The sequence below is a fragment of the Morus notabilis genome, unplaced genomic scaffold (assembly GCF_000414095.1).
Source record: "Morus notabilis unplaced genomic scaffold, ASM41409v2 Scaffold106, whole genome shotgun sequence".
Lineage (NCBI taxonomy): Eukaryota > Viridiplantae > Streptophyta > Magnoliopsida > Rosales > Moraceae > Morus > Morus notabilis.
In genome coordinates, this window is record NW_010358650.1 from 1 (window position 1) to 72,089 (window position 72,089).

General features: G+C 34.8%; 4 protein-coding genes across 5 annotated transcripts; 3 read left to right on the forward strand and 1 right to left on the reverse strand.

Annotated features, from left to right (window-relative positions):
• Window positions 1-595: 595 nt before the first annotated feature.
• Window positions 596-10,258, reverse strand: LOC21388122 (serine carboxypeptidase-like 45). The gene is made up of 10 exons (XM_024162240.1): window positions 9,933-10,258; window positions 9,732-9,833; window positions 8,967-9,062; window positions 8,680-8,772; window positions 8,529-8,599; window positions 7,252-7,536; window positions 7,018-7,142; window positions 1,386-1,478; window positions 1,147-1,264; window positions 596-898 (listed from the first exon to the last, which is right to left on the reverse strand). Exons 1-10 carry the CDS (start codon window positions 10,174-10,176, stop codon window positions 749-751), a joined length of 1,377 nt encoding a protein of 458 aa, XP_024018008.1. The 5' UTR covers window positions 10,177-10,258; the 3' UTR covers window positions 596-748.
• A 15,413-nt stretch (window positions 10,259-25,671) lies between these two features.
• Window positions 25,672-27,618, forward strand: LOC21388124 (inositol polyphosphate multikinase beta). 2 transcript variants are annotated; one of them, XM_010092920.2, is made up of 2 exons: window positions 25,672-25,689; window positions 26,303-27,618. In XM_010092920.2, exon 2 carries the CDS (start codon window positions 26,384-26,386, stop codon window positions 27,290-27,292), a length of 909 nt encoding a protein of 302 aa, XP_010091222.1. In that variant the 5' UTR covers window positions 25,672-25,689; window positions 26,303-26,383; the 3' UTR covers window positions 27,293-27,618. The 2 variants fall into 2 exon arrangements, with proteins under 2 accessions (XP_010091222.1, XP_024018007.1); XM_024162239.1 differs by lacking the exon at window positions 25,672-25,689 and adding an exon at window positions 25,865-25,920.
• A 2,592-nt stretch (window positions 27,619-30,210) lies between these two features.
• LOC21388125 (germin-like protein subfamily 3 member 4) lies at window positions 30,211-31,050 on the forward strand. Its single transcript, XM_010092921.2, has one exon. It carries the CDS (start codon window positions 30,247-30,249, stop codon window positions 30,946-30,948), a length of 702 nt encoding a protein of 233 aa, XP_010091223.1. The 5' UTR covers window positions 30,211-30,246; the 3' UTR covers window positions 30,949-31,050.
• A 12,426-nt stretch (window positions 31,051-43,476) lies between these two features.
• On the forward strand, window positions 43,477-57,351 carry LOC21388126 (putative SWI/SNF-related matrix-associated actin-dependent regulator of chromatin subfamily A member 3-like 1). Its single transcript, XM_010092922.2, has 3 exons — window positions 43,477-45,052; window positions 45,760-46,051; window positions 56,306-57,351. Exons 1-3 carry the CDS (start codon window positions 43,538-43,540, stop codon window positions 57,109-57,111), a joined length of 2,613 nt encoding a protein of 870 aa, XP_010091224.1. The 5' UTR covers window positions 43,477-43,537; the 3' UTR covers window positions 57,112-57,351.
• Window positions 57,352-72,089: the final 14,738 nt, after the last annotated feature.

Here is a 72,089-nt window from a genome sequence, read left to right on the forward strand (position 1 = left end):
CAACGAGTCTTGCTCGGTGGCCCGTTTCCGCTTGGAAAAGTGCACGTTTCCGCTTGGAAATATAAAATAAAAAAGAAAGAAAATAGTGAAAAAATATAAAGTTCTGGGGAAAAAAATTAAGTGAAAAATAAAAGATAGAAAGAAAGGAAAATAAAACCACCAAAAAGTCAAAAAAAATCAAAATCAAAAGAAAAAGTTTAGTATAATATCTGAAAAAAAAATAAAGTTAAGAAAAAAAATAAAAAAGAAAGAGAAGAATGAAAAATATAAAATTCTGGGGGAAAAAATAAAATGAAAAAGAAAAGATGAAAAGAAAATAAAAAACCAGTAAAGAGTCAAAAAAATATCAAAATCAAAAGCAAAGAAACAAAAATAAATAAATAAATAAACCAAAACGAGTGTTTTGGTTGAAAGGACTGTTCATTGGACAGTGCTTTTGGAAATTTATAATATAGTTAGATATAGATAGACTAGACACACGAGAGAAAAAGGGATGCGAGGATATAAAATTCGGAGAGGTGCCTAATGAAATAGCAGAAACTAGTAAATAGCGTACAATTACTCATCTTCAACTATGATAAGAAAGTGATACAACTGATGTGCACAAGTTTTGATGATTTCAATGACAAGCTGGCGAAGAATTTGAAATGTGAAATGTGAAAGGTTATAATGGGATTCCACACTTCAAGCTGCTCTAAATTTTCTCTTTTGTTTGTTAAAGTTCACGGAAGAAGTGTTTCTGAAATTTTTAGAAAGCTTCCGGCAGAGGTTTTCCTGCTAAAAACGCATTGAATAGAACAAGAGATCTCTCTGGCTGTGAAAAGGGAGCTTCATGAGATGCTCCCCTAATAGTTGCATAAGACAAAATATCACCGTACACTTGTGTCCAACCAGCAACCTATATGAAGAAGTTTGGAAAGGAGACAAGTCATATAATAAAACTAGAGCTATTAGAGTATTTGACACATTTACCCTTAAAAGTTTTACTGAATTGGCATGTTATAAATTTTTAAGTTTGGTTAATTAGCCCTGAATTTAAAAAGTATTTCAGAGGGCTTCCTCTAAGTTTGTTTGATATGGATCTTTCTACCTAAGAGTGATTTTCTCTTTTGAGCTTTTTGAAAAAATTTAAAAATCATCGCTAACCTGTTTTCCTTCAAACCAGGCTCTGTAAGGCACAGTAGTGTTTAGTGCCAAGTCCTTTGCCAATCCATTTACCAGAGTTCTTGACCCAGTTAGTGGGAGAACTGAGTCTTGGTCTCCACTGTAATTTGACAATAGCAGAAATTTACTATTATTAAAACAAGATTACTTTGCATTTCAAACATCATGAATATTATAAAATTTAAATACAATTGGGTGAATTTTATGGCTTCCCTAATTACCTGTAAACTAAAACCCTGATTCCAGACTTGACAAGGGAACCAAGGACGTGAATTGTTGGTATTTCAAGGTTTTGCATATCATACCTGACGACACTGAAGTAAGAAGCATAAAAAATACACCCACAGTCAGAACAATGTGAAAAACACATATTGATTAAAGAACGAAAAAGAGAACTTTCTTGTTTGCTTCATTACATGATTTAGTTTTGATATGATGGGAATGCTATGCTTGTGTTGTTAATTCACTAAAATTCTCCTAAAGTCTTAAGCTAGTTATTACGGGAAGAATAACAGAATGGAAAAATGAATCTTTCATTCATTCAGAAAATAATGTTACAAAACCTCAGTTTTATATACAAACTAATTAACAAGCTTGCTGAGTAAGTTTAACAAACTAACAACTTGCTGAGTAAGTTGTACAAACTAACAAGTCTAACTAACTGACTCTAAAACTCCTCCTCAAGATGGACTGTGAATGTTTTTAACAGCCATCTTGGACAACAAAGGAAACAATAACGTTGAAGGCAAAGCTTTGGTGAACATATCTGCCAATTGATGCTTGGAGCTGATCGGCATGAGTTTAAGAAAACCAGCAGAAACTTTATCACGGACAAAGTGACAGTCAATTTCAATGTGCTTTGTACGTTCATGGAAGATCGGATTAGAAGCTATATGCAAAGCAGCCTAATTATCATAAAAAAGAAGAACATGACCATCAAGAGTCACAAAAAAATCTTTCAACAATTGTTGAATCCAAACAAGTTCACTGGTGGTGACAGCCAAGGCCCTGTATTCGGCCTCAGCAGAAGAACGAGATATGGTGGACTGCTTCTTTGCTTTCCATGAAACCAGTGAATCACCAAGGAACACACAGAAACTAGAAACATATTTCCTGGTTTCAGCACAAGAAGCCCAATCAGCATCGGAGAAAGCACGGAGCTGCAAAGAAGAAGTGGAAGAAAAGAATAAACCCTGACCAAGGGTTGTCTTGAGATAATGAAGAAGTTTATGTGCAGCTTGTAAATGAGGGACCCGAGGCTGCGACAAAAACTGACTCAACTTGTGCACTGCAAAAGTGATGTCAGGACGAGAGAGTGTGAGATAAAGAAGACGACCAATGAGACGTCTATATTGGGAAGTATCTTGGAGAAGCTCTCCAGCGGTAGCAGTGAGTGAAAATTTAGGATCCATAGGCAGGGAGGCAGGTTTAGACGCCAAAAAACCAGTGTCCTCCAGAAGCTGTAAAGTATACTGCCGCTGTGAGAGGACTATCCCACATGAGGAACGGGCAATTTCAAGGCCAAGGAAGTACTTCAATGGTCATAAATCCTTCAACTTAAAAGAACCGTGTAAGAAGGCCTTGATAGAATTAATTGTATCCAGAGAAGACCCGGTGAGAACAATGTCATCCACATATACCAACAAAGCAACAAAGGAAGACCCGGTACCTTTAGTGAACAATGAATAATCAAACTTGGATTGCTGAAAACCAAACTGAATTAAAGAGTGCGAAAACTCGGAGTACCATTGACGAGAAGCTTGTTTCAGGCCATAGATTGACTTGTGCAACTTGCAAACCCATTTGCCAAGAGAAGCAGAAAACTCCCCCTGACGTTTGTACCCAAGTAGCAAATCCATGTACACTCCCTCAAATAGGTCACCATTAAGGAAGGCATTATTAACATCTAGTTGAGCCAAATGCCAATTGTTAATGGATGCCAAGGCTAGTAATACCTTCACAGTAACTAACTTAGCCACTGGTGAGAAAGTATCAATGTAGTCAACACCCTCTTGTTGAGTGTAACCTTTAGCCACCAAACGGGCTTTGTAACGCTCAATGGAACCATCGAATTTGTGCTTGATCTTATACACCCATTTGCAACCAATAGAGTGTTTGCCGGGAGGTAACAAAACAACAGACCAAGTGTGATTAGACTCCATAGCATCAAGTTCGGACTTCATATCATCACGCCAATGTTGAAAAGGAACTACTTGATGATAAAACTGGGGCTCAAAATGTGAAGAGACAGCCATAGCAAAGGCTTTATGTGAAGAGGAAAGAGAGTTATATGATAAGTAATTAGACAGGGGATATAAAGTGTTGGAAGGGGAAGGATGGGAAAAGTTGCAATGAAAATCCTTGAGATAAGATGGGGTTTTGGTAGGGCGAGAGGAACGCCTAAGAGAAACTGGATGAGAATTCTGAGGTGAAGAGGGCAGTGAAACACCAGATTGGGCAGGAGAAGAAACTGGGTTAGTTGAAGTGGGAGATGGGAAATGATCAGAGGCCAGGGATGGAAGAACTATATCAGGGAAAGGGTCAACAGGATGTTCATGAACAGGAAGAAAGGAAAAAGGAAAAACATGTTCATGAAACACAACATCTCTGGATATAAAGAAACTTTTACTGTTGAGGTCAAAAAGCCTATACCCTTTCACACCATTAGGATAACCAAGAAAGACACACAATCTAGCACGTGGATCAAACTTCGTACGATGAGAGGATAATGTGGAGGCAAAAGCAAGACATCCAAAGACTCGCAATGAATAGTAGTTGACTGGCCTTTTAAACAGGAGCTCATATGGTGACTTGTCACTAAGTAGGGGAGATAGTGTCCTGTTTATAAGAAAGGTTGTAGTCATGACACACTCAGTCCAAAAAGTAATTGGAACTCTGGATTGAAAAAATAAGGCCCGAGCCACATTGAGTAAATGTTGATGTTTGCGTTCAACAACCGAATTTTGTTGTGGAGTTTCTACACAAGAAAATTAGTGCAAAACTCCCTTATCATGAAAAAGTTCTGTGAAAGCCAATTCCTTAGCATTATCTGACCGAAAGTTTTTGATCTTCACATGGAACTGAGTCTCAACAAAATTAAAAAATCTGGGTATAGCTGTAATCACGCCAGACTTGTGTTTCAGCAGAAAAATCCAAGTAAACCTAGTGCAGTCATCATCAATTGTCAAAAAATATTAATATCCAAGTGCACTAATATGATAGGGACCCCATATATCACAATGGACCAAGTCAAAAGGTAACTGAGACATGTTATTATGAGAAACAAAAGACAAACGCCTTTGTTTTGCTAGAGGACAAATATAACATGGTTCATCATTATTACACCTGAAATTATCACACTGTAATTGAGGAGCTAAAGTACTCAACCGTTTGAAAGACAAATGGCCAAGTTTACTATGCCAAACGTGAGCTGACACCTTATTAACGTGAACTAAGGAATTAGAAACTGAAAAATTCTTATGACTCAAAGATTCAGAAAGAAATTCTCGAGTTGAAGATTCTGTATTCAACACATATAGTTCTTTAACTTTATCACCCTTGCCAATCATCTTTTGATTGTTGGAGTCTTGAATGATAAAGTGGTCAGGAAAGAAGCTTACTACAAGCTGGGAATCAATCATAAGTGCACTGACAGAGAGTAAGTTGAAATAAAACTGAGAAACAAACAGGACATTCCTGAGAATCAAGTGAGAATTAATCTGTACATCTCCGGACAAACTGACTGCAATTCAAGTATTATTAGGCAGGGTCACAGTAAAATCCTTTAGAGGCCTCACGAATAGAAATAAGTTGGCATTTGAACAAATATGCTTAGACGCACCTGAATCAACTATCCAATGATCTAAAAAAGGATAGTTAATTCTCTTTGAAACACAAGAACAAATACCTGTCAAGATTGAAGAAGAAGAAGCATTTGTTGGAGTAACATCCTTCACAGAAGTGGCCAGATGACAAGATAACACTGTCATCAACTGCTGGTATTGATTATTGCTCAAAGTTTTGAGAAAGCCTCCTATAGCTCCATCTTCGGGATTCAAACTGGTTTGAGAATCAGGCTGACCAGATGCTTGGTTGGCAACAACATTTTGAAACTTCGGCCTAGGCTTATAACCTGGTGGATACCCATGAATTTTGTAACATTTCTCAATGGTGTGTCCATGAAAATTACAATGAGTGCAGAAAGGCCTCTCTTTCCTCTGTCCCTTATTACTTCCAGAATTCTGAAAGACAGAACTAGTAGGATTAGCCCGTTTAGAACTATCATGATTGGCTGCAAAAGCCAAGCTGGAAGCATAATCCACTCCTGAACTATTGTGAGAAACAACACTGCGTTGACGTTCTTCTTGAGAAAGAAGAGCAAAAACTTTGTTGATAGGAGGCAACAGATCAAGAAGAATAAGTTGTCCCCTAATTTGAGCAAAGTTGTCGTTTAATCCCATAAGGAAGGACATAACGTACTCTGCTTGATAGAACTGATTCAATTCCTTGACCCCTCCACAAGAACATTTTCCTCAGGAACAAGAAGGTTTGAAATTGCTCAGTTCTTCCCACAGCGCCTTCAACTTCGTGAAATATACACCAATAGATTGCTAATTCTGAACATGATTCACTAATTCTCGGCGCAATTGAAAAATTCTAGGGCCATTACTTTGTTGAAAACGATCTCGAAGATCAATCCAGATCTCAAAGGCAGAATCGGAAAACAACACACTAGCAGAAATTTCTTTGGAAACAGAATTAAGAATCCAAGAAATAACTATGTTATTATTCCGAATCCAAGAATTTAGAAGATTTGCATCCGTACCGTCTGGGCGCATAATGGAACCATCGATGAATCTGAGTTTGTTCTTCACAGATAAAGCAATCATCATCGCCCGACTCCAAGATGTATAGTTGTCACCAGTAAGCTGGTGCAAAACAAGTACAAGCTCTAGGCTATTAGAATGATGAAGGAAGAGAGGATTCATCGGATCTTCAATGGCAGATCTGCCATGTTGCGAATTGGAGGAACCGAAAGAAGGAAATGCTGAAGACTCCATGAATGCGCTTGTATGAACAAGGAATCAAAGGAAAAATCAAGAAAGGAACAAAGATCTCTGGTACGAACAAGGAATCAGAAGGAAAATCAAGAATGAAACAAGGAAAAATCAAGAGGATTTGGGTTGCGGAAAAATACGCTCTGATACCATATTACGGGAAGAATAATAGAATGGAAAAATGAATCTTTCATTCATTCAGAAAATAATGTTACACAACCTCAGTTTTATATACAAACTAATTAACAAGCTTGCTGAGTAAGTTTAACAAACTAATAACTTGCTGAGTAAGTTTAACAAACTAATAAGTCTAACTAACTGACTCTAAAACTAGTCCCAGGTGAATGAAAATTTTTATTTATGGAAGGCAGTAAATCTCTCTCTCTCTTCATGGAATAAAAATAAATGACAGAATTTTTTTAAATAAGTTAGTAAATAGAAGTAAATTCTCTATTTTCTAGATTTACCACATGACAAAATTTAGTAAATCTAGGAATTACTCCTTAACAAAATAATTCGGGATTTACCTGATTAGTCAGGACTAATTAATCCCCTTCGGATGTGGTCATGACAATATGAAGTACAAAATGGGAGAATATATTAAAACAAATTCCCACACATATGTGACTTGATAACAAACTAGGGACCACGTGCTTTTACACTATTTAGTTTACCAATATGAAGGGATTTGTGAAGCTTTATGGAATCCAATTCATTTTCATGATTATGATTAGGAAGACAAGTTTGTTTAGTTGGTTTCAAACTGTTAGTACTTAGAAAAAGTTTAGACAGTTACTTGCTGCAAACTGTCCATTCAGTTACTCCATGAAGCTCAGCATGAAAAGCCTTCTGCACATCTTTTCTGTTTAAGTATTTGGTCGTTTGATCTTCCACACACACATCAATCTTTGCTGTTTCTTGCTGAAAATGAGATGAAATCCGAATTAGTTACAAGTCTATAGACTTCTCAATGCTTCAAAGCACTATAATGAAAATTTTGTATACATATGAAGGTGAACAAAAGCCTCACCAGATGATTAAGCATCAGAGATTGAGTGGAAACTGAGGATAAACAGACATCGAGAGTAACATCGTACAAATCGACGAATTTACTCACTTCCTTAAAGGCTTGTCTCCAAACTCCATAGCAAGCAGGGCTGACACTGCCAATGATCTGAATTTGTCTTCTGTACGTGGAATAATTACACACTAATGTGGCACTTTCATAACTTGAATCTGATATCAATCCGTGAGACCAAAAGAACTCCGCGCGCGAATTGAAATCAGTGTTGAATTCCAGAAGAGGATTACCTATCTGAAGCATAAATAATCTCACTTTATAATCCCACTAACATGAAAGGAAAAGGAGATTGGGATTTGGCACCTTTGTCACTTACGTTAGAAATCAATAATTTGATGAAAACTATCACCCAAAAGTCAAAAACATTCATGTCAGATCATCAAGAACTAATAAATCTGTAAGTGAAAGCGTATTTGAATTCATATTGACTAATTTCTCTCTAGAGTCGTGCAGTTTGTCTTCCAGATCAACACGTTTTCTTAGAGAACCCTTTAACTTTCTCTGTACTCTCTCTGATGATGGTTGTCAAAAGGAATGAAATGTTACGTGTGATCTGGAGACCATAACTGTCATTTATTGATAACTTTCATGTTATCTTTTAGTATTTCTATTTTAGTCCATCATAAAAATAGAAATTACCCTTAAGTCTCTACACATTAAAGGCTCACACCCTATTAGATATATTAAAATCCAAAATATCAAAACCTTAGTAGATCACTTTTAATTGGGTTTAACCTTATATGATAGCCCGCAACAGATAATTATTCACATATAAACCCAACGTTAGATTAAGGATCCAACAACTTAAACATTCCACGCTTTGGCAGTGTGTCCATTGGACTTTTATTTATTGCAATTAATCCCTCCAACTTGTTAAATTGTTGTAATGCGACTCATTTTACAAATTTTATTCTGAATTCTAATTGGATCTTGAGGTATTGAGAATTGGAGAAGCGAATCTTGTATTAGGATTTGAATTAAGATTATGGAATTTTTAGTCCGACATATGCTTTCTCATCGCCAATTTAATTCACCATCAGCAAAATGTGCCACATTGCAAACGTTTAGTAAGTTCTTGGTATAAATTTTTCTAGTTAAAAAAATCTCATCGCCAATTTAATTCAGCATAAAAGTTTAGGGAAATGTTGTCAAAATCTTAAAAATTCAGGGAGAAAATGTGCAAAAAAACCTAAAGAAGATCATAAGAAAAAGTTCATATCACTCACTGCTATTCCTTTCAGACTAAAGTTTACTTTTGATTCGACAATAAGTTGTGCAAGCTGTGGAACATAATGCCCTGTTAACAAACACAATTGTTTTATTAATTCAGACAGTTTTCCAATTACATAGATTCTTTTGATAGGGTCAGAAAACTACCTGCATAGCTCTCTCCTGTGATGAAAAAATCCCTGCTTTTGTACTCCGGGAATTCGAGGAACCAGCGCCGAAGGAACTCAAGATTATCATGTGCTGAAAGGAACAGTCCAAGAACAGAGTATACAAAAGAAAAATGTCAAATAATGGGCACACACATCTGCATATTTATACAACTCATTGAAACATTTATTTAAGGCTTTAGACAGTCAATGTCTAAGAAGAAATTTGTATATTGAATACACAAAGTTCTATTAATGACTCAGAAGTTTAATGTAGAATGTAGATACCAGTCTTCCCATCATTCACTTCTGTGTAGAATGATTGATTAGCCGAGTAGGAAAAACCAACTCCTGCAGGGGATTCCAAGTACAGCATATTTGCCCCTGTAGGAAGAATACTCAAAAAAAAAAAAAAAAAAAAAAAAAAAAAAAAAAAAAAAAATTTTTTTTAAAAAAAAAAATGGTAAAAAAAAAAAAAAAAAAAAAAAACACACAAGTAAATTATTTTTCATAAAAACAATGGTTTAGAATTAACCATAACACCGAGCAACACCAATCAGACATTGAAACCACTGTTAAGTAATTAGCATAAACAAAATTTAATTTCCGCAACTTGAATCTGCAGCTATGGGAAAGAGAAAAACTGTAGTAGAGAATCTTTAACCCCCTTTGGTTAGTTAGTTTGAATTAAAGTTGATTTGGACATTTTTATTTGAATAGAAAAATTTAAACTGTATAGTTTAAATTGTTGTTTGAATTGGTATTTGGATGTATAGTTAAAATTTTAATCTGAATAAGAAATAAAATTTAAATTTTTGTTTAGTATGTGTAAAAAGCAGAGGGAATGAGCACATTTTTACTATTTAGAAATTTGAATGGTTGAATTTAAGGGAAAAACTAAATTTTAAGTTGGACAGTTCAATTTGATCTAAGCGGGAAATATAATTCGGTCTGCGTACTTGTCAAACACGAATTCAAACTGTGCTAACTGTTGAAACTGAATTAAACTGAACTAAACCGGTAAAACAAACATGAGCTTAATTAATTTGTTACCTTTATTCCAGCTATAATCATTCTTAAGAAGAATATTTCCACTTGGTTTAAAGGGTCCATGTTCACAAAAAGCCCCAGCTCCAACGGAAGAACAACCAGGCCCTTCATAAACCAAAAACCAATATTATTGTCACAAGAATCCAACAGAAAACTAGTACTTACAACAATAGAAAAATACAAAAATGAGTACAAATTACTCACCTCCATTTAGCCAGAGAACAAGAGGCTTTGAAGCAGGATCAGTTTCAGCTTCAACAAAGTAGTAAAAGAGTGATCTTTTTGTGCTTTCATCCACAGTTATATAGCCTGAATACTGTTGGAAACTGACTTGAGGCTGTCCTGGTAAACTGATGATTTTAGCAGCTTCCGAAATGGAGTTCCAAGTTATCAATATTTCGATAAGAGTTCTTGCAAATATAGTCCATGGCTGAGATCTCATATTCATAATGCGTGATAAGAAGAAGAAGAAGTAGAAAGCATGAATAGCCAGAGTGTAGAATATTTTATGATTTTTTTTTAACTCTCAGACGAATACATCATGGTTAAATATCTCTTTTTATTCTGGATTCCAGCCTTTTCTTTTGTACTGATTCTGGTATGTCAATTATTTGATTATTTTAGTAGTGACATGTGATTGTGGTCACTTGTTGGTGAGTTTTATTGGACTAATTCATCATTAAAGGGAAGACAAATATTTAAGAAGAAACCACTTTGATGCTTTACAGATATATTACTAATTTTTATGTTTCTGAATTTGACTTTTAAGATTCTAGTTTATTTCCTTTGTTTCAAGACCTAGTGATGTGATTTGAACCAACAAAGATCAACGGATCTTTCAAATTTTTCTTGGTAGTTGCTCTATAAGATGGAAAACCCTACACAAATCACGTGGAAAATTTTGTATTAATTGAATAATGCTTGTATTCCACAATGTGAATAAGTTGCTTTTGTTTCCAAGCCTAGCGAAGTATTCTCTTTCTTCTAATTGGTTGAACAAATTTATTGACATGATAAATAATATATATTTGGATTTTCTTTCGAAAGTTATAAAAGTTTCAGGCAATTCATTTCTTTTAGATTTTTAACATTTTTGCCTTTTAACTTTTAGAGCTCGACAACATATCCTCTAAATTTTTAATTTTTACATTGTTTCCCCTCAATTGCTAAATATTTTCACTGTGCATCAATTTTATCTTTCTTATATTCGGGTGTTGATTTAAAACTTTGAGTGATTTGTGTTACTTTAAGACTTCGAAAGATTTGTCTCCTTTTTTTTTTCTCGTCTACTGGCCCTTAGAATGGAGTATATTGCAACAATATTCTTCCAAGTTGTGGGACTAAAATATTAAAATTAAAAATTAGGGGGTAAGTTATAAAAAATCAAAACAATTCAAATGATAAAAGTGATAAAGTTTTTTTGAATATCAGGAAAATGATTAATGGAAGTAGATAGTTGGATCTCTGGTACTTTTTGGATCACGGTATAATATACCGATTGACTAAAGCTGAAATAAAAAGGAAAAATCACTTGGGATAAGATATGGTTTTCCAGCTATTGACAAAACTTCACCGCAAGTGGGGCACTATATGGTATTGGAAAATCGTTATATTGCCCCAACATTAGATTCTGTTCACATGCATTACTTCAACTCTAGGTTAGAATAAAAACAAAAGTAGTGACGCAAAATATCAACCATTGTGTTGTATATACAACTATATATATATATATATATATAAATTGTCTCTAATTCAGTACCGGATTAGAACGACACGTGTTTATTTTTATTAAAAATATGTATATTTTCTTTTAAAAATATGTATATTTTTTCTTCCTATAATTTATTTAAACACCTATATACATATTTTAAGATGAAATATATATATATTTAAATAAAATATACATGTGTCATACATTTGTGCTAATTTATTTGACGGGCTTTTTACACTCATTCCCCTTGTATTCTCTGAAAACAACAGAGATATCCTCTTGATGAAAAATTGTCACCCCTATACGCTTAATTCTGTTAAGTTTATATTATATAAAATGACCAAAACACCTCAGTTAATATTAGTCAATAATTCAGAACACCAAATCCCAACCTTTGAATTTTAGTTCTATACAAAAAAAACAAAAAAACAAAAAACCAAAAAACCAAAAAAAACAAAAACAAAAACAACGAAAAATAAAACAAACCCCCAACCTAACTAGGGGTGTCAATTCGTGTCACGTGTCGTGTTCTTATCATTTTTTAATTGTTTATTTCTAAATTTGTAGTCAATCTGAACACGATCCGTGACACGAAATTTTATAAAAAAGCGCAACACGAACACGACATGGTCACTTTACGGGTTGACACGATACGACATGAAAATGACTCGTGACACGAAATTGACCCGTGAACTCAAAATTGACACGAAAATTGTATTTTTTTTATTTTTAGTTTTTACATATTATAAATAACTTAAAATTCATAACACACTAAAATACAATAACATCCATTAAAATTAAGCAAATAATAGTATAAGATTTTGAGTATAACTATCATGATATCGCAAGTTCATAATAAAATCAAAAATATGTAATGAAAAATATATGTATTTTTTAGTTTTTTATGGGTTTCGTATCGTGTTCGGGTTAGGTGGGTCAAATCCGAAATTAACCCGTGTTTTTCGTGTCAATTTCAGGTCGACCCAATTTTGACCTAAAATTCGTGTTCTTTTCGCGTCATGTTGTGACCCATATTGCCGACCCTACACCCAACCCAACCCAAACTATTGCTCATGCTCCCATGCCCTGTTGCCCCCAACCTGCGTCCTCGTCAGCCTCTCCTCTCCCAACCCTCACCCCTATAGGCCCCTAAAATCCATCACACCCCCCACCTATGTTAGCCCTACATAGAATCCGTGACCCACCATGATCCATGAAGATCTACAACCATAACATTCGAGCGTGTCAAGTCAGTGTCAACCCGTCCCCAGTTTTGGCATGACCAGTCCACGCCCACCCCAGGAGATTTGCAAGTTCACCCTGCGAGCAAGGCCTCTATCAAGCCCATCTATTTGCCGGTAAGGTCGCATCGTGAAGTTGTCCCAGATAATTAGTGTAATTCCTAAGAAATTCATAAGTATAAATCGTGAAATTAATCAAGATTTATACAATGAATTTCTTAGTATACTTCAGTTTGACCTCAATGTAGTTCGTGATTACGGTTTTGAATTAAATAAATTGTTAATACTTTTGTTGAATTTTGATTTTTATAAAAATATAAATCTTGCAAACTCATCAAATTTTAGATGAAAAATTCTTTAATACGTTGTCGAATTATATCAACGTTATTTTATGATGGGAATTAAAGAAATTTAATTTGTTATAGTTATCAAAATTTCATTTGTGAAAAGTTCATCACATACAAAATTAAGAGTGAACGTAACGAGATTTCTGACGATAGAGATTCCAGTAAAATTTAAAAATAAACGCTGATTGAAATCACAAATTTCTATATAAATAATGAATTATTCTAGAGATCAGAGTAATTAATCTATGAATCAAGATTAATTACAGAAGGACTTAGAATTATCGATAATAGATATTTCCCTCTAACTATGAAGTTACGATAATAATAAATTTATCAAGCCAAGTTAATAATGCAATACAGTTAATAGGAGTTCATGGGTACTATCACTACGCAGAGTATACTGAAATAAATACTAACAGATAAATTACTGATGATTTGATTTTTAGAAGTCTACGTAGACATAGGTGTCCCTGATCCCACGGTCTAGATTTAGTTAGATTTAAAGTCAATGGCTAAGATTCAAGTTGGTAAAAAAAAAAAAGGAAAAGAGAGAGAGAGAGAGAGAGAGAGAGAGAGAGAGATTATGAATTGTCCGGATTACCTATGGGTAGTCAGGAAGATTATCAAATTTTACATGTGATAAGTGATAAGATAGAAATTAAACTCAAAATGGCATAGAGAGCCCTTAAATAAGAGCTTAAAAAGGTGAATGAGTGAAGTGGCCAGTGGTTAATAGAGTGTAAACCTTCTCTATCATCATTAGCTTCATTAACTAGTGGTTAATAAAGTGCAAAGCTACTCCATCATCATTAGCTTCATTAACTAGAGCTAGTGGTAAAACAATGCAAAATAGATTTTCAAAATTTTCCGCTCTCCCCTCGCATTGTGGCCGAATTTTTGGAGCAAAAGTAAGAAGTAAAACTTTGCAAATCAGCCCCCTCCTAAGCTTTTCTATAAATACGTGAGGATTGAATAAATTTTTTTTTACCATTCTCTTACCTTCTCTCTCTATTTTGGAAGAAAGAAAAACTCTCTTTTCTCCTCTCCTAGCCGCCCCTCTCTCCTCACTTCACTCTCAAAAATCTTCCTTCATCAATCTCAAGACACATTCACCTATTAGCACAAAATTTTGAAGAGCAAGTTTAAGTGTTATGGGTACGATTTGTGTTGATTCTCCTAATTCCTTCAAAGTTGTCACTTTTTCAAACTAGAGTCTAAAGTCTCGTTCATTTCGCGGATTCGAATTTTCAATTCGAGTTGAGATGTGACATTTTCTGATAGCTTTTTATTATAGCAGAAAAAGTTAAATGTGACATTTTCTGAGAGTTTTTTACTGTAGAAATGTAAAACTGAAAACTCGAATCGGTGAAATAAACGAAACCTAAATGTTAGTTTTTCTTCTCTTGGAGAATAGATCAACCTAGAGGAAGGAGTAGGATCTCAAGAAAGGGGTTTTTCAAGCAAGGTAGAGGATCAAAACCCTTCTAGTATAAAAAGCTCAAATACTTGGTGATGTGAAGAGATTTGGTGTTTTTGACTAAGTTGTTGCCTCAAGAGTTGCGATTTCGTTTGGATATTAAAAGAATATGATGAGGGTTGAGAATCTAATTGTTTTATGATGTGTTCAAGGACTTGAAACGTGGAAAATGCAAAAAGATAAGGTTTTATTGGCAGACTAGAAATAGTCTTTGTGAAAATGTGACTTGTTCACTAGTTTTGACATGAGAATAAGACTTGGCATGAGAAAATGTTATTTTACTTATATGTGATAATCAAAGGTCTAGGACGTTTGGTACAAAAATGAAAACATGACAAAACCGAGACTTGAGCAAAAACGGTACCTTCTAAAAAACGTGGCTCCTTGAAGTTGACATAGTTAGAGGCCTAATTAGTTTTAGGTTCATGGAATAAAAGTTGGAAATCTCAATAAATGGAACAAGTTTTATGAAGAAACCTTTGTCCAATTCGGATTAAAAAGTATAAGAAATGATAGTTACAATTTAAGTACCTTTAAGAGGATCAAATCAAGTTTAGCGTAATAGCAAAACAACTTACATGAAGAAAGTTTTTACATATTCTATTTAGGTTAAGAGTTATAGAGTGTACAAAGATTATTGGCCAAACTTTGATCGAGGTGAAATTACCAATATGGTGAGATTCTGCAAAAGGTCTTGTATAGTATTTTATTCCCTTAGGAAAATGAGCTTATTGGTGAGAAAAAGTCTAGTTTGGCCATAGAGCCAAAAACGTTAAATAATTCCCGCTAACTAGTTGAAGTTGTAAATTTAGGAAAGTTGATGGTCAATTTGTAAAAGAGAGTCTAAAACCTATTTTATGCAGTAAGAAACCTCGAAAGTCATAATTAGAACCCATTGGTTACCTAGGAAGCCATTAGTGTCATTTTAACCACAAGGGTAAAATGGTCAATAGACATTAAGTTTCGAGTTTTAGCTTACGGCGCCTTAAGGGCTAAATATTTGTGATAGAAAATACTTAGAATTGTCATAAACCAGTTAGAGGTAAAATGATAATTTTCTCCGATGATAGAATCATCAACCGAGACTAAAGACTCTAATCTAACCCAAATTACTTAGAAGACCAAAAGTAACTTTAGTTTGACCTAATCATGGCAAAGAGGCTAAAATGGACCCAAGTGCCGAGGAAAAGAGACTCTACGTGACGAGGTTACAGTCTGAAACTTAGGTAATCTAACATGATCTCTAGAGAAATTAAGAATTAAGCTTAAGTATAAGAAAGCTTAGAGCCCAACAGAGTTACGAAATCTAGGGATGAACTGCTTATGAGAATTAATTAAATTAATTTTAGGACTCGTAAGTTAGCTAATAAAGTGAATTTAGTTATGTTAATAACCAATTAATTAATTAGTATAATTACTTGACTAATTTGTCTTATAAAATGAATTATTTAAGTAACGGGAATACTTAATCTGACTGGTTAATAAAGTTTTAGGATGAATTAACTAGTTAATTAGTGAAATTAATTAGTTAATTTACTTGGAGAAATGTGGCTAAATTTAGAAGGAGGATAATTGATTACGTTAATTAATCCTAGAATTTTCTATAAGACTTAAGTCATAAAACTTAAGTAAATTAGAAACTTGAAAATAAACTGACAATCATTGTCGATGTCATTTGAGCACAAAACCTACGACGTTGAAAGAGTGGTTTGCTGTGAAATACGTTAAGTGCAACCATCCAGATGAGTACAAACCTCACATACAGTATGAATGTATTTAAAAATAAGCATGAGATATTGTTTGCTTTGTTATGCACAAATTCTCTGTGAATGCTAAGTATGACGATGAGGTATGTTATGTATGATGATGTTTCCCTCTGAAGTTTAAATTTGCATTTATTATGCTCATGTGACATGAGCACAATTACATGTTGACCTTAATAAAGGGTTAAGGTAATGAAGATAAGTGTCGTGTCACCTTCCGATCTTGGGAGATGGGAGGTTAAAATTCCTCCAACCCTTGGTGACGTGGAGGTTAACTAAATAAATTAATTATGACCTTCGGTGTAGTCAGACTAAAATGTTTGGGTAGCTTTCCCAGCACCCTATTAGTCACGCGCAAGCGGTACGAGTACATGGCCCTGATGATAAAATACTATTTTATAATCAAACGTAAAGTGTCATGCATGTCTCTATGATATTATGCACATAAATATTTTGTCAGAATATTTGTACTTATTGAGATTTAAATCACTAAGTTGTTAATGTTGTAGTTAAATTGGGCGAAATCCTAGACCTCATATGTTTTTTATGGATTGACTCGAGGGCACGGAAAGATGGGGACGCGGGTGTTGGATACTTCTATGTAATAAAACTCTGCACTAAGATAATAAGTGTCGTGCCACCTTCTGATTTTGGGAGATGGGAGGTTAAAATTCCTTCAACACTTGGTGACGTGGAGGTTAACTAAATAAATTAATTATGATCTTGGGTGTAGTCAGACTAAAATATATGGGTAGCTTTTCCGGCACCCTATTAGTCACACACAAGCGGTATGAGTACATGCCCCGATGATAAAATACTTTTCTGTAATCAAACGTAAAGTGTCATGCATCTCTTTATGATATTATGTGCGCAACTTTTTTGTCAGAATATTTGTACTTTGTTAATGTTGTAGTTAAATGGGGTGAAATCCTATACCTCATATGTTTTTGATGGACTGACTAGAGGGTACATAAAGATGGGGACGCAGGTGTTGGATACGTCTATATAATCAAACTCCGCACTAAGATAATAACGTTTGGTTGGAGAATTCAAACCATGATTTGAATCTTAGTTCATGGTTTGTTACAGTATTTTCTCTCACAAAAAATACACATAAATCGAAAATGATTCTAATCACATGATTTTAATCCATGAACCAAATGTCTCATTAAGTTTATTTTTGAAAGTTTAGGTTCAGTTATTATTTGAGGTGGTGATGACGTGTATTACAATCATACATGTCTTAGAAATTAACACTTAGGTTAAAAATATATATATGTCTTGATTATATATATGCATGATTTTTGTCTTGAAAAATTCTTTCAGATTTTATTTGAATATACAAAAATATATTATATTCTATTTATTTTAGTCTTGACGTTTTGTTAAAAAAGTGTGAGAGGAATGAAATTCAAGCAATATGAAAAAACATCAAAACTCCAAAATAAAGCTTTTTTTAAGTGCTCTGCTGTGCATAATATTTTTGAAGACAACACAAAATTGTCTTTTGTTGCATTAATTTACAAGTGCACAAAATCAAAAAAGTAATATAATAATGAGTAAAAATATCATCCCACAGATATAACAAATTTACTAAGTACTAAAATAAGGTAATTTTTACTTTATTTGAGGAAATGAAAGATGGATTTTTCTAATTGATTTTGATTAAAATGATAAAATTTAAAATATTGAAGTAATAAAACGAATACTAAGCTATGCAAAAATAACATAGTTTATATTTAAAGGATTAAACGATAATAATGGAAATGTTAAGAATCATGATTTCACCAATATTAATTGGATTTAATTTATTTAAATGTTACTATGATTTTGAGATCATATTAAATTGATGGTCGAATCCTCTCTTGTTTCATGTATTCTTTCTCAAGTTATACACAAAATATACATTTTCATAAAAATCCACTATATCTCTGTGTAAATTAAATTATAAAAATATTTATTAAGTTAAATGGATTAAAAAATGACCATAAAAACATATAGTTATATCTCTATGTTATCTCAAATGTTACAGTATTTATTTTAAAGCTATGTCACAAAAATCTCCTCTCGGTTTCATTTTGACCCTCATTTCATTTAAAAAGTTGATCAGAAATTTTAAAAGCATTACGTCTAAAAATAAATACATCAACTTAATATGACAATGATTATAACATTTCTAATAAATTAAATCCTCATAATATGACTACATCATTATCCCGACAAAATTAAACTTGGAACATAATTATAATTGAAGTAACATAACAAAATAATTCAAACAACATTTTCATAATTAAAAAACACTAAAAAAATAAAAGCCGAGTTTAAGTACAAATACTAGTAGCGGATACAATCTTTGGACCTATTTAGTTTGCTGATTCGAGTTTTTAATTCGAGCTGGGATGTGACATTATATGAGAATTTTTTACTGTAGTAAAAAAGTTAGATCTGATTGTTTATAATAGTTTTTTACTGTAACAAAACTTAAATTCTAAATCAAATCGATGAAATGAACGGGGGCTTAGATCTCCTTCGAAAATCTCCTAACAAGATCTGAAACTTCTCCTCCACAAACTAAACTAAAAACTTAAAAACTAGAAATTAAAAACTGAAACAAAATATATTTTTTTTAGAGCTTCTCAGCTCAAAATTGGATGCCCCATCCCTTCAGTCCAGAATTCTATTTATCGGCATGGGCTTTAAGACGGGAGAAATAGTAGAAAATAGGCCAATATGAAAACCTTAAGAAAGTATATAGGCCAATTTTTAGTTATAGAAATTAATATGCCATAACTTGTCAAGTTATGGTTCATAACTAGATAAGTTATGGATAAACTTGTCAAGTTATGGTTCATAGCCAGACAAGTTATGGACAATTATGGATAATAACTTATCAAGTTATAGTTCATAACCAGACAAATTATAAATAAAAACAATAATTTAACCTATTTATTAACTTATATAAACTATTAATTTATTAATTTTAATTTATCTCAAATCTTAACATATTTCTCTCTTTCTCTCTTAAGACTGTGCCATGGAGAACTTCTGAGGTCTTTATACACAGGCCCATGCTCTTGAGAGAATTATTCACCTAATCTGTAAAGCCGCATTTCAAATTACTCTACCTCGGAATAAGTTGAACGCAAGGCTGGAATGCACTTCAGACGACACGTGGCGTTTTTGGATTGGCTAGTGCATGTGATGCGTGGGACCAGCTGCTAGTGTCGCGACGGGAGTGCTTGAAGGGCTGGCGCGCGGGACCCAGGCGCTGACGCCAGGACAGGCTGAAGGGAAGTGCGCTCCACGTGGCGATTGCCGGTTGGGCAGAACAAGTGTGCACTGACGCGGTGGGGGACAGCTGGGACACGTGGTATGCGCGGAGCGAAGGGAGAGCTGCGCAGCTGACTCGGTGGGACCTGCGCCCTGACGCCACTCACTTCCTGTAGGGGTTGTGTAGCACGCGTCGTATTTGGACCATCCAAGCTGTAGATCCAACGGCCTGATTCAATTCCCAAGTTAATAAAAAATAAAATTATAATTATTTATATTAGTATATATATTAATAGTATTTAAAATACAAAATGTGGTCTAAATTTACCAATTTTTATACCGTTTGGCATGACTCTAAATTTTAAATACTATTAAGATAAAAATAAAAAATTAAGTGTGTTTGGAAAGAAAATTCGTAATTAATTCGAATCATGATGTATTGTTATAGTATTTTCTCTCATAAAAAATATACGTAAATTAAAAATAATTTTAATCTCATGATTCTAATTCATGAACTAAACGTCTCTTAAAAGATTCAGAAGTATGTATTCAGAATGAATCATTTTTATTTTACGTGAAAAAAATACTGTAGAAAATTATAAATCATAAACGAATATAAAAAATAAACGTCCCTTAAATAAATTAAAACTAATAAAAAATGTATAGAAATAAATTAAGATCTCAAAAATTAAGCTGATTTTCGCATAAAATTAACGGTAAAATAACTCTTTTTTACAGAGTGATTATCTTTAAAAAATCTTTCAGATTTTATTTGAGTATATATATATATATTTGTCTTGATTTGTCGTTCAAAAAGTATGGGAGATTCAAACTAATCTTTCAAATTTAAAAAATCCTTTGTAGTTTATAAAAATTAGATTTGTAGTTAATGACTTGTGCTTATATTATCTAATTGTGAGTCAAATTTTCACGTTTGACTTTAATTTTATTTAAATTTCTTTAATTGATGTAACGCTTGGCAAAAGTAACGCTTTAAATGGACTTTTCCTTGATTACGTATCCCTTTTTGCTTTTCTTTATCTTTTATCATTTATTTATTTATTTATTGGTGATAACATTGAGTGGCATCATTTTTGTTCAATTTTATAGTTGTGTCTAATTTTTATTTTGTTGACAAAAGGAAATGATATTATCTTATGCATATAAAGGGTTATTTAATAGTTTTGTTGATTACATTGTTTGATTGTTGTTTGGATTTAAGTTATAAGATGTGGTTTCTATATGCGCATCCTTACTGCTGAAATTTTAAAAAAATTTATGTCTTTATTGTTGATATTTTGCTGAGCATTTGCTATTTTAACCCTCATTCTTTTTACTGTTGCTCATTTTCTTTTAACTCTTTACATTGCTCTATTTATTTTCTTATTGTAGCCAGAGCTGGCTCAAGGTCAGTTGGGGCCTTAAGCAAACATTTTAAAGGAGGCATTTTTTTTTTTATTTGCGACAATTGTTTAATGTTTTACGATCATTCTTTTTTACAACAATATTTTTTTTCTAAAGAAGAATTTTATTATTTTGGTCATTATATTATGTATTTTTTTACATGTTTAGTTAACTTGAAATCCTATAAATTTTGAATCTAAATTTAGTTTTGGTTGAATAGAGATGATTACTGGTCTTTCTCAGCTCAAAATTAAAAGGTTAGTTTCTTATTCTTCTAATAGTTTTTAACCAATTATATTTTTTATACAACTATTATAATTTATATGTTAGAAATGGTTAAGTTTTAGCCCAAAAAGACTACCATATGCTCAACTAATATAAAGAATGATAGTTTTGCATCATTTAGCCCCTTGTTTGGTTTATATTTTTTATTATATTTTATTTTTTCTCTTTTATTTTAACGTTTAGTTTTTTGTTTATATTAGATATTATTCTTGAAAGAAGAGGGAAGACACAAACCACTACTTTAAAAAAAAATTTGAAAGCAATTAGTGGCGCTCTAGAAAAACCTACATTTAAACCATGTTTATGAGGTTGTCCATTTCGTGTTTCCTCTTTTATTTTGTCTTTTTTTGTTTGCTTGATTTGTGATGCTTATTATTTCTTATTATTCATTTATTAAAAGTATATAAAAGATGAATATAGAATCCAAAAAAGAACAAAAATAGAAAAAAAAAAATTAGGGTAAGAAGTGATAAAAATAGGGGTAAAAAGGATTAAATTCAAAATAAATAAGTTGTAGGAAAAAGGGACCAAATGCAAAAGTTGAAGTTTCAGGGAAAATTTTTTTTTAAAAAAAAGTATAAAAATCAAGCAAAATGAGAAAATGAATAAATTTTAGGGCAAAAAGAACTAAATGAAAAAAAATCAAGACAAAAATAAAACAAAGGTCAGACAAGGTAAACTAAACAAATAAAACAGTTTTAGAGCAAAAACAAAAACCCAAACGAAGATAAAATAAAATAAAATTACATAACATAAATAGAAAATGGTAAAAAAAGGAATAAAATAAATAAATAAATAAATTTTAAGGCAAAAGGAACCAAAACGGGAAAAAAATAAATTTTTAAGGAAAAATGTATAAAAATAGTGAAAAAGGACTAAAATGGATAAACAAATAAGTTTAAGGAAAAAGGAACCAAAATGAAAAAAAAATTCCAAGACAAAGAATTAAAAAAAAACCAAAATATATAAATAATTAAGTTTTAGAGTAAAAGGAACCAAAACAAAATAATAATAATAATAATAATAATAATAATAATAATAATAATAAAATCTCAGGGTAAAAAAAGATAAAAATAAAGAAATAAATAACTTTTAGGATAAAAAGCTAAAATGAAAAGTAAAATAAAATTCCAGGACAAAAATTTTAAAAAATAGGTAAAAAATAAAAAGGCTAAAATGAAGGAATAAAAATGTTTTTGGGGAAGGTAAAATGAAATCAAAATGAAGAAATAATGTTTCAGGGCAAAAGTTAAAAAAAAAAAGGTGAAAAAAATAAACTAAAGAAATAAATAAGTTTTTTTTTTTTTAAAAAAAGAAGAAAGAAATAGAATTTGCGGACGAAAATAAAGAAAATGGTCAAAGAAAAAAAACAAAAATAAAAAATAAAAAAAATTTAAAATAAAAGAAACCAAAAAAAAAAAAAAGTCTTATGATACCAAAAGAAAGTTCTTGATAGAGCCTCAATGGAAAGAAAGGGTGGGGAAATAGCTCCTTTCCTTCTGATTGTGGAAGTGCAAAGAGCAAAGCTTAGAGGATTTCCTTTACAATTTTGTGAGTGAGAAAGTGATAAATGTAATATTTAAAGTCTCGTTCAATTTATTGATTTAAGTTTTTAATTCGAATTGAGATGTGATTTTATGTTAGAATGAAAAAATAAATAAGTTTTATGGTAAATACTAAACGAAAAGTAATATAAAATTATATGATAAAAACTTAAAAAAATTGGTAAAAAAAAGTAGCTTAAAAAATAAAAAAATAAAAGCATTGACTTGACATGAAAAAAGGAGGTGCATTTCTATCAAAACGGCGAAATGTGCCCAACATTAAACCACTTTCGACGGTCGAATCAAGTTTATCAACGGACTTAATGCACAAATCAGTTCAAAATAAATAAATGAATATAATAAATAATATTATAAATGATTATGGTCGTCGGATCAAACTTATCAATGGTCTTGATGCATGCGTGAACAGTACACATAGACCAAGGAGAATGGAGCAACAGGTATGCACCAGGTGGATCCCGCCATGATTAGCCAATTAAAATGCAAAATGTAGCGCTCTTGCCAGCCACTTTCCATCAGCTTTTGATTTCATGCATCGTGATCCACGTTAGCTCGTGTTTTCCATAAATAATATTCTGACACGTGATAAACTAAAAGAATTAACCATTAACGCAATGACACGTGTATTCTACTGAAGAAAACACCCAATTAAAGCTTGACACATGACATCCAAAAGAAGATAAAGGGGTTGTACTTTTGCATTTTTGAGTTAGGGTGACTTGAGTGATAATCTTGAGTTGAGTTTGAGTTATAACTTGAGTTGAAGTTGTAGCTTGAGTTTGTATTTAGATGTGCACATTTGAGTTATGATTTGAATTGAGAATCTTTTTGAGTTTGTGTTTGGGTCGGCCAAAACTTAAATTTGTATTTAGATAATATTTTAATAAAAACTCAATGGTGATGAAAAATTTTAATATAGTATATGGGTAGAGTTTTATTTGTCTTTCCGCTGTGAATACATAGAAAAAAAAATCATCTCAATCAGAATTGAAACGAAAAAGTTATGACATTTTTAAGAAAAGAAAAAATATTATTTATTAACTTGAATTCAAGTTTATGAACTCGAGTTAAAGGGGAAACTTGAACTCGAGTTTAACCTCAAACTTGAGTTCAAACTCAAAATTTACAAAAAACCATGAACTTAAATAAAGTTGTAACTCAAGTTCAAACTTTTTCTGAGATTTCATTGCAAAAGAACAACCCCAAAATAACTTTACAAGTTATAGTTCAATAGTATTATGTGTCTTGATAAATAGTAAGTGCATTCACATTTAATATATAATTATAGATATAGATATTATATGTATATATATAGCATTGTGCATTGAAATGAAATTTTAAAAAAAATAAATATCCTACTATACCATTCAAAACTAACAAAATAACACACTACATCAAATGAAAAAAAACAAATAACAATAAAAATAAAAAGGCAACAAAGTTAAAGTAATGATACTAAACCTTCTCCACCAAAAAGAAGTATACTTCTCCACTTCAATAATTTTCAAAAGTTTTTTTTTTTTTTTTTTTTTTTTTTTTGAGATTGAATCAAACTTTCTATTTCTTTTTTGTCTTTTGTCTATGCAAATTTTCTAGTGAACATATTTATTCTTAAAACTTAATTTGGATATGCATGAAAACCATCAACACAACAATAACAAAAAATAAAATGGCTAATTTAAAACTCAAAAAATAATAATCAACAAGTTAATAAAAAAATGAATAAGAAAGGTATAAGTTAGAAACTTGTAAAATTTAAAAGTAAAATAAGATGATAGAGAGAATATATTGTTGTTGTGAAAAATGGAGAATTATTAATGCAAATATAAGAAAAGGAAAAAGAAATATAATTTCCTAAATAAAAAAGAAAGAGGGCAAAAAGATTGACATTAGTTTTTATTTTTTATTTTTATTTTTTATTTTTTTACACAAAAGAAAGGTTTACAGTTTAATTGAGTTCTTTCCTGTATCAAGATACTTGTTAAAGGTAAATCATCTTCTTCTTTTTTCTTTTTTCTTTTTTTTTTTTAAGTTGCCGTTCAAGATTTCTAATTTTGAAAATCTCAATCCTTATTAATTATCCTATATATAAGGATACCACTTATATGTGGTTAGTTCTAATATATACTATATATATAATCGTTGACTTTTGAGAGAAAATTAAATAAAAAAATCCAAATAGTATATCAAAAATATGGACAATTTTATGGTAGCGGCGCTTTTTCCCCACCCGGTATGTTGAAATAATAAAGGCCGTTTTGATTAAACGTCTATGGTCCAAAATACTTTGTTCTATAGAAACAAATATAAAGACTACCACACCAAACAAATCTTTATTCACACCACTTCAAAAAAAAAAAAAAAAAATCTTCCTTCCCCAACGTAAATTTTGCAGATCCAAACCCTAATTTGCAAACCCATCTTTGATACCCCAACTTAATTTGCAGACCCACCAGCCACCACCTCCCGGCGTGGCAAGCCAGTTTCACCCCACGGCATCCTGCACCCCGCACACCCAACTTTTCCCCTCTCTCCGATAGAAGCCCTCTCTTCCAACGGCGCCTGCAAGACGGCGTCATCTCGCCTATCCTCCGACTGCAGTCCTCCCCCACGACAGCGCCGGCATAATGGATTCCGTCACGGACTTCGTCAAGAGACCCACTGATTAATGGGAGGAAGAGCATGTGATTTATGTCGGTTGGTTTGATTTTCCGTTGATTGTGGCTCCGGGTTTCCACTTCTTCATCATCTTGTTGCTCGTTCATCAAAGAGACTAAATTCGCTGAAGATCTCGGATCACATGCGTTTATGAATACTCAGACTTCTTCATAAACAGGCTTCTCTCTAGTCTTTCGTCTATGGTTATTATTAATATGATTAAGACTTCTTCAAAAACAGGTTTCTCTCTAGTCTTTGGGTTTTTCTTTTTTCTTTTTTATTTTGAAAAGGGAAATCTAGTTTATACTTTATGGTTATTACTAATATGATTAGTATTATCGTTATCGTTATCGTTAATATTACCATAATCTCATTCACTTTTTTCTCTCTTGATTCCAAAATCACCCAGTATAGGGACTTGGATTTGCTTGTTTCGAAATCAACCAGTTTAGGAATTTTGATAATTTGAAGGTTGGTTTCTGGATTGTCTAAATTCTTTGGAATTGTTGATTGCAAGGAAAATTTGATAATTTGAAGATTTCTGAGTTGTCATAAAATTTGATAATTTGATAATTGTTGCGTGAATTGTTGGTTTTTGGGTTGTTGAGATTATGAGGAGTTTTGGATTGCGAGGAATTGTTGATTTTAAGGTTGGTTTTTACTTTCTGGGCGTACTAATGTTCTTCATTCTCAAAAAAAAAAAAAAGCACCATTTTTCTTCAGCTTTTTTTGCAGCGCAACTTTAGTAATATATGGTTTTTCCAGGACATAGTACTTTTTCTGCATTGCTCAATGCTGTTTCCTTACGTTTACAACTAAAAGAATTTTTCCTTTTTTTTTTTGGTTTTTGCAGGAAGAACGTGAAATTTTCAAATTGGTTATATTGAAGAACATATAAGTTGACTTTGTTGTGATAGTCCTTGTTCTCTAGACCATGTTCAAGGTTCCTGATCATCAGGTTGCTGGCCACCGAGCCTCTCAAGGAGTGCTTGGTCCTCTCATAGACGATTCAGGGCGCTTCTATAAGCCTCTTCAAAGTGATGAACGGGGGTCAAACGAGGTGGTATTCTATACTCAGTTCTCTTCCAATAAAGAAATTCCAAATCACATACGTAAATTTTTTTCAGTCTATTATGACACTCAACTTATAGAGGCATCAGATGGATCGGGTCTCCTCCCCCATCTTGTGTTGGAAGATATCACATCAACTCGTACCAATCCGTCTATAATGGACGTTAAAATTGGTTCTAGAACATGGTACCCCCAAGCTTCTGAAGATTATATCACGAAGTGTCTTATGAAAGACAGACAAACAACAAGCTTGCCATTGGGGTTTAGAATATCTGGACTCCAGATTTATGGGAGTGAACAATCCGGGTATTGGAAGCCTGACAAGAAGCGTGTTCTGGGGTTTACTGCAGAGGATGTTAGGGTAGTTCTCAGGAAGTTTGTTTCTTCTAATTCATCCGATGATTTTGGTACGGAACCAGATTGTGCTTTTGCAGCTGCCGTTTATGGTGGTTCTACTGGGATCTTGGCACAATTGTTGAAGCTTAAAGCGTGGTTTGAAGATCAAACCATATACCATTTCTATTCTTGTTCGGTCTTAATGGTATATGAAAAGGAGCCAATTCTAAATGGGAAAAGTCCATCTGCTGCAGTTAAATTGGTTGACTTTGCGCATGTTTTGGATGGCCAAGGTGTTATTGATCATAACTTCTTGGGTGGGCTCTGCTCTTTGATAAAGTTTATTTCCGAGATTTTGAAGGATCAACCTCATGATTTAACCAAGGACAATTCTGGGTCAGAGATTGCTTGTGCAAATGACTGCAACAAAATATAACCACTTGAGTGTTCGGATCTAACCACTCGAGTATTCTGGTATCTAACTTCTGTTTAGAGTTGAAACTTCACGAGGTTAATTCTCAGAATTTGAGAGGCTGCTTTAAGGCATTTCATTTTCATACTAGGCGAATTGGTGACCACCTGTTGGCATAAATGATATAATTCTTACATTGTTTCTCAATTGTTAAGATCTAAAAATTGATGTTATTGCAAGAATAATGATGCATTTAGAACGTGTTGTCAGGCCCGTAAACTGTTCATCTTTTGTTAAGAAAAGATGCAAAGAAGTTGAGCCATTTCCGATATCGGCCGATTTTTGCTTTACATTGTATGTTGAAGATTTATGTTTGCATCTGTCGTGCTCTTTTTAAGCTCAGTGGTCTGTTATGATGTTGGCTTAGTCATTGTTTTGTTCGCTCCTGGTGTTGTTTCATAGGCCTCGGTGGCTCTCGTTTATTTTTGTTTGCTTGCTTATAAAGAGAAAACAAAGAAGCTGCTACTGAAAACTTCTCATTTCTGGATAAATGGAAGGAGATACATATGCGTACGTGCGTATGCACATATATGGACGCACGCTTTTTTCTTTTGCTGGCTGAATGAATCCTGTGATATGCTGCCGGACCTTTCGAATGAGTAAGGAAAAGCTGTAGGTTCCTTTGGATAAAGGTTATACCTTGGTTCTGTTCATTTTACTGATTCGAGTTTTATTACAGTAAAATGTTTTCAGAAACAGTCACATTTAATTTTTTTGTTACAGTAAAAAGCTTTCATATAACGTCACATCTCAACTTGAATTAAAAACTCGAATCAGCAAACTAAACGGGCTATAAATAATTAGGTGATTTGATAGAAAGTGGATAACATGCTCGATATGACATGAGTTTTAGTATAATAAGCAAAGCACCTCATGAGTACGTCATAATAGATTTGAACACTTGTCTCGGATCGACTTTCAGATCATAATTGTTCTAGTGAATAACTAAAAAATATAGTTAGATGTTAGATAGAAGTAGAAAATAAAAAAATTCACCGGTTTAGGTACATGATACTATCATTACCTCCTGGACAATTGTAAGAGCGGAGTTCTATTAACTTGAGCTATATAGCCCCGAGCCAAGTAGAGGATGCATGAAGGCCCTTCCACCCAGAACCGTCGGATGACTAAGGCGACTTTCCTCCTTGCTCGACGGGTGGGTCTTACAGTCAAGCTCCCTTCAATCTTTACACTTGAGGGTCAATTTCCGTCTCGCCTGAGGAACCTTTTGCAATACCATTTATGCGGTACTACTATTCAATTATATCGGTTTTGTAAGAAAGTTTGGAACATACTATTTTTAAAGAATAAAAAGACGACGTTGATCCCAAACTAGATATAATTAATCACTGATAAACTGGAGTTAGTATAAACTCAAGTTAATCACTAATAAATTCATATTTATCATATACAAACTACTACACCATACTTGGAAAAAAAAAATCCCTCTCTCCAACTGTTCTCTCACAACAGCATCATAACTCCAATGCCAGCCCGCCCTAAAACCATCAAGACTGTCAAGCCACCGTTGAATCTCCAAAGGTCAATACAGACACTGGCGGAGATTAACAACCCTTTTCTCTCTCTACTCGACGCACAAAGAAGTCATTCCTTTGATGAATTGGGCCGGAGAGAGACCTGTAAAAAAAAAAAAAAAAAAAAAATATATATATATATATATATATATATAAGCGGCAAGGGCCGGATGAAAGGTTGCTTCTTTTTTTATTTAAAAAAATTATTAGGTTGCTCCTTCCTTTTTTTTTTTTTTTTTCTTGTTTTGCCCCTTAACCCGTTTTAAATTTTTAATTCCAAATTTCGTGCATAATCATTAAAAATTTCATCTACATTATTAATTTTGGGACATGTTTACGGTAGGGGGCGTTTTTTCTCCCTACCAATAGGGTGACATCGGATGGTTTTTTATGGTTGGATTTAGAGTGGATCCAATTGTTTTAAGAAGTGACGGTGGACTTCCGCACACATGATAAAATGGCTTTGCACTTAGTATAATGACGCTGTTTGGATTAATTTGTTGAAAAAAATATGAATAAATTCATCAAAGGTCCTTCAATTCTTTTCTCTTTCTAAAATTAGTCTCTGTAGTTGAATTTATCTCATAAACAATCCCTCAACTGAAAAAGTGTCTTATAAATAATTCCTTGTTAAAATTTTTGATGAAATCCGTTAAATTGTATGGTAATTATGATTTTTAAGTTATTTTATTTTGCACTTTTGTCTTATTTGAGATCTCTAAATAAAAGCAATTTATGTTTTAATAGAAACCTAGCCGTTAAATATGTACTTTTTAAAAGCAATTTATTTTTTTTGTTTTTTTATTTTTTATTTTTGTTCCACATATGGCCCCATGGAATGGAAACCTAGCCCCTAATAATTGACATCACATCTTATTACTTAGTGCTAGTTATCATTGTATGGATGAAATGTCCCATAAGCATTTAATCTCTCTCACTTTGCTTCTCAAGGTTATTATACACAAGCCTAAGATAAATGAGAAAAGCCAGGGTGTTTTGCTTTCCCGTAATGGCAAGGGAAGTTTCTGCTGTGTGGTCCATATTATAATGGATTTTAATGTATTTATTTTTATTTAATCATAAACTAGAGACAGGCCAAAAGAAAAAAAAAAAGAAAAAAAAAAGAAGATGAGAGCTGTCAGTCATGGTCTTCAAACCATTGGGCCAAATTGTTTAGATGATCTTTCTTTAAAGCAATGCACTTCTTACAATGAAATCCAATTCAAATCCAGCAGTGAACTCCAAGCCTTAGAAATTACTTCAGTTTCTTGCAACCTCAAAAATAGTACACTAATAGTTTCACCTATATATCACATACACATAATATATCCACAGGAAAAACACATCCATAAGACTAAAAACACTAACAAAGACCAAGCCAAAATGTATTCATCAATTGTCTTCCTCATTTTCTTCACCATAGGCACATTTATGATCAACATCTGCTTGGCAGATTGTGATAATCTGCAGGACACTTGCCCTGCAGCCCCACCAGAAAAGCAAACTATTTTCATCAATGGCCTTCCTTGTAAGAATCCATCAACCATTAGTTCTCCTGATTTTAAAACCACAAAACTGACCAAGCCAGGGGACACTAAAAACTATATGCGCTCGTCGACGAAAATAGTCACTGCTTCGGATTTTGCAGGCCTTAATACTTTAGGCCTTTCCATTGCCAGAACAGACTTGGAAGTAGATGGCTTGGTAATGCCTCATTTCCACCCGAGAGCCTCTGAGACGTTCTTTGTTGAGAAAGGAACTATTTTAGCTGGTTTTATTGACACAAAAAGCAATGTTTTTCAAGATGTTCTCAATGAAGGAGATGTTATTGTGTTCCCTAAAGGGCTGCTTCACTTTTGTTTCAACTTTGGTTTTGACGTTGCTACCGCTTTCTCTGTGCTCAATTGCCAGAATCCCGGGGTGGTGAGCATCAGCGGCGCTATGATTGAGCCCGATCGTGATGTGGACACATTAGGAAGGTTAGTGAAAAGCCTAATTTCGCTCTCGAAACATAACATGCTGGAGAGACACAGCAACTATCAAAATGTGACTCTCCCCAAGTTCCCTGGTCTTTTGGATGGCTAACAATTTGGTTGCGAAATTTATGTCACTGTTTACACGGAGATTAAAGTCTTCAATTGTGTTAGTAGAGGTATGAAAATTTGTGGTACTATATTTCTTAAATAGTTGCAGCAATTTGTCCTATATATGTTTGATTGATGTGTTTAAAAAAGCAAATAAGCTTTTGTAGCCACTTATGTGGCTTAATTTATGATGCATATTATTTTATTTTCTGCATACAACTTAGTACGTGAGCATTGAAATATGTCTTTTGCTACTACCATTTTGAGATTTTCCTATATCATCAATTTAATAATAACGATGGGTGTGGATTTTTTATATTATTATTAGTATTTTCTTAGCAAAAGCTGATTACAACTAGTATGCAAGGGCAAATTTAGCATATGATCCCAGTAATGTTGGCACCGACTAAAAATCTTGAAAAGCTCTTCAATCTTCCCCTTGATATTAAATTTAATATTAATTTATGTAAACTTTCTGCATTCTAAAACTACAACTGAAGTTATATATATATTCGTTGTATTGGACCATATATAATTAGTTTAGGTTTTGTCATTTCTAACAGTGCTATGTAACATCCCTATGGAACTCAAAATTTGGTAGAACTAGTTAAATATCTGCAAACCACTGTCTAAGAAAGTTCTTGCTCTCTAATGCTCAACTACATGAAATTCCTTCGGACATATTGGATACAACGTACCAACTACGCGAAATAAGGTCGTTAATTTGACTTCGCATTTTGCTATTTGTTAGAAGTTTTCGATGATTAACGTGGATATAATTTGTTGATCAGAGCTAGCTTGTTCTTTGCCGGCAATGGGGTTCATGATATTGCAAACTTTGTCTAAGAGAACGTCTTAATTAGCACATCAACATTTTACGTACGTGCAGCTAGCTTTCATGATTTAAGTGTCAAAAAAAAAAAGTTATTTGACATTCTATAATTCGATCAGCTCATATATATATATATATATATAACGAGGAATTAGTAGTTGCATTAAAAACAAAAGTCCTTGGCATGATAAAATACAAACTTGCCGATTTTGTATCTAGGAACATACTAAAGCAAGTTTAGGTTGATGCCATAGAAATTCTGCTTTCTATTCCAAGTAGTACTCTTGTGATCATGCAGCTTCCGTTTAGTTCATGGATTAAAACCATAAGATTAGAATTATTTTCGATTTGCGTGTATTTTTTATGAGAGAAAATACTATAGCGAACCATGAACCATAATTCAAATCAGAGAAAGAATTCTCCAACCAAACGGATTTTAATTTTTTGTGGTCACAACTTGGAATTTTACAATTGAAAACAGTTGGCATTAAATGCATAGTACTGATTTGGGGATTTAGTCCGGTGGTAGAATGCTGACTTAGGGAGCGAAAGGTCCGGAGTTTAATTCTTGGAATCCTCATTGTTACATTTTTGCTTATGATACAAAAGCACGGGAAAAAAAAAGGTAAAACGACGAATACAAGAAAAGGAACAAAGAAATTTCTGGTGCGCAGTAAAAGGATGAGAGGACATATAAGAGCCAGCAAGTTAATACATAAATTTGACTTTTAACAATTAATATTTTAGTCATAGAGAGTCCAAATTTAGTCGCCATAAAATATTTCGTAACTAAAAAAATGTAGTCGCTATTTGATTGTTAAAAGTTAGTCGTAGAAAGTTTTTTGTGACTAAAATATTGTAGTCACTAAATATTCATACATTCAACAACTATAAGTTTAGTTGCAAAAGTTTTTTGGTTGGTCGCAGGAAAATTTAACGGGCACTAAAAATTTGTGTTGTAAAGAGACCAAATTATTTTTTGTGACTATGTGAAAGCTAATTGGTAACTAATTATTAGTTATTGTTAAATTAATTATTAGACATATAATGACTATCCTTTTAGTCACTAAATCTTGGTGCATTGTCACCATAAAGATGAAGCTCTCCCTTGTTATAAGTGACATCCAACTTGTTCTCACTAAAGCTAATAATAACAGTAATAATAATAATAATAATAATAATAATAATAATAATAATAATAATAATAATAATAATAATAATAATAATAATAATAATAATAATAATAATAATAATAATAATAATAATAATAATGATAATAATAATGATAATAATAATAATAGTAGTAGTAGTAGTAGTAATAATAGTAATAGTAATAGTAATAATAATAGTAATAGTAATAAGAATAATAATAACAATAATAATAATAGTAGTAGTAGTAGTAATAATAGTAGTAGTAATAATAGTAATAGTAATAGTAATAATAATAGTAATAGTAATAAGAATAATAATAACAATAATAATAGTAATAACAAGAGTAATAATAATAACAGTAATAATAACAATAATAATAACAGTAATAATAACAGTAATCATAATAATAATAAGAATACTAATAATAACAGTAATGATAACAATCATATTACTGATAATAATAACAACAATAACAGTAATGTCATAATAATAATAACAGTAATAATAATAATAATAACAATAACAGTAATCATAATAACAATAACAGTAGTAATAATAATAATAATAATAATAATAGTACTAATAATAATAACAGTAGTAATAATAATAATAATAACAGTAACAGTAATAATAATAATAATAATAATAATAATAATAATAATAATAAACAAAGCGTCATACTAAATAATAGACAAAAATTAAAAATGAATAATAAAAAGTATATGGATAATTGCCGGTAGATGTTGAACCTTGTAGGTCATTTAGAGGGGATGAATCTGCAAGAGGAGTGATAGTGGTTGATTGAACGGTGGAAGGGGCTGTCTTCAATATAGATGAAGGAATATGGGTGGATGTCTCTGATGCTCCACCCCCTGTTGCTGGTGTAGAAACGGTAGGATTGATAGGAGACTTTGAAGACATGCCGGAGGACGTAGGGGTGGGTGCAAGATTCCTCTTTTTTGGTGGCATAGTTGAAAAGGAAAATGACTAAAGTGAATTCTGATTGAAATCATAAATGCATTCAATTATAAGTGAAACAACATTGTTAGCATATTTCAAGTTGAGGCAAAACGAAGGCCATTTATAGTTTAGATCAACATTACATACTAGATTGTAGACATAATATATAGAGATATACTAATTCTAAGGTGTCGGACTTGAGTGTAATTTTTGAATTGAATTTGAGTTATAACTTGAGTTGAAGTTGTAACTTGAATAAAGTTGAGTGAAGTTCAATAAAGTTGAAACTTAAAAGAATGTGAATTTAAATAAAATTAAAACTTGAGTTGTCTTTTTTTGAGTTTTTTGTATAAAAGAACATGCCCAGTTTCCATAAGAGGAAACATAGCGGTACTTAGCAGTAAGTACCAACACTATAAAAGTGAAAACAAATTTCCTATTGATACAAGAAAGATAATACGTAGAAATATAATTTATTATAATTAGTGCAGAAATGACTAACCTGAAATGCTGATGTTCCTTCTTGTTTTGATCTTCGTTTCACTCCTGTGTTTTAGAGTTTCCTGGAGTATTCAGTTTTCTTTCAATGAATACGTTTATATTATCAAGAGTTGAGAGCATACATAAAATCATATAGGGCACTAACTCAAACATGAACGTGAATTGTGAAAACTGTGCGGGTTCTTTATTTTTCTTTTTAAACTATATTTCATTTTATGGCACCAATTTCCTTTTCATTTTTCATTTTTTCTTTTAAACTTAACTTTCATTTTTAATAAGTTTAAATCATTTTTTTTATTTTTTTATGCTATTTATTTTTCCTCTAACAATAGAGAAAAAAAATATTAGATTCTAATTTAAAAGAATTCACAAGAACACCAAAACTCCAAATTCAATCAGAAAAAAGAAAAAAATGGGAAAAAGCAACTAAATTGAACCTGGTGAGCATCCTGAGAGGGAATAATATAGGCATCGATTTCGATTCTAGGCCTTGAGATGAGCTTACGTAGGGCACAGAGCTTCTCATCAGGGTCCGAGACGGCGTGATTCTTTTGGAACTTTGACGGCATCTTGGTGGAGACCAAAGAGCAGTTTCGAACGAGATCGTACACCGTCTTCTTTCCATGTTTCAACCGGATTGAACATGTCTCTGTTATGCAAATGGGACAACCTATGGAACTCTTAACTGAGTACCCATATAGGTTTTCATATGCAGGGAAGTCGTTAATGGTCCACATCAACATTGCTCGGAGTACGAAGGAATCATCACGGAAACGATCGTTAACTTCGATCCCACTTTCCCACAATCTCCTCAACTCGTCAATCAACAGTGCCAAGTAGACATCAATGTTATTTCCCGGTTGATTAGGTCCAGAAATCAACAAGATCAACATTAGAAACTGATGCTTCATACTTAAGTCTGGCAAAAGATTGTAGTTTACAAGGATGATGGGCCAAGTACTGTGTTTGCTGCTAAAATTACTATGCGGATTCATCCCATCAGCCGACAACGCAAGGCAGACATTCCTAGGTTCTGTACTAAATTCAGGATTCTCTACATCAAATGTCTTCCACTGTGGAGAATCAATGAGGTGTTGTAGCATGCCATCATTGACCCTCTTATCATGATGCCAAGTTAAACTTTTAACATATTCCGGATTTCAATAAAATCGCTTTAATCTTAGTTTGATCAGAATATACCATTACACCTTCATCGGCACACCTTTTCTCCCATTGGACGGTTTCTTTCCTTTCTTCCACCTAGACTTGTGGCACACTAGACACTCGTCCAACTCTTCACATTATTTTCGATATAGCACAAAATCATTTGAACACGCATGTATTCTCTCATATTCCATCCCCATAGAGCTCAACGTTTTCTTAGCCTCGTACATAAACCCGACACTTGATTATTATCCGAAGTGTATCTTTTAGAAATTCTAAGAGTCTTGTGAAACTTGCAATTGACCACCCACCCGCCGCCTTCAAGTTCCACAATCTATTAATCCAGACAATTTGATATACTCTTACATCCACTATACAATGGAGTCTCCCCATCGTCCATCATTTACTCAAATAACTTCGGTCAGTGTACAAATTCTTCCTCCATATCATTAATCATATCAAACATGTTACTTCCATCATCCTCATGATCAATATCAACGTCATTCCTCTCAATTCCCCTAACAGCTAAAGATGAACTTGGAACCTCTTCACCGTGCCATATCCATGTTTGATAAGTCCGATCAATGTCATATCGGAACAAATGAATCTAAGATCTTTCATCGATTGTCTTCTCATATTGCCACATTGCACACACGGACAACGAATCATATTCCCTTTCATTGTATTCTTTGCAAAGGAAATTAATTCTTCAACCCCTTTCTCATATTCATTACTCATTCTATTTGCAAACATCCATTTCTATCCATTGCTATAAAACAAAACCAAACAATAAATATCTCACTTACCTAAACACATAAATTATAGTCCATTTCTAACAAATCAAGATAAAAAATAAACACCCATCATCTATAATACTCCATATCTCAAAACCTAAACTAATTTCATCATCAACATCAACAAATTTTATCAAACAACAAACACCCATCATCTATAATATTCAAAACTAGCTCATCTCCTACATGAAGACATTGGAACAAAATTAAGCATATATTCCGTTATCTTCAAGGAACATTTGACTTGGGATTATTTTATCCTAAAGGATAAAAAAGGGATGATTAGTTTTACAGATGCAGAATATTTGTCAGATCCACATAAAGTCAGGTCTCAAACTGGATACGTGTTCACATGTGGAGGTATTGCTGTTTCATGGCGTTCACAAAAGCAAACACTTGTTGCCACTTCTTCAAATAATACCGAAGTTATTGCACTCTATGAAACAAGTCAAGAATGTGTATGGTTGAGGTATATGACTAAACATATCCAAGAAACTTGCGGACTATCTATCAGTAAAGATCCAATAGTATTATTTGAAGACAATGCATCATGTGTCACTCAAATAAAGGAATGTTACTTCAAAAGTGACTGAATGAAATACATACCACCGAAGTTCTTATCATACTCCTAAGAGCTTGAAAAGAATAAGGATATTGATATTCAATACATTAGATCAAGTGACAATGCAGCATATGTTTTCACAAAGACACTTCCCACTACAACATTCAGAAAGCATATCCACAATATCAGGAAGCGTCATCTGTAAGACTTATGAGGAAGGCATATTCATGTCAACTTGATGGGGAGTTTATGAGGCTATAATCTTTTTCCCTTATTATGGTTTTATCCCACTGGATTTTCCTGATAAGGTTTTTAACGGGTATCATAAACATGAATAGATAAATGATTTACTATTTTTTCCTTTGCTATGATTTTTATCCTACTGTGGTTTTCCCAGCAAGGTTTTTAATGAGGTATCATGAATTATGGACATTTAAGAGGGAGTGTTATGAATAGTAAGTTACTATGTAAATCAGTCAAAGTTACTATGTAAGTCAGTCAAAGTTAATGTTCATGTCAGAATTTTATTGTGCAAATAGGAACCGTAAATAGTAAGTACTGTGTAAATAGTAACCGTGAATAGTCCTGAAAAGTTTCTTCTAAATAGAGCTCTAAGGCTCTTCATTTTATATACCTTCACAAGATTAATGAAACTCTCTCTAGTTTCTCTCTCTAAAATTTTTCTTTTTAGTTTTGCATTTTGTTAGTTTTTATAACAAAAAAAACATAAATGAAGGACAAGAACGTAAATAAAAAAATAATTGAGGACCAAAGTAAGAAAAGCAAAAAAAAAAAAAAAAGGAAAAAAAGAGAGAACAAAACGGCATACACGTGATTAGAGATGCATTTTACTTCACGGATTTTATATTGTTAAGATTAAGATAAGATGTATTATATATCATCAGATTATCATCAGATTAAGATAGAGTTGTCTAAAACGTGCATCGTTGATTTTTTTTAATTGTTGCAAATATATATCATCAGATTATACGCAAGTAAATGTATATTTTTCCTTAATGAACATTCTATTTTAACTATGAAAGTGTCCTAAAAAGTCCTCGAGATGAGAAAATAGATTAACAAATAAATAAATCTAAAACCTTATAAACAGAAGTGCATCGCATATGTTTTATTTTCCATGCATGTTATTGTTTTTTCTTTTCTTTGAATTTTGTATTTTTTTAATTTATTATCATTCGTTATTTCCATGGGGATTTTGATCATTTTTTAAGTAAAAATAACATGTTGAACAAAGAAAAGCTATGCAATTGCCTATCAAATAAAATCTGGTGATAAATATTTGCAAGGATAGAAAACTAATGATATACTTTGAGATAATCCAAGGTACAAAATAAAATTACAAATAGAACCATCTATAAATTACTACATGTATTTTCAAATCAAAAATCGAGAAAACAAATAGGAGATTTGGGCGAGTAAAATAACCTTTTTGGATAAGTAGTACATAATTAAATTTTAAATATTGAATTTACGGATTTACCCCTGATCAAAACCGGATGAAGAATTTGTCTAATCTAGAGATGACAACGTCTTGAGCAGTCGCCTAGACAACCCATGATAAGAGAAATAGTTGGGTAATGAAGGCAATACTCTCCAAAGCACTTTTAAAAGACAAGTATTATAGTCCTCATAGTTCATACTCTTACGAAGTCGAGGATTTTGCTCCGAGTCGGAAGTTTTTGGAATGGGACGAATTTGCCCTTCTGGTACATGAGGAGGAACATGATTGACATTTTTTTTTTTACTATTAATTTTTGTCTTAGAATAACAAAGGCCCCGTTCTTCTCGCTAATTCGAGTTTTGTTACAGTAAAAAACTTTCAGAAACAGTCACATCTAACTTTTTTGTTACAGTAAAAAGCTCTCACACAACATCACATCTCAACTCGAATTAGCGAATCGAACAGACTCAAAGACCACATCTTTGAGATTCATAATCAGTCAATGAAGCTATAGGGACGTTAATTCCTTGCACCACAACAGGTAAAACCAATAGTGCTATGGATCCCATGGTTAAAACTAAAGTTATTATTTCTACACCACTCTTTCTCATAGCTTTACTTCTTTCTTGAATTTCTTTTTCTTTTTTTTTTTTTGGTAGGGTTTTCTTGATTTTCATAATCTTAAGCAAAAAGAGAAACATAAGTACTAGATATACAAGAAACTTGAATACTGTTGTGGTTTATATTATGTATGTTTAGTAGTGGCTGGAAGATCAATTAAAATATAGTTAGCGACACTATGTTCATGTAGAGGGACTTTTGTGCCTCCTTAATCCGTGCAATGGTCATTGGCTTACATTATAGAGTGTCCTAAATAAAGTATATCTTCATGTTACAATTTGTTATCCGAAATAAGGCCAAATTTAGTGGGGGCAACTATTCTTTTATTATATTAAGTTATATTATATGATGTGTGTATATATATATATATAGTTATATTATATTATGTGTGTGTATATATATATCTTGTATGCTCTACAGATTTAAGGGGTTACTATTACTAATTACTTTAGTATTCCAGCATTTTCCCTCATTAATTTTTATCTCTTTTCATTCTCGATTCCTTCTCATCATACAACATCTTTTGTTTATTTTTATTTTTATTTTTTTAGATCTCTTTAGACTGCTATTGAACCATTTTTTTAATTCAGTTTTGTTTTATCGCTTTCAGTGTCACATTGAAATAAATTTCTAATATAAAAAGATAACTTCAGAGCGCAAAAAAAAAATAAAAATACAGAGACTAGCGGATTGAAAACAATTTAGAAACTAAACCAACATCTTTTTGATATTTTTATTTTATCATATAAGTTGCATAGATTATTTTCAACAAACGCCATAATAACACATTCTAATTAACTTGCCACACACATCTAGTTAACTTATCCAATGTCCCTTCCCAATATTTTTTTAAGGAAAAAACGAACACAAATTTCAAGGACATAATCACAACTATATTTTGGTAGAAAAGGGAGCCAAGCTGTGAAGAATATTTGTAAGAGAAAATCAAGTGCCGCTCAGAGTAACAATTGCCAGTACTTTAACCTCAACAAATTTAAGCTGCTTTCACTTTGGGAGTTCAAATTATGTGAGTTAGAACTTTTAAATTTGAATCTATATGCGTGTTTTCTGTGGTTCGAATTAGCGTTTAGTAGTATAAGGTATGAACAGAGAATAAAATTTGACCAATGTTTAGTTACATGATTAGAACTGTAAATTTTTAAAAAATGTGAGTGAAAATAGTTGGTGGAAACCTTTGGATTGAGTTTTTAAACAATGAATAGGGTTAGAACCTTAAGAACTAGGACAGAGGGAACAAAGTTAAGTTCAACTTTTAATTTTGAGTTCAAATGAACTCTAAACCAAATTCAAGTTCAAAATGTTATGCAACCAAACAAGTGTTTCGTTTGGTTCACTTCAAGTCACCAGTTGTGTTTTCAAGTTCAGCACCAACACCAGCACCCCCTCCAAGTTTAATGCTACAATAAAATAAATTATTATCCCTTACTTAATAATAAATTTCAAACAAAAATAATTACATCCCCTTCACTTTTACTATTTACAACTCAAGTTTTGATATAAACAAACACAAATTCAAATTAAATTCTCAAATTAAACTTTAACTCAAATGTACATATCCAAACACAAATTCAATTTACAACTTCAACGGAAATTCAGCTTTTAACTTAAATCAAGATCTTTTACTAAAATCACCCTAACTTAAATAATAGAAATTCACCTATGAAAACATAGAAGAACACACCCAAATTGCTGGCTTAAAGAAAGTAAAGGAAATAGGAAGAAAGAAAAGAAAACAAAAAAGCCTACGTTCTTAGAACACAAAACTTTAAATAACCAAAATGAACATTTTGAGGCCGTGTTTGGTAGCTTGTATTATATTGTATTGTATTATATTATTATAATACAATACGGTATTTAGTGTCTTGACGTATTGTGTAAGCGGTAAAAATGTAAAATTTTTAAAATTTTGGGGTCAAAATTTAAAATTTTAAGGTCAAACTGTAGATATTCAAAATTTTTAGATCAAAATATAAATTTTCAAAATTTTGGGATTAAAATATAATTTTTTTAAAGTTTTGGGGTCAGAATGTAATTTTGTACAAAAAATTTAGGGTCAAAATATAATTTTAAATAATATAAATTTACATTTTGCCCCCCTAAAATTTTTAGACAACTATAGGTTCCAACATGAATCTATGTTGGTCCGACCCTGACCTACAATCATTCCCAATCCTGACATAAATCATAGATTCGCTAATAGAAGAATACAATACAATACGCTAAAAATGAGCCGTATGCAATAATACGACATAGACCGTATTAATTTACTTTTTATACTAATTTATACAATACGATGATCACATTAAATATTGGATTAATGCATTATTATACAATACAGTGCTCTAATACAGTCAAACAAACACACTCTGAGAGTAAGGGATCGGAAGGTTCAAAAATCCATGAACTATTTTTTTTAACTTAAAAACAATGGTGAGAGCAGGGGATCCATCAACTAGCAGCAGTTTGAAACCCGCCTGAAACTCACAGGAAAGTGTCGCTAACTAAAAGGACAATCGATATGAATCTCTTATTTATCCAAACTAAGAACAATAAACCAAAAAATTTCAGATCCAACAAGAAAACAAGAACAAGAGAAACTTTCATCCTTCTAGCACCCCCTTTTCCCATTGTCGTGCCGGTTGGTAGTTTCGCTCTCTTCGTCTCTCTTTGATTATACTTATTTTTTTCTCTTTTCTTTTTTAGATCGTGAGGTTTGCAACTTTTTCTTTATTTAAGAAGTTTCTTTACTTCAAATTTTGTGGTAAATGATAAATCATTGTTATTTTATTCTTTTATTTTAGATCACATGTCATACACGTGATCCATTCTGTCAAAAAGTTAACGGAAGTTGACGGAAAGGGATTAACTGCCAACGTTTTGAGAGTTTAAGGATGGCTTGTCAAAATTTTAAAAAAAAAGAAATTAAGGGCTTGTTCATTTGCACCCAAACTCAAAAAAAGTTTGAACTCAAGTTACAACTTTATTTAAGATCATGTTCTTTTGTAAAATTTGAGTTTGAACTTGAGATTTGACTTGAGTTTGGGGCTAAAATCTGAGTTCAAGTTTGCGCTTCAGCTCAAGTTCATAAACTCAAACTCAAGTTAATGAACAATATTTTTTCTATTTTTAAAAACGTCATAATTTTTTTTGTTTTAATTCCGATTGAGATGATTTTTTTCTATGTGTTCACAACGAAGAGACAAATAAAATCCCACTCATATACTCTATTAAAATTTTTCATCACTATTGAGTTTTTATTAAAATACTATCCAAATACAAATTCAAATTTTAATCCACCCAAACACAAACTTAAATAGATTCTCATTTTAAACCACAACTCAAATGTGCACGTCGAAACACAAACTCAAATTAGTGTTCCTACTCAAACCATACTCAAATACACTTTAACTCAAATCAAAATTTAAATTTAAGTGACCTTAACTTAAAAAATTTAAATGAACAAAACCTAAGTATTACTTATTGAACAGTTTAGGATCATCAATGCATATTCTTGATAAACAACTTAAAAAGTTACTAGTCGCTACACCAACTATCTTTCTCGTCAAGGAAATACAAAATAAAACTTACAAAAAAGGTTTAGGGCTTGTTAGATTCGAGTTGAGATGTGATTTTATGTGAGAACTTTTTACTATAATAAAAAAGTTAGATGTGATTGTTTCTGAGAACTTTTTACTGTAACAAAATTTAAATTCTAAACTCGAATCGGTAAAGTGAATTGGACCTTAATTGCTTGATGTGTGCCCTGATCTTGGGAGACAAGTCACAGAAAGACAGATGGAAATTTCAATTTCAAATTTGAGTTTAGGTCCTTGAATACTTTCCAACTACTCACCATTAGCCTTTCACATGCAACATAAAAAGGATAATCAACTTTTCCTTGTCATCGTTTGTCACTGTTTATTGATTAGTATGACTATGTTTACCGTTTCTTTTTAAAATTATCATGATTATTTTTTCGAGTTATATATAAAGGCCCCGTTCACTTCATTAATTCGAGTTTAGAATTCAAGTTTTACTACAGTAAAAAGCTCTCATAAACAATCACATTTAACTTTTTTGCTACAGTAAAAAGCTCTCACATAAAATCACATCTCAACTCAAATTAAAAACTCGAATCAGCGAAGTGAACGGATCCAAAATCTGCACGTGTGCCTAAGATAAATTCAACACTTAGAAGAAAATAGTACATATCATGTAGAATTAATCGTTTAAATTTATTAATTTTTAATAAAATAATAAAAAAATAAATTTGACATTTTATATTTAAAAAATGACCTCAAGTATTAAAAACAATTTTTTAAAACATTAAAAGATTAATTTAAAATTATTAAAAATATAAGATATTAAAAGATAATTATACTAATATGAAAAATTTTAAAATAATAATAATAATAATAAATAAAACCGCCATTCGAATTCCTCAATTCCATTCAAAAAACCAATACAGAAACGGCACCGCTATCTTTCCCTCTTCTTCGACACCCTTCTTTTTCCTCAGCCATGGAAGGCTTAAGCGATGATTTCTCCGACGCATGGCAAGACCCAGACGCTTTCCTCTCCCAGAGTCAGTCCCTCTCTTCTTCCTCCGAGACCTACATGCTCGGCTTCGTCATCGCCAACATCGTCGGCATTCAGTACTACTCCGGCACCATCAGCGGCCGCGAAATGGTCGGTCTTGTCCGCGAGCCTCTCAACCCTTACGATTCCAACGCAATCAAAGTCCTCAACACCCGAATGGTTCAGGTCGGCCACATTGAGCGCACAGTCGTCGCCGTCTTAGCTCCGCTCGTCGACTCGGGCTCGATTGTGATTGAAGGCATTGTGCCGAAGAAGCGGGCTTCGTCCAACAGGTTCAGAATTCCCTGCCAAATCCACATCTTTTGCCGCTTCGAGGCCTTCTCCGACGTGCGATCGGCGGTTATGCGAGGCGGGTTGATGCTGATATCGGACTCCGACGTGTCGTTCGGGCTCTCAGAGGCGATCGTGGTCGAGGAGAGGAAGGCCAAGAGGGGGAACAGGAGTGTGGACAAGATTTTCAAGCTGGTGGATGAGGGTTTGAGCAAAAAGGGAAAGTTGCGAGCTTTGGAGCCGCCGAAGGAAGTGATCAAATCGGAGCTTTTTGCGCATCAGAAAGAAGGTTTGTGGTGGTTGGCTCACAGAGAGAATTCTGGGGAATTGCCTCCGTTTTGGGAAGAGAAAGACGGGTCTTATGTTAATGTGCTAACAAATTACCAATCGGATTCGAAACCAGAGCCTTTGCGAGGCGGGATTTTCGCAGACGATATGGGGTTGGGTAAGACTCTAACTTTGCTTTCCTTGATAGCTTTTGATAAATATCCTAGTGATCTTCCATTTCCAATCAGTAGTGGCAGTGGCAATGTGGATAAAGTTGATGAATTTGGTGAGGAATTAGGTGATGAAGTTTCTGTTTCTAGTGGTAAGAAGGGTAAGAGGAGTAGGCCAAGTAAGAAAACTTCGGGGTCGAGGAAAAAACGTAAAATTTATGATACCATTTTGGACAAAGACACAGAAGGAAAATCTGGTGGTAAGACTACCTTGATTGTATGTCCTCCTTCTGTGTTTTCGACATGGATAACGCAGTTGGGAGATCACACCAAGCCTGGTAGTTTTAAGGTGTACATGTATTATGGCGATAGGACTGACAATTTTGAGGAGCTAAAGAAGTATGACATTGTTTTGACAACATATAGTACTTTGGCTACTGAGAGTTCTTGGTCAAAGTCTGCTGCGAAGGAGATGAACTGGTGGCGAGTTATTTTGGATGAGGCACACATGATTAAGAATGCGAATGCTCTGCAAAGTCGAGTTGTTTGTGATTTGAAGGCTAACAAGAGGTGGGTTGTTACCGGAACGCCCATTCAGAATGACTCGTTTGATTTGTTTTCTTTGATGGCATTTCTGCGGTTTGAGCCATTTTCGGTTAAGAGTTACTGGCAGAGCTTAGTCCAGCGTCCACTTGCTCAGGGGAACGAGAAGGGGCTATCGAGGCTTCAGGTAATCTACGTCACAGTTTTCACATCCTCTGACTAGTATGTAGGGTTGCAGATTTTTATTTTTGATTTTTGAATTCTTAAAGCTAAATAGCATCCATTCACCTTGCGCTTGGTTATTTGCATGGTAATGTGCTTCTTAAGTGGTGATTATCTTTCTTCTGTTGCAAACAACTTATGACATAATACAATCTGTAGATAAAAGATTAGTTTCTTTTGTCTAAGTGCGTAACTATTACAATTATTAATTGGAAACTTATTCTCCCCTTTCTGTTTTGAGTAAAGGCAAACATTATAGTATTTTCATTTTCCCGTTCTTGCCTTGAGAACACTATTTACTGACACGTTCTGGTCAAATTACTTCTCTTGATAATGTATTTATTTTTTCTTTTCCTCTTTTTAATCCTTGTGTTGTCCTAATGTTTAACGAGGAAATGTTAAAAAGTTTGAGTGGCCTGATTTATAACATCACTGAAAGGTTTTCATTCAAATCACAGTTAACCATGTTTAACAGGTGTAGATTGTGGGTGAAAGTTGGAAATGGATGAATGAAATTATGTAAATATGTACCTATATATATTATCTTTCTTTACGTAATTCCTAGCATTCATGATGGTGGGAATGTGTGAATGAAATAAATTTAACAAAAATAGTATGTTTTTTTTATGCATACTGATTTGAAAAGTTTGCTTCTAATTTAACTGTTTTCAGGTTCTAATGGCAACCATTTCCTTGCGAAGAACAAAAGACAAAGAACTGATAGGATTGCCATCGAAAACCATAGAGACTTGTTATATAGAACTTTCTAGGGAAGAACGTGAAGTGTATGACCAAATGGAAAGAGTCGCAAAGAATGTTCTACAGGGTTACATTGATGCTGGTAGTCCAACATCCAACTATACAACTGTACTCAGTACGATCTTACGACTTCGCCAAATCTGTATTGATCTAGCCCTGTGCCCTTCAGATATCAAATCCTTGCTCCCTTCTAACAATATTGAAGGTACCATATATAAGAGGTCATGTTTATTTTTGTTTTCATTGTTTTTACGTGCTATTACTTCGTCACTAAATTCCACAAATTCTTAAATACTATTTGTACTGTCCAGTTCTGTCAGAAGTAGAATGTTCTTCTGAAATTTATATCAGGATTTTCTTTATTGTACGATGTTGCATCGTATTATACTCTATTGTTGCATCATATTATACTCTATTGTTGCCAATGAGTTGTGTCCAGATCATGTGTGTCCTCATATGGTATTTTGAGTGCTTTTGTGCTAAACTCGTTGATCTACAGTGCTAAAGTGTCAATTGATATCTAACTATGCTGACATCTTAGGCGTCACAAAATTTTGGTTGAACATCCATAATGTCTCTCTACAACAACGACAACAATAACAAACCTTAATCCCAACTTAATTGGGGTCGGCTATATGGATTTCACTTTTCCATACGGCTTTGTTTGAAATTATACTTTCCTGAAGGCCTAGATCTAGAATGTCTTTCCTAACGACTTCGGTCCATGTAATTCTTGGTCTACCCCTCCCTCTCCTAGTATTAGGTATAAGAATGTCTTCCCAAGCACGAACTGATGCTTCTAGCGGTCTACGTTGGACATGCCCGAACCACCTCAAGCGGCCTTCGCGCACCTTATCTTCTATTGGTGCTACACCTACTTTACTACGAATAACTTCATTCCTTATGCGGTCCATTCTCGTATGGCCACTTATCCATCTTAACATACGCATTTCTGCCACACTCATCTTAGATATATGTTGTCTCTTAATGACCCAACATTCACTACCATATAACATAGCTGGACGGATTACAGTCATATATAACTTTTGTAGGAATATTCGGTTATTACCCAATATCAATCATTCCATATTTGGAATGATTGACTTATTGTATTTCCCGGTTACTTTGGGAAGTTAAATGGGATCATGGTGTATAGCAGATTTTTAGGGATGTTAGTTTCTAGTTTCCTTTTGTTCCGTAGACTAGTTTCCCTTTTCCTGTTGAGGAGGCCTTTGTATATATATATGTGTTGTATTACTCTCTAAATGATATAGAAGAAAAAGTGATTCTTCCTCCAAATTTACTTTTATGGTATCAGAGCCATACTCTTAAAAAAAAATTGTCTTCTCGTCTTCATCGTCTTGACCGTGGTTCTCACGACAATGAGTTCAGAGAAGGAGACAACCAATTCTGTTATGGATGTGTCATCATCTACCACATCCGACCCAATCACATCGTCCGTGGTTGTGCAGTCCTTTGGAGAAGGGTCGTCACTGCAGATCACGAATCACAAGTTGAACGGCAAGAATTTCCTCCAGTGGTCCCAATCGGTCTTGATGGTGATCAGAGGGAGAGGAAAAATTGGCTACATCACGGGTGAGGTTCGGCGTCCCGATACAACGGATCCGACCTATGGAATTGGGAACTCAATAATTCCATTGTTATGGCATGGCTGATTAACTCAATGGAGCCATATATCAGCTGCACCTATTTATTTCTTCGCACTGCCAAGACCATATGGGATGCTGTAAGAGAGAATTATTCGGATCTCGAAAATGCCTCACAAGTTTTTGAGATAAAGAATAAACTCAAGGATATTCGGCAAGGAAATTTGGATATCACCGAATATTACAATATGTTGCAGGCCCTATGGCAAGAATTGGATATGCACTATGAAGCGGACTGGGGTGATCTTGAAGGCAACGTAAAGTTTAAAAGACATTTAGAAAAGGAACGGCGGTATGATTTTTTGGCTGGGCTAAACAAAGAACTTGATGAGGTACGAGGATGAATTCTAGGCCGGAGACCACTACCTTCCATTGGTGAAGCTTTTGCAGAAGTACATCGTGAAGAGAGCAGACGCTGAGTGATGCTTGGGGAAAAAAAGGACTCATCTGTGGTCTCTATAAGTGAAAAACCTGCTGAGAACACTGCTCTTATCACGAAAAGTATGGTTAACAGACCATATGGTGATCAAAAGTCGACTCAGCGCCCACGATGCTCTCACTGTAACAAACTTAGCCATACCCGAGAATGATGTTGGGACCTCCATGGAAGACCTGCCGATGCAAAGCCAAGGAAACAGCCTCAAAGCAAGGGATTTCAAGCTGCTACAGAGGAAAAATCAGAAGACACCAACAACAGCAACAGTGAGTCAACTGGAGTCTTCTTAAACAAAAACCAATTTGAACAACTGTTCAAGCTTCTGAGTCAGCAAACCATGATTAATCCTAGCACAGCAACAAGTAGCTTTGCTCATCAAGGTACTGCTTCATGTAGAAAATCCAATTCCTTGGATATTTGACTCTGGCGCATCCGATCACATGACAGGTAACCAATCTCTTTTTTACTCCTATACTCCATGCCATGGGAGCTCAAGAGTAAACATTACAGATGGAACCTTCTCTTCTGTTGATGGAAAAGGATCTATCCGCTTATCCGACACACTTGTGCTTCATTCTGTACTCCATGTCCCAAAATTAGCATGCAATCTGGTGTCTATTAGCAAGCTCACTCAAGACCTTAATTGTACTGCTAATTTTTCTATTACTTGTCAAATACAGGAGCAGGGATCGGAGAAGATGATTGGCATTGCTAAGGAGAATGGCGGACTCTACTACTTTAAGAATGATGAAACCGTGGATAAACAAGCTACGATAGCCGAGAATATTTCTTCTGCTTCCAATAAAGATGTAATGATGTGGCATTGTAGGTTAGGCCACGCCAATTTTCATTATCTCAAACATTTGTTTCTAAATTTATTCATTAATAAAAATCTCAGTTCCTTTCATTGTGATATTTGTCAATTGGCCAAACACACACGTACATCATATCCAGCCAAACCATACATAGAGTCTCATCCATTCACCTTAATTCATAGTGATCTTTGGGGACCCTCCCGTGTAAAAAATGTCACGGGAACTAGATGGTTCATTACGTTTATCGATAATCATACCAGAGTATGTTGGGTCTATCTTTTTAAAGAAAAAACTGAGGTTTCAAGAATCTTCCAAAATTTTCATTGCATGATAAAAAATCAATTCCAAACCTTAATTAAAATCTTGAGAACCGACAATGGAATAGAGTATTATAAATCTATCTTAAGTGATTATCTAGCAACTAATGGTATCATTCATCAGAGTTCTTGCACTGATACACCACAGCAAAATGGTGTAAACCATGATTAATCCTAGCACAACAACAAGTAGCTTTGCTCATCAAGGTACTGCCCTTCATGTAGAAAATCAAATTCTTTGGATATTTGACTCTGGCGCGTCCGATCACATGACAGGTAACCAATCTCTTTTTTACTCCTATACTCCATGCCATGGGAGCTCAAAAGTAAAACTAGCATATGGAACCTTCTCTTCTGTTGCTGGAAAAGGATCTATCCGCTTATCCGACACACTTGTGCTTCATTCTGTACTCCATGTCCCAAAATTAGCATGCAATCTGGTGTCTATTAGCAAGCTCACTCAAGACCTTAATTGTACTGTTAATTTTTCTGTTACTTGTCAAATACTGGAGCAGGGATCGGAGAAGATGATTGGCATTGCTAAGGAGAATGGCGGACTCTACTACTTTAAGAATGATGAAACCGTGGATAAACAAGCTACGATAGCCGAGAATATTTCTTCTGCTTCCAATAAAGATGTAATGATGTGGCATCGTAGGTTAGGCCACCCCAATTTTCATTATCTCAAACGTTTGTTTCCAAATTTATTCATTAATAAAAATCCCAGTTCCTTTCAGTGTGATATTTGTCAATTGGCCAAACACACGTACATCATATCCAGCCAAACCATACATAGAGTCTCATCCATTCACCTTAATTCATAGTGATCTTTGGGGACCCTCCCGTGTAAAAAATGTCACGGGAACTAGATGGTTCATTACGTTTATCGATAATCATACCAGAGTATGTTGGGTCTATCTTTTTAAAGAAAAAACTGAGGTTTCAAGAATCTTCCAAAATTTTCATTGCATGATAAAAAATCAATTCCAAACCTTAATTAAAATCTTGAGAACCGACAATGGAATAGAGTATTATAAATCTATCTTAAGTGATTATCTAGCAACTAATGGTATCATTCATAAGAGTTCTTGCACTGATACACCACAGCAAAATGGTGTAGCAGAAAGGAAAAATCTTCATCTACTTGAAGTTGCTAGAGCCTTAATGTTCACAATGCTTGTTCCAAAATATCTCTGGGGAGAAGCCATCTTAACAGCCTCTCATCTTATAAATCGTATGCCATCAAAGATTCTCCAATTCCAAACCCCTATGTCTGTTCTTCTACAAACCTACCCAATGTTTCGATCTTTTTCCTCGGTTCCCCTTAAAATCTTCGGTTGCACAACATTTGTTCATATTCACTCTCAACATCGTTCAAAACTTGACCCAAAAGCAACCAAGTGTGTTTTCATTGGGTACTCTTCCACACAGCGTGGGTATAAATGCTACTCACCTTCCTTTCGTCGTATGTATGTGTCAATGGATGTTGCCTTTCATGAAACTCAACCGTATTTCCCTATGTCCCATCTTCAGGGGGAGACTCTAGAAGAAGATGGATCTTGGGAAGAATTTGATCCGCAAACACCTATGCCCTTGCCACCACCTACTTTACCTAGTCTACCCGAGCCTACTGAGCCTATTATGCCACAACTTGACCAAGAAAAAGTATTGGAAACAGGGGAAGATAACTCTCATAACTCCAAAAAATCCCAGTTGCTTGTTTATTCACGCAGGAATCGTTCTCAAGATAGTAGCAAGCCTGATGCCCAGCAAGGTCAGAAGTCTGAACCGGTCCCCCTCCAAGGTTCTGAGTCTACTAGTAGTCCTGTTGATGTAGACTTGAGCAACACTTCAGATATGAATCAGCCTATTGCTCTCAGGAAAGGTACAAGATCATGCACACAGCATCCAATTTCAAATTTATCTCATATGAGAAATTGTCTCCCAACTTTTCAGCCTTCACTACGGCTCTAACAAATGTTAAGATACCAAGAGATATTAAGGAGGCTCTTGCAGATCCAAAATGGAGATTAGCAGTTCAGGAAGAAATGGGAGCCTTGGAAAAAAACGGTACTTGGGAGATTGTGGAGTTGCCTAGCAAGAAAAAAACTGTGGGATGCAAGTGGGTATTTACAGTCAAGTTTAATGCAGATGGTAGTGTCAACCGATACAAAGCAAGGCTGGTTGCCAAAGGCTTTACTCAAGCATATGGTATAGACTACAAGGAAATGTTTGCCCCCGTAGCCAAACTCAACTCCGTAAGGGTACTCTTATCTCTGGCTGCAAATCTTGATTGGCCACTTCAGCAGCTGGATGTAAAAAATGCTTTTCTAAATGGAGATTTGCATGAAGAAGTGTATATGGATCTGCCTCGAAGGTTTGAGAAGAAAGGAAAACTAGTGTGTAAGCTGAAAAAATCACTGTATGGCTTGAAGCAGTCTCCGAGGGAATGGCTCGAGAAGTTCACTCAAGCTGTGAAGGAACGTGGTTTTACACAAGCACAATCCGACCGCACTATCTTCTACAAACACTCTAAGGATGGTAAAAGAGCAATCCTTATTGTATATGTAGATGATATAATTGTTAGTGGAGATGACCAACCCGAGTTGGAATCATTACAAAGGTATCTCGCTAGCAAATTTGAGTTAAAGGATCTAAGTGCTCTCAAGTATTTCTTGGGCATGGAAGTTGCCAGGAGCAGTTCTGGAATTGTTGTTTCTTAGAGGAAGTATGTTCTTGACCTTCTTCAAGATACATGCATGTTGGGTTGCAAGCCAGCCGAGACACCTATGGAGCCTAATGCCAAGCTTGGACTTGAAGGCGGGAAGGAAATTGATCAAGAGCAGTATCAGCGACTAGTAGGCAAGCTTATCTACCTGTCACATACCCGTCCTGATATAGCCTTTGCGGTGAGTGTTGTTAGTCAATTTATGCACTCACCCAAAGAAAGACATCTCGAGGCAGTCTTTAGGATCTTGAGATATTTGAAAAATACTCCTGGAAGGGGATTGTTCTTCAGAAAGGGAGATCACAAGGCTGTGGAAGTCTATACTGATGCTGTCTGGGCAGGTTCTTCAGTGGATAGAAGATCGACATCAGGGTATTGTACTTATGTTTGGGGCAACTTAGTGACATGGAGAAGCAAAAAGCAACCCGTGGTAGCCAAGAGCAGTGCCGAGGCAGAGTTTCGGTCATTAGCACATGTTGTATGTGAGGGAATTTGGCTTGGAAGACTATTGGAAGAACTAAAGATCTCCATTAATTCTCCCATAAAGCTCTATTGTGACAATAAGGCAGCTGTCAGCATTGCCCACAATCCAGTTCATCACGATCGAACGAAACACGTAGAGGTGGACCGTCATTTCATCAGAGAGAAAATTGACAATGGGAGCTTCTGCATGACATACATCCCAACCAAGGAACATAAAAATTTTCATAAAACTTTTAAATACTCTATAGAATATGTTAATTTACATAAAAATTTTCATAAAACTTTTAAATTTTCATAAAACTAATATCAATCATTCCATATTTGGAATGATTGACTTATTGTATTTCCCGGTTACTTTGGGAAGTTAAACGGGATCATGGTGTATAGCAGATTTTTAGGGATGTTAGTTTCTAGTTTCTTTTTCTTCCGTAGACTAGTTTCCCTTTTTCTGTTGAGGAGGCCTTTGTATATATATGTGTTGTATTACTCTCTAAATGATATAGAAGAAAAAGTGATTCTTCCTCAAAATTTACTTTTAACTTTCCTTTCAACTTAATAGGCATTTTGCCGTCATATAAAACTCCCATAGCATTCTTCCACTTAACCCACCCTGCCCTAATCCTATGTTGAATATCCTCTTCTATATTTCCTTCGTGCTGCACTATAGACCCAAGGTACCTAAAGTTCCTAGAAGCCCCCAATCTCCACACCATCTAAAGAAATTCTATTATTCTGATTACTTGAGTTACTAAACCTACAATGCATGTATTCAGTTTTCGTCATACTTAACTTAAATCCCTTCATTTTGAGAGTCTGTCTCTACAGTTCTAACTTACGGTTAACTCTTTCTCTATGTTTATTAACTAAAATTATATCATCCGCAAAAAGCATACACCAAGAAACTCTATCTTGGATTTCTCTTGTCAGCTCATCCATCACGATTGTGAAAAGATAAGGACTAAGAGCAGATCCTTGATGAAGGCCGATCCGAATGGGGAACTCTGTCGTGTAGCCTCCAGCAATTCTCACACTCGTGACCACCCCATCGTACATGTCCTTAATTACCTTAATATACTTCACATGCACTCCTCTCTTTTTTAGCACCCACCATAAAACTTCTCTCGGCACCCTATCATATGCCTTTTCTAAATCTATAAAGACCATATGTAGGTCTGTCTTGGCTTCTCTGAACCTTTCCATTAGCATCCTAAAAAGAAAAATGGCTTCCGTGGTTGATCTGCCTGGCATGAAGCCAAATTGGTTACGCGAGATGGTAGTTGTGGCCCTTAATCTCCTTTCGATAACCTTCTCCCAAAGTTTCATAGTGTGGCTTATTAACTTTATGCCCCTATAATTGTTACAATTCATCACATCTCCTTTATTCTTGAAGATGGAGACGAGAATACTTTTCCTCCATGTATCAGGCATATGCTTCTTCTTTAGTATCTCATTAAAAAGCTTAGTGAGCCACACAATTCCAATATCTCTTAACGCCATCCAAACCTCTATTGGAATATTATCTGGCCCACATGCCTTCCCCTTTTTCATCTTCCGTAGTGCAGTTTTAACTTCTGAGACTCTGATTTCTCTTGTATACATCACATTAGGTTCGCCTTGTGACCTAAGATTATCACTCTATCGCATGATCATCATTATAAAACTTCTCAAAGTAACTCCTCCACCTTTTACTAATGTCTTTATCTCTTGTCAGAACTTGATCCGTATCATCCTTAACACACCTCACTTGATTTAGATTCTGACACTTCTTTTCTCTTATCTTAGCTAGTTTATATATATCCTTCTCTCTTTCTCTAGTCCCAAGTTTCCTATATACATCATCTAAGTAGAACGAGTCTTACCAACTGCCCGCTTAGCTTCTTTCTTCGCTTCTTTGTACTTATTAAAAGTTTCAACATTCTTACGCTTTGGTAAATCTCTATATAAATCCCTGTTGGTTCTAATAACCTTTTTAACTTCCCCACTCCACCACCAGGTTTCTTTCCCGGGGGGCCTTTACCTCTAGATTCCCCTAGTACCTCCTTTGCCACTTTTCTAATGAAGCTGGCTATGACATTCCACGTAGTATTTACATCACCTACATATGACTAAGTAGTCTCATCTAACAACTTCTCTTTAAAGGCCAATTACTTTATTCCCTTCAAATGCCACCAACGAGTTCGTGGGGGGTGGTTTATCTTAATCTTTTTATAGCAAAGCTTAATGCTCACATCTTAGCTAGTTTATATATATCATTCTCTCTTTCTCTAGTCCCAAGTTTCCAATATACATCATCTAAGTAAGTAGAATGAGTCTTACCAACTGCCCGCTTAGCTTCTTTCTTCGCTTCTTTGTACTTATTAAAAGTTTCAACATTCTTACGCTTTGGTAAATCTCTATATAAATCCCTGTTGGTCCTAATAGCCTTTTTAACTTCCCCACTCCACCACCAGGTTTCTTTCCCGGGGGGCCTTTACCTCTAGATTCCCCTAGTACCTCCTTTGCCACTTTTCTAATAAAGCTGGCTATGGCATTCCACGTAGTATTTACATCATCTAACAACTTCTCTTTAAAGGCCAATTACTTTATTCCCTTCAAATGCCACCAACGAGTTCGTGGGAGGTGGTTTATCTTAATCCTTTTATAGCAAAGCTTAATGCTCACATCTAAGATCACTAACCTATGTTGGGTGGCTCGTACTTCTGTAGGAATTATTTTACAATTCTTACATAGAGAACGATTTCTATACCTGGTGAGAAAATAATCTATCTGGATTAAGTTCCTTCAATTCTTAAAAGTTATCAAGTGAGAATCTCTTTTCTTGAAAAATGTGTTTGTTATGATAAAATCATGTCCTAACACAAATTCCAAAATAGATTTCCCTTCTTCGTTTCGAGCTCCAAAACCAAAAACCACCATGGATCCTTTCGAAGTTTTCCCTATCCTTACCAACATGCCCATTGAAATCTCCTCCAATGAAAATGCTATCCTCATTGCCTATACGACACACTAAGTCATCCATGTCTTCTTAGAACTTGATTTTAGTTTCCGCATCCAATCCTATTTGTGGAGCGTAAGCACTAATTACATAGATAGACTTATTTCCTAGTACCAATTTGAGCATAATAATTCTATCCCCTATTCGCTTAATCTCAACTACATCATCCTTCACAGTTTTGTCCACTAGAATACCAACTCCATTGCGATTCCTTTCCCAACCTGTATACCATATCTTGTGTCCTAAATTTTCAATCTCCTTTGCTTTCTCTCCTGTCCACTTCGTTTCCTGTAAGCATAAAATGTTAATTATTCTTCTTACCATAATATCTATTAACTCCATAGATTTACCAGTTAAAGAACCTACATTCCAACTACCTAAACGAATTTTCCTATCATGGGCTAGCTCTGCCCCTTGCACACGTCCATGAATGTACAAGGACCCCCATTGCATATTTTTCGCCATATCCGGGGACTGACATGGCGCATGGGCTCGCTTTTCCCTCTGCACCCGTCCATGAATGTGCGAAGACCCCCTTGCCTATTTAACACTATACCTGGGGCCCGGCATAGCGCGTCGCACGTAAGGAACGCCCCAACAGATTCTATGTGAGTGAAATTCATGAGAGTGACTTATTTTTACGCTGGCCGTTAACCTACTGCAACCCTCCTCCTTTACCCGGGCTTGAGACCGGCTATACAAACGCATAGGTGGAGTTCCATAATGTCTCTCTAACAAATAATAAAACAGATTTCCTGTATTTTAGTCCATGATAAGTTGCTATGTAATCTTTTTTATTTTTGTTCTGACATGATTTGTCTTTAGCTTGTAGCTATAATATAATATTACTATACTATCAAGTTATTATAATCTTGGAATATTAACTTCTTAGACCGCCTATTGAAGAGATTTGTTATTCGTCATTTTTCTTACCTTTTTTTTTTTTATTTTAAATTTTTCTCAACTTCTTGTAACATGATGTCCTCGTTGCAAGCTAACAGAAATTGATTTTAAGCAGATGTATCCAACAACCCAGAGTTGCTTCAGAAGATTGTTGAGGTACTGCAAGATGGTGAAGATTTTGACTGTCCAATCTGCATTTCTCCACCGACTGATATGGTGATCACTAGTTGCGGTCATATCTTTTGCCATGCTTGTATTATGAAAACATTAAAGCACACCAAGTCCTCGTGCCCTCTCTGTCGACATCCTTTAACAACTACGGACCTGTTCTCGGCTCCACCACCATCCTCTAATGCTGAAGATGAAGAATCTTCCTCGAGATCAGCCGTATCTTCAAAAGTTTCTGCTCTTCTAAAACTTCTTGTAGCATCAAGAGATCATAAGTCAGCTACAAAGTCGGTTGTATTCTCACAATTTAGAAAAATGTTGGTATTACTTGAAAAACCACTAAAAGAAGCCGGATTTAAGATTTTGCGGATAGACGGATCTATGAATGCAAAGAGAAGGGCTCAAGTGATTGAAGAATTTGGAGTCTCGAAAAAAGATGAGACCACAATCTTGCTTGCAAGTCTCAAGGCTGCAGGGACAGGTATAAATCTAACAGCTGCTTCTCGAGTCTACTTCCTGGAGCCATGGTGGAATCCAGCAGTTGAGGAACAAGCTATGGACCGCATCCACAGAATTGGACAGAAAGAGGAAGTGAAGATTGTGAGATTGATTGCTCGGGACACCATCGAAGAAAAGGTTCTAGAGTTGCAGGAGCGGAAGAAAAAACTCGCAAGGGAAGCTTTTGGAAAAAGAGGTTCAAAGGATAGGACAGAAGTAGGAATCAACGATCTCCGTGCTCTAATGTCTATGTGAGCTTGTTTTTAGTCTTGAGACCATGAATGTATAGGCATGTGAGTTCCGCATTTCATAAATTATGTATAAATAGGTAAGTTTTTGGTGATCTCCATGCCCTTTTGGCTTTTGCTTTAAAAATATGTCAATGGCTCTAAAATGCACCATGTTGCGTTGTTCATTGGCTTTCATGCGATAAAAATGTTTGGTTTAGCTAGTTTTAATGCAATATTGAGTGTGACTTTTGTTACAAGGCATTGATAGCCCTGCTGAGGTCTTCTGTTTTGAGAAACAAAGACGAGAACGGATTGCTTTTGCTGCCACATTATTGAAATAATAAATTAGGTAGCAATAAAAAGGATTTTTTTGATATGATTAAAAGGATTGAAATAATTAATTAGGTAGCCATTTATACACCAGTGGGAGTTATTTATCAACCTTCGACCTTAATAAATAAATTTTTAACTTACAAGTAATACCAAAATCTTAAATACATTTTTCCTAATCATGCCTGCCTAGCATTAATTGACGCAACAAAGTGTTCTGTGATGTTTTAACTCAAGTGATTAGGTGCTTGATTGTGTGTTTATCAGGGTTTGAATTTTAGTGGTTTTATTTCTTCAGCACAGTAGGAGTCATAGGTCTCGCACCATCCATGTCTTAAAAAAAAAAAAATAATGACAACTATATTGTTCCGTGATTTTTTTCCCCCTTCCTGTAGATTTTCTATCATGGACAGATCTGTCCAAACTTAAATCCCAAGCCCGTGGCTTGTGTTGGCATCTATGGATTACCGAATCAATCCAGTTGGTCTTAGAGGAAAAATCAGATCAGGTAAAAACGTTTTTCCCCACTAAGTACGAAGTTCTTCAATATTTATCAGTGAACTTACTTTTGGTAGGATGTTAGAGGGATGGAGAGTAGGAAATAAGAGGATATTATAGTAATTTTTTATATTATTTGATAGGATGGATAGAGAGTTAAAAAATAGATGATAATTATTTATAAAATTATTATATTATCTATTTAAATTATTTGTTAATAGTTTATTTTGAGAGTAAAATAGTGTTTTATATTGAAAAGTTGATGAATTCTATGAATCCACCTATAAATGGAAGGATATAATTTTGTAGGCTTAAGAAGATCAGCTCTCCTTCCATCTCCCCTTTCCTTCCTCTTCTTCCTCCAACTAAACAAATGATTTGCTCTTTTCCTTCACCTTTCTCCCTCCAACCAAACACACTCAACATTCCTTTTAATGACTTTTATAATAGTGTTTGCAAAAATATTCTTCACACACCTTATATTAAGAATTACAAAAACTTACACCTTGTAAATGCGGTGCATAATTTACCCTATGCTCTAATTAAATAATTAAATAAACATTATACGCATTGCACATGGGCTACGTATTATATAGATGTTTGCATACTAGACGTTTCTCCGGATATTTTTTTCTCTTTTTTTTTTTTTTAATTTTCGTTTGGGCTTTTTATTTTTATGTTGTCTTGCCATAGGATATTCTCAAAATTTCAGCTAGAAAAATAATTATGCGTATATTGATAAAATGCGGGAGTTAGTTGTCATTAGTAACAAGAAAAATATTACATTAGAAAGAGTATCATTGTACTTAAGTTTGATTTAAGGATAGCAGATACCAAAATAAGAAAATGCCATTGATTTGTTTTTTCTTTTTTGAAGTACGCTTTATCAATATTTGTTTTTCAGTTTAACGTTAATTCATACTATTTTATTTGTGCAATTGCTATTAAATTTATGTTATGCCACTACCAACATGTAAATTATCTTTTCGTAACTTATAGGTAATTTACATGTTATTTTTTTATAACCTGTAAGTTATTTTTCCGTAGTAGCATCAAAATTTTATGTAATGACATAAATAATAGAGTTGGAAAAACAATGGTTAAACTTGAAATTTTCTCATGTTAATATTGGTTTTTAAAACGATTTCGGATGCAGAATCGTGTATGTGCAGATCGTGTATAACAAAAATTTTCATAAAACTTTTAAATACTCTATAGAATATGTTAATTTACACAACAATAAATTATTCATATTAATTTATAAGGATAGATATTTAGCGAACAATTAGGCAGATAACTATAACTCTTTGACCTCGAACGATCTAAGCTCTTAGCTTTCTCAGAAAACCCGAATATTCCTCGTCTAGTCCTTGAAATCTGCAAGACTTAGAGTGAGGCTCTAATATATTTTTATCAGGATTCGATCACTCACTAATTTGTATTCAACCATTATCAACACATGTATGTGATGAAACTGGGAGTTGGAAGAACTTTTATTCTTTTTTTTCTCTCTGGGAAATTCGGCCACCTATGGGAATGGAGAGCAAAAATTGTGTTCTTCAATTTTCTATTGTCTCCTATTTATAAAACACTAAAAAGACCCATTTGCTTTAACTTGAAGACAAAGTAATAGAAAATTGGTTATTACTTTATTTTAAATCTCATTTAAAATACAATTTCTCATCTAATTTTGGAAGCAAAAACTATCCCCTTCCTTATATGATATGGTTGGCCACACCACTTGGAGATCTCCCTATGGTTAGTGCAAAATTGTAGGCAGGAGAAGGAGATAAATTCCTCATTTTATCCAGTTTCTAATTTTAGCTCAAATTCAAATCTAAATAAAATCAAACTTTAATTTCCTTTTGAATTTGATTAGAAACTTGTCAAACAAGTAAACCGAATATCTTGGAGAATAAGCAATTGAATCCAGTGGGTTTTTCCCTGTGTCACACGCCCCCTGCACCTCTATGTGCCTGGGCGTGTGGCATCTTGTAGTCCCACCACAGTGTGTTTCAAAATTAATTTAATTAAATAATCACATTATTTAATTGGAGTGATATTAAATCCCAATAATTCACCTTGTCTTGCAAATATTACAAGGATAACGGGGGGACTCATGGACCTATAATTCTAAACTTCAATAAAATTAATAATTAATAAAACTCTTTAATTAATTATATTAATTTCAAAAGCTACTCCACTAAAAAATTTAGAATCACACTCTCAAAATTATAAACATAATTTACTTCTAAGAACTTGAAGTGCCCATGTGATATAGTCACTACATACAGATCAATCCTTCATAAATAATTCATAATTAGAGCTAGGTAAAATCCATCAAGCTCTCTAATTACATCTTTATACTTGAGTACCATTGATTCTCTAATAAATAGTATATTCATAAAACACATTCATGAATACGAGCTCGTTACTTATTCAAGTACCGAATCAATCCTCAAGGGAATTATTTATCTGCTTCTTTATTCAAGAAGGAATCGATTCTATCTCGTATATAAGCATTCCAGACTATCCACTTCATTATGTCTCCAAAATAGAAGGAATATGATTTAGCAATCTTGAAATCCGTACCGAGTAAGTCAAAAACACGAATCCAGAAATAAGAGTTTGTTAATAACTTAGGATTAAAATAATTCTATATATGACCATCGGTAGACTCAAATTTAATTTTCTATACTTAACGGAAATTATATGAAAATCAAATTGTGTCTGTGTCCCAATTTTACATAATCTCATTATGCATAATACACTCATTTAATATCCCTCTATATTATTGATGCGGATAACACAATTCCACTCTTAATGGGAATGTCATGTATTAGTAAAATTTTAATTAAAGATTCTGTAACTTTAATGAAATTCATTACAAATATTATTTCGATTATTATCCTTAAATATTATTCTATCGTATATAACACTTATATACAATAATACATACACATAAATAATGAAAAACCTATTTTATTGATTAAATAATAAATATTCTTTTTACATTTCATGCTTTAAAGACACTATTCTTAACAGTTAATTTATTCAAGGAGGCCCAAGCCCTTTGTCCCAATCCATACGCTATGGCTTCGTTGTTGACATTATCGGTAATCGACGTCGTCGATGCATCTCATGACTATGACTTTGAGAAGCTTCATCATGTTAGGCAATACATAACAAAGATAAACAGAAACGGGAAGCAAGAAACAATATGAGAATTGGAAATTATAAAAACTAAATTATAATCAATGTTGTGTGGGAAAATTCACACTGATACGTCGAACAACGATCATGCCACACGTGGCCCCACGCTTGCCACGTCAGATAGGCCTCGACGCCCGAGGCTCATTTTCCTCTCCCATATGGTATGGGAGCCGAGTGCATAAGGGGGGTTTGAGACCGTCGACCCTATACACAGTCGAGACCTGCGAGACTAGTTTATACAAGTAACATGATAGGGTCGACCGAGAGAAAGGCCACGTGTGGCAAATTTTGGCATAGGCGTAGAGGGCAGAATGTAATCAACTGGACCTACATGCCAAGGAAGACCCCTGAGGTAATCAACTGGATATCCCAAGATTGCGTCTGGGTTTATAGGAGGTCAGTTACACAGGAAATGATTACAAGCCCCTAAAAACTGCCTGGAACGGATCACTAGCTATTACAGAGGATCTACAGAGCTGTAATATGGGGACAAATTAGATGAGTGAATAGTCCAAAAGGTGCTGACAGGCTACGGTCTAGACAAATGAGGTAATAGGCCACTCGAGTGAATGGGTCCCCTGGAAGACACGGTCAAATGGTCCAAACAGCCTACGTTGGGCAAGGCTCAGATGGAATGTAGGCTATAAAAGGGGGAAAACCCCTAAGAGAAAAGGAGGATGATTATCCATTTGTGTGATTTGTAAGAACCAAACAAGAGAAATATAATACAGTGGATGTAGCTCTTTTTCAGAAGGGTGAACCACCATAAAACCTCTGCGTCTTTATTTTCATGAGCATTATAGCATTTTCTTCACAATACACCAATACAAACTCTAGCATATTCAGTAAAATAACAAGTTTCAAACCGGTAACCCAACGGGCTACTGCGGGGTAATCCGGTACGGTCTTGTTGATAAAATTTGACCGTCAACAATCTGGTTCACGCGTTTCACCCCGGACAATCAACAATCATGCCTCCGAGAAGAAGAAATGGTGACACAAATCAAAACAGCCAAACGGAGGAAAATACCACGCATCTAACCAATAATGGGGGTGGAAGAAATCAGCTCGACCAGGGGAATCAACCCCCGGTGAGGGATGAAGCTCCACCCCCAGACACGGCATAGCTTGACCCGGTACAGATGCATGCCCAGTGATAAGTGCATGAAAATGTACTTAAATTGTTCATAATTGATAAATAAATTAAGTTTTAATTAAATATTTTCGTGGAATTAATATTTTGTGAAAGTATTTGATTCTAATTTAATTTAATTTATTTTTAGGGAAATAACACATTTGGGTCAAAACTAAAAGAAAAAGAAAATGAAGCCCATCAGCAGCCATTCCGCCGAGCCAGTCCTCTAAGCGCCGCCACGTGTCATTTTCTGATGCGCCGTAGACATGTGGGACCCAGCTGTTCCTTTGTGCATGCGCGCTTGGCGCGCACAACCTTTCCCCCGGGTGAGTTCTTCTCACGCGCGGGTCAGCCAATTTCCTATCTACTTCCGCGTGGGTCCCGCAGTCCAAAAGCTATCCAACCAAACCCTGCCACGCGTCCCATAGGACCCAGATGCTCCCTCACACACGCGCGTTTGGCGCGCAACTCCTTCTGCTTGGGCGAGTTCCTTCCACGCACGCGTCAGGCTTTCCTTCGTGTGGGCTTCAGCTGTGCAAAACCTCTCCTTTCCGTGAATCTTGATGCACCACGTGTCTCTGGCCTTTTGCTCTTCCTTTTTGTTGCCGTTTGTGTCCGTTGTTTTTGCCATTTTTCTTGACTGAGTGTAACACCTGAGATTCTTCTTCAGCCCTAAACCGTTTCTGATGGTTTCTCTCCCCATTAAATTCTAGTTTTTATCATCCTAATTAATCATTTGTAAATTTCAATTAATTTTGGAACGTTTGTTTGCTTTTGTTGTTGCTAAAAGTGCTTTTCGGTACACCTAAAGAACTCTATAAATAGGACCTTTGTTAAGTGTATTAGGTGGTTGATTTTTAGTCTAAGTTTGGACACCTTTTTCTCTTTTTGGTGAGGTTAGAGAAAAACCTATATGTGAAGTGATCTTGAGTAGATTTTGGTTCTCCATTTGTTCTTCAAAGTTTATATATTTGAGTGATTAATTTTCTTCTATCTTTTTCTAATTTCTCTCATTGATATATTTTATTGTCAATATTTATATAAATCTAGTCAAGCTCTTTTTATGTGATTGTTGCATGATACTATATATTGGTAGATATTGTTTTATGAGTAGTCTTTTACTGTAATATTGCCAACGGTATATTGTCACTTTTAGATTTCTCATAACATAAGTTTTCCTTGTTCTAAACGTAAGAATTTTACTCACTCTAATACATTTTAATTCACATGTTCTTCAAATATTTATTTTCTGATTGTTAGTTTGGGATGTGAAACATTCAATTGAATAATCTCAATAATCAAAATCCATTCGGGTGAACCAAGCATATAAGGGAATCTTGACGCCTTACCGGTTTTAATTATATAATTTTCTCATACATTTTTCGTACGCTTAAACTTCTAAACAAAAATTTCGTTCTCTTTAATTTTTATTTTATTACTTATCTCCTAACGCTTTTTATTTGCTAATTATTTTTTGTTTAATTTGTCACCTCCTTGTGGGATCGACCGTCCTAATTGTGCTACAATTGACCGCTTATTTTGTACACGTTTGGGCGTAATCACCCAGCTGAACACTCTGACAGACTTGGTTCGAGAACTGATGACCGTTGTCGAGCGGTTAGACGGGAGAAACTCTATGCCTCCCTTGGAAGATGCCCCGAGACCACAAGGAGCTACCATGACTGGAAACCAGAATGCTGGTGACTGTCAAGGTGCTCCAGAAGGGATCGGGGATAGTGAAAATGCCAGGGGAGATAACCTGAGACCTTGACTGTCCAAGTCCCTTGGTAGCCGACAGAGGGCTGCCAGGCGACAAACCTAGGAGAGAAGAGCACATGGAGGCCTAGAAAACCCTGAGGCACCCCCTCGAAACTCGTTAAAGAATATCCCAGGAGATTCGGGGTCGGTGCAAGAAGGTGCAGACCTGAGGGATAAGCTGAATATGAAGAAGGCAAGAGCCTCGAAAGGGGCCAGCTCTGCAATCTCTACGAAGAGGCTAGAGCCATTATGGAGCGTGTGACGAGCCTAGAAGAAAAGTTCACGAGTGACGTCACCGGTTTAAGGAAAGACGTCAAAAGCCAGGCGAGCCACCTACAAAAAAACCTAGGACAGGTGGGGAAGGTGGTCAACGTCGATAGCCGAACTCACGACCACCCTTTTACTGCAAAGATCATGGTGCCGCCTTTACCCAACAAATATAAGTCCCTGACGATCCCACTGTACGACGGCAGAGGGGATCCCGATGACCACCTGGAAATGTACACAAGGCAAATGCTTCTGTATGGATACGCGGAGGAAATAATGTGCCGAGCGTTCCGGAATCACTTGACAGATTCTGCCCGAAGATGGTTCCGGACACTCAAACTAGAGTCCATCTCCAGCTGGGAAGAGTTGAAGGAAGCCTTCTCCCTTCAGTTCATTGGGGTGAAGAAGTATATCCCCCCGACCCGAAGTAAAACCTGACGATGGTATACCAAAAACCAAACGAGTCATTAAAAGAATGGCTTGCAAGGTACGGGGAAGCCGTTGCCGCTACAACGGATATGACGGACTGAGAGGCTCTGATGAGGGCCCTGTCTAGTATGAAAAATACAACGCTGTTTAAGCGTGACCTAAACTGAAAGCCACCGGCCATCTACACAGAATTTCTGGCACGGGCACATGAGTATATCAACGCTGAGGAAGCCGACGCGAACGATTCTAAGCATAAGTCCAATAAAAACAAAAGAACAGAATAAGGATCGACCTTAGGGAATCAAGATAGTCAGAAATGATAAGGCGGGGGAAACGGAGACAAGCAGACCGCGTCGGCGCCAAATCCTCCGGAAACAAAGAAGCCGAGGCAAGAGGAAAATCGAAAGCCTCGGCCATTCCAACGGTATGACTCCTATCACGAGCTTACTGTAGGCGCTGAAGAGGTATTCAATCAAGTCGAATGAGGAAACTTACTACGCCGACCGAAACCAATAAAGTCAGATCCAAAACGAAGGAATCAAAGCAAGTATTGTAGGTTCCACGGTGACGTTGGCCACAACACCAACGACTGCACTGACCTAAAGGACAAAATCGAAAGGTTAATCTGTGAAGGAAGGCTGCAAGAGTTTAAGGCTGAAAGGGGAGGCCATGGCCTCGGGAATGACGGTCGACGCCGGGAGGACAATCGGCAGGGAGAAGACCGCGAACCAATCGGCGTCATAAGAATCATACATGAAGGACCGTACCTCATGGGGGATTCGAGGAGATCCCAGAAAAGTTACACCCATGAGGCAAGACAGTTGTACCAGGAGAGGTTCTGGAACCTTTCGACCACCAAATCAGCCAAGACGACAAAATTCAGCAGTGTTGAAGTAGCTTTCACCGAGGAGGATGCAAATGGTGTCCATTTCCCACAGAACGATGCCTTGGTAGTAGAGGCAGTGATTGGAAATGACATCGTATGCAGAATCCTGGTAGACAATGGAAGCTTGGTGGACATCTTATACACTGATTGCTTGGAAAAAATGGGGATCCCAAAGGAGCAATAAGAGAAAACATCCCGGCCATTATTCGGGTTCACAGGGGACTCGGTTATCCCCCAAGGAACGATCCGGCTGCCCATCACCACGGGAGAAAAGCCTAGGCAGGCAACTACAATGTCAAACTTTGTGGTGATAAAGGGAGGCTCACAGTATAACGCTGTAATTGGGAGGCCGACCCTTCAGGCACTAACGGCGATAACCTCCATCTATCACCAAAAGGTTAAGTTCCCAACCCTCTATGGCGTAGGCGAGATGAAAACCAATCATTACGAATCCAAGATTCCATACACAGATGCCCTGTGCAGGTACAATCAACTAAGGAGACATGAAGCCATGATGGTACACCAAGGTGCAGTCGATGATGGTCTTCGAATCGAATTCGGATGCGGAAGCGTGGTGCGGGGAGGCGGATCGTGTATAACAAAAATTTTCATAAAACCTTTGAGATACTCTATAGATTATATTAATTTATGCACGAATAAATTAATCTCATTAATTCATTTATTAAGAACTCAATTAGGAAAAATATCTGGAGGCCGACTCGGATGATAACTTGAGTTCTTTGACCTCGAACAATCCTTGCTCCAAAGCTTTGTGTTTAGAAAACCAATGTCTTCCACGTCAATTCCTAGAATCCATAAAGACGTGTGTGTGGGCACACATGAGACAAAACGGATTACAATAAATACTCGAATTTCCACAAACACCAACGCATGCACGATGTGAAGTTTTTGGAGAAAATTTTTTTTCCTTGTTCTCTACTAAGGGAATTTCGACCAGCCTTAACAATTAGGGCTGAAAAATTGTTTCAAAAATTGTCTCAAAAATTATGTCCACAATTTTCTACGATTCTCTTATTTAGAGAGTAGAAGTCAAACTTCTAGAAGGAATTCAATCTCTATCTCCAAGATAAAGCTTGTTAATTATCTCCTATTTAAATTTTAAACAAAATCTCCTATTCTCTTATCCCTTAGTGTGGCCGGCTAAGATAGGGGATTCCCATCCCTATGTGGCGCCAATTTTAGATAGGGAAGGAAGAAAAAATCATCCTTTATCCTGTAGTCCAATTTTGACTCAAATTTAAATTTCAATTTAAGTCAAACTTAAATTAATTTGAATTCTAAATTGAACAACTTATCAAATAAGTTTAAATGGATAAATCTAGATGTGTTCAAATTCAAATTTAAATAATCACATTATTTAAATAATAATTAATTCTCAATTAATTATTTTTGAGTGTTTAATTTTAGAATTCTATAATTCTAAAATTCCCATTTTGCCCTTTGTGTCTGGTAGAATTACTAGGACGACGCGGGGACTAATGGACTTATAATCCCGAGCTCTAATAAAATTAATAATCAATTAAACACTTTAATTAATTAATTAATTCTATTAATTGTTACTCTACTATAAACTTAGAATTGCACTCTCGAAATTATAGACATTCCTACTGGTCCAAGTACTGAATCAATCCTCAAGAGAATTATTTATCTACTTCTTTTTTAAGAAGGAATGGATTCCATCTCGTGTAATAACATTCTCGGCTACCTACTTCATCATGTCTCCAAAATACAAGGAATAGGATTCAGGATCTCAGAATCCGTACCGAGTAAATTAAAAGACACAAATCCATAAATAGGAGTCTGTTAAGAAGTCAGGATTAAGATCATTCTATATATGACCATCAGTAGACTCAATTAGAATTTCTATACTTAACGAAAATTATTAGAAATTCATATTGTGTATGTGTCATTGTTCCATATAATCTCATTATGTGAAATACACTCATTCAATATCTCACCATATTAACAGTGCAGATAACACCGTTCCATTCTAAATGGGAATGACAGGTATTAATAATGTTTTAATTAAAGATTCTGAACTTTAATTAAATTCATTATGAACATTACTTTTTGATTATTATCCTTAAATAATATCCTCTCGTATATAACACTTATATACAATGTTTAAGGTTACATAAATAATCATGAAATTTTTATTGATATTCATAAAATATTCATAAATATATGCACATAAAATAATGAATAAACTCTTTTATTAAATAAATAATAAATATCTTATTACATCTTATGCTTCTAGGACACTATTCCTAACAGTCGAGAACATAGATCCTAGAGTCGCGGAGGAAACCTGGTCCCAACCGGTCAAGCAGTTGGCGGAAGTCCAGGTTGATCACGGGAAACTGACGAGGGTACTGAAGATAGGATCAGATGTGCCTTTCGCGCTTAGAATCGAGGTCGAAGAGTTCCTAAAGAAAAATCTGGATGTGTTCGCTGGACACACGCAGACATGGAAGGCATTGACTTCCTAGTCATGTGTCACACTCTGAACGTTGACCCCACTTATCCCCAAAACGTAAAAAATGCCAACTGATAAATCCAGAGAGGTGCTACGGCCTAGGACCTACGTCCTGGAAAACCTTACCGGCAAACGGATTCAACACCAATGGAATGTAGAGCAATTAAAACTGTACTACCAATAGTGTACGAATTCTTACATGCTTTAATTGTGTTTGGCATTTCATTAATATAAATGAAGCTTATTCATAGCAAGTGTCCAAAAGAATGCAAAGAAATCAACCCCTTAATAATATGCTCGCCTAGAAATCATGGTTTTCAGACAGACATTGGGGGTAGCTTAGGTTTACATGCTATGAAAAAAAAAATATATATGCAAAATTCTTAGAATTGTGCCAAAAACCCCAACGGGTGATCAGAAAGCTGACTCTTCCAAGGAGGAGAGGCTTTAATACTTTGCACAATTCCTAGAATTACGCCAAAAGCCCTAAGGGGTGTTCAAAAAGCTGACTCCTCCAAGGAGGAGAGGCTTTAATGCCTGGCACAATTCTTAGATTTGTGCCAAAAGCCCTAAGGGGCATTCAGAAAGCCGACTCCTCCCAGGAAGAGAGGCTTTAATACCTAGTAGATTCATAAATTCACTAAGGGCCCTAAAGGGCGCTCGGAAGATTAAAGGTTACCCTCTTTGGAGGAGTTAACCAGAGACCCTTTGTGTATAATTATTATAAAGCAGATCAATAAAGAAAAATAAAGTCATAATAAAAATAATAACATACATATAGGATAAAAATCCATTGTCCAGATAGTAAAAAATAATATTACAAAAATAGAAATTATGGATCGGCGCCCAGCATCCTAGGCTTCGTCGCCTCCACCACCTTGACTACCCTTACAGCCATCAGCTACAACTTCCCCAGCTCCGACGCTGCCTTCGTTGCCCCCGCCTTCGGTAGGAGAACCTTCATCATCAGAAGGGGGCTCATAGAAGAAGTCCAAGTTGAGGCCAGGGAAGTGCTTGTTAATTCTAGCCACAATTTGCTCACCCACAGACAGCATGTCACTGGCACGCATATCATGTAACTCTTCAGAGGATTTGAAATCCTCGATGGCTTTAGCAGCAACATCTGTGTTATTCTGAGCAAATTCAGCAGAGGCTATAAACTTCTTGGCCCCCTCCTCCTTACCCAGGTCGTAGCCATCCTGCTTGCCTAGGTTGTATCCCTCTTTTTGGAAGACATCCTTGGAGTCAGCAGCTTGTTTACGGACTACCTCAGTGTCCTTTTGGGCATTCTCCAGATCAAACTTTGCCGCCTCTCGCTCCTTGACGACGAGGGCAAGCTTCTTTGAGGTCTCCTCATGATTGTCTCTATCCTTTTTAAGGAGAGCCTTCAAGCCCCCCTCGATGCGGTCCATTCCTTACTTCTCTCTTTCACCTTAACCATATCGATAAAGTTAAGGAGAGAGAGGACAAAGGACTGCCAGATCTGAAGAAATTTGTTAAAGAAAAGAGAGAAAGAGATAAACAAAAATACATATAACATATAGAAGACGAAGTATACATGGATCTAAAGAGAGATCTGCTGACGCGTGCGACGGATCAGAGAAGCCTGAGTAGCGCTCTCCCAGTCCTGCTAAAAAAAGGACTCGTATAAAGTTTGGAAGACAATGGAGAAGCGCGGGGACAGACTTAGTGCTGCCTCGATATGGGATGGAGGGACGTTAGCAACAATAAACTATGGATCTAGGACCTGTACCCCGGGGAGCAGTAGACGTTCTTTGGATGGATGGGCCTAGGGAGCATCAATAATATTGATCATCGGTGATAGCTCAGCCTCCACCGCCGGGGTTTTCGCCGGTCGAGGCCTCTTCTGCCTCGGTGTCTCCCAAGTAACTGAAGGCTCTACCGTAGGCTGAGGCCTTGGCGGGACACTGGCCACAACAACCTCGCTCGGCCTCTGCTTCTTGGAGCGCCCCTTGTCACCGGGAATGCGCAGCTGTTGGGAATGGTGTCCTAGAAGCATAAGATGTAATATGGTATTTATTATTTATTTAATAAACGAGTTTATTCATTATTTTATGAATATCAGTGAAAATTCTGTGATTATTTATGTAACCTTAAAGATTGTATATAAGTGTTATATACGAGAGGATAATATTTAAGGATAATAATCAAAAAGTAATGTTCATAATGAATTTAATTAAAGTTTGGAATCTTTAATTAAAACATTATTAATACATGTCATTCCCATTTAGAATGGAACGGTGTTATCCGCACTGTTAATATAGTGAGATATTGAATGAGTGTATTTCACATAATGAGATTATGTGGAACAAGGACACAGACACAATATGAATTTCTAATAATTTCCGTTAAGCATAGAAATTCTAATTGAGTCTACCGATGGTCATATATAGAATGATCTTAATCCTGAGTTCTTACCAGACTCCTATTTATGGATTTGTGTCTTTTGATTTACTCGGTACGGATTCTGAGATCCTGAATCCTATTCCTTGTATTTTGGAGATATGATGAAGTAGGTAGCCGGGAATGTTATTATACGAGATGGAATCCATTCCTTCTTGAGAAAAAAGTAGATAAATAATTCTCTTGAGGGTTGATTCGGTACTTGGACCAGTAGGAGCTCCGATTCATGAATGTGTTTTATGAATCACTGTCCATTAGAGAACCAATGGTACTCTATAATTTCGAGAGTGCAATTCCAAGTTTATAGTGGAGTAACTATTGGAATTAATAGAATTAATTAATTAATTAAAGTGTTTAATTAATTATTAATTTTATTGGAGCTCGGGATTATAGGTCCATTAGTCCCCGCGTCGTCCTAATAATTCTACCAGACACATAAGACAAAATGGGAATTTTAGAATTACAGAATTCTAAAATTAAACACTCGAAAATAATTAATTGAGAATTAATTATTATTTAAATAATGTGATTATTTAAATTTGAATTTGAACACATCTAGATTTATCCATTTAAACTTATTTGATAAGTTGTTCAATTTAGAATTCAAATTAATTTAAGTTTGACCTAAATTAAAATTTGAATTTGAGTCAAAATTAGACTACAGGATAAAGGATGTTTTTTCTTTTCCTTCCCTATCTGATATTGGCACCTACACAGGGATAAAATCCCCTTAGGGTTGGCCGGCCATAAGAAGAAAAGAGAGAGGAGAATTGTGGTTCGAAATTCAAATTAGAGATAGAGATTTGATTGCTTCTAGAAGTTTGACTTCTACTCTATAAATAAGATATGATGAAAAATTGCGCGAGATAATTTTTTAACCTAACTTGAAGGGGGCTGGCCGAAATTCCCTTGGTAGAAAGGAAGGAAAAAAATTTTCTCTAAAAATTCACATCGTGCATGCGTTGGTGTTTGTGGAAATTCGAGTGTTTATTGTAACCCGTTTTGTCTCATGTGTGCCCACACACACGTCTTCGTGGATTCTAGGAATTGACGTGGAAGACATTGGTTTTCTAAGCACGAAGCATTGGAGCAAGGATTGTTCGAGGTCAAAGAACTCAAGTTATTAACCGAGTCGGCCTCCAGGTATTTTTCCTAATTGAGTTCTTAATAAATGAATTAATGAGATTAATTTATTCGTGCATAAATTAATATAATATATAGAGTATCTCAAAAGTTTTATGAAATTTTTGTTATACACGATCCGCCTCCCCGCGCACCACGCTTCGGCATCCGAATTCGATTCGGAGACCAACAATTAGTATCAGAGCGGTCTATAGACGATATTAATTTATGCTCCGATTATTAGATAATCAAAATTAGTATATTAAATACGTGATATTTAATTATGTATGTATGTGATGGGTAGGCACTTACATTTATTGATGTTTATATTTGATTCATGATGATGAATGTATGGATGATGGATTTGGTCGTTAATTATATGGTTCCATGGATCGCATTAAATTCATTCAAATTAAATTATTTGTAATTTAATTCGGGATTAGA

Excerpts from the sequence above, each read along its gene's own strand:
- LOC21388122 (XM_024162240.1), bottom strand. The coding sequence starts at position 10,176 with ATGAATATGAGATCTCAGCCATGGACTATATTTGCAAGAACTCTTATC. Across the intron at positions 9,063-9,731 it reads TGATTATAGCTGGAATAAAG|GGGCAAATATGCTGTACTTG; the intron begins GTAACAAATTAA and ends TTCTTCCTACAG. Across the intron at positions 1,479-7,017 it reads GAATGGACAGTTTGCAGCAA|TGTCGTCAGGTATGATATGC; the intron begins GTAACTGTCTAA and ends TTCTTACTTCAG.
- LOC21388124 (XM_010092920.2), top strand. The coding sequence starts at position 26,384 with ATGTTCAAGGTTCCTGATCATCAGGTTGCTGGCCACCGAGCCTCTCAA.
- LOC21388125 (XM_010092921.2), top strand. The coding sequence starts at position 30,247 with ATGTATTCATCAATTGTCTTCCTCATTTTCTTCACCATAGGCACATTT.
- LOC21388126 (XM_010092922.2), top strand. The coding sequence starts at position 43,538 with ATGGAAGGCTTAAGCGATGATTTCTCCGACGCATGGCAAGACCCAGAC. Across the intron at positions 45,053-45,759 it reads AGGGGCTATCGAGGCTTCAG|GTTCTAATGGCAACCATTTC; the intron begins GTAATCTACGTC and ends AACTGTTTTCAG. Across the intron at positions 46,052-56,305 it reads CCCTTCTAACAATATTGAAG|ATGTATCCAACAACCCAGAG; the intron begins GTACCATATATA and ends GATTTTAAGCAG.